The following is a 72,089-nucleotide window of genomic DNA, read 5'->3' as shown; positions in this document are numbered from 1 at the left end:
TCTTAGATGGAAGGTCAGAGATGCAAGGAGTGAAGAACAATGAAGATGGTAAATATATAGGTAAATAAATATATAACAGCAATAATTATGTTTTATTTTATATATTTAAATATATATAAAGGATTAAAATTAATGAGAATAAAATTATAAATTAGGAAGTGGTAAATATAGTTTAAGTGTTCTAAGATCTTTGCTTTAGTTTGAAAATGGGTAAAAGTACCAGTCAGTACTGGATTTTAATGGGCCAAATATTTAATAGGTTTCTCAAGGAACTAGAAAACTTGATTCAAAAATTCATATGAAAAGGAAAGGTCCAAAAGTAGCCAAGCTATTCTGAAGAAGAATAAGATGAGGTCTTGTCCTATGACATATTGATACTATCAAAATTAACATATTTGTATGGACTGACAGCCAGAATAAAGGATTAGGGATAGTCAGACCCACTTATATGGAAAGTCAATATAAAACAAGGATGCCATTGCATAACATTGTTGAAATGCTAGACTTCAGTAGATATGTAGGGGAAATTGATTATCTATGTGAGAAAAAGAAAGAAATTGGATGCCTACCTCACATCATACACAAAAATAATTTCCAGATGGATTAAAGACTTACATGTTAACTTCAGAATTTTTAGAAGAAAATACAGAATAATGCCTTTATGACCTCGGAGTTAAGAGAGATTTCTTAAGCAAGATACAAAAAGTACAAAGCAGTGGTAGAAAAATGGGCCAAGTTATGAAGAGGCATTTTGCAGGATAAAAGAAGTCACAGGGAAATGCCAATTAAAAGTGCAATATACTACTTAGCACCTAGTCATCAATTCACATTTTGTCTTGTAAAAAAACCTAGAAATTCCTATCCTGGATAAATATTGTAGATGAGTGAGTTTTAACCATTTTTAGAATGTTTTTATTAAAGTATAATTTGCAGCCAGTGAAATGCACAGGTCTTAAGTCTATCAGTTCAGTTCAGTCGCTCAGTCGTGTTTGACTCTTTGTGACCCCATGGACTGCAACACGCCAGGCTTCCATGTCCTTCACCAACTCCCGAAGCTTGCTCAAACTCACGTCCATCAAGTTGGTGGTGCCATCCAACCATCTCATCCTCTGCCGTCTCCTTCTCCTCTCCTGCCTTCAATCTTGCCCAGCATCAGGGTCTTTTCCAATGAGCCAGTTCTTCATATCAGATGGCAGAGGTATTGGCGCTTCAGCATCAGTCCTTCCAATGAATATTCAGGACTGATTTCCTTTAGAATTGACTGGTTTGATCTCCTCGCTGTCCAAGAGACTCTCAAGAGTGTTCTCCAACACCACAGTTCAAAAGCATCAATTTTTCGGTGCTCAGCTCTTTATGGTCCAACTCTCACATCAGTACATGACTATTAGAAAAACCATAGTTTTGACTAGACAGATCTTTGTCGGCAAAACAAGGTCTCTGCTTTTTAATATGCTCTCTAGGTTGGTCATAACTTTTCTTCCAAGGAGCAAGTGTCTTTTAATTTCTTGGCTGCAGTCACCATTGCAGTGATTTTGGAGCCTAGGAAAATAAAATCTGTCAACTGTTTCCACTTTTTCCTCATCTATTTGCCGTGAAGTGATGGAACCAGATGGCATGATCTTAGTGTTTTGAATGTTGCGTTTTAAGCCAGCTTTTTCACTTTCCTCTTTCACTTTCATCAAGAGGCTCTTTAGTTCTTTGCTTTCTGCCATAAGGGTGGTGTCTAAGGTTATTGATACTTTTCCTGGCAGTCTTGAGCCTAGCTTGTGCTTCATCCAGCCTGGCATTTCACATGATGTTCTCTGCATGTAAGTTAAATAAGCAAGGTGACAATATACAGTAGTTCAGTGATTATTGATAAATGAATATGCTCATGTTATCTATAGTCCTACCAAGTAACAGAACATTTTTATCACCCCAGAAATTTTCTTATATCTCTGCCAAGTTACTCCCTGCTCTCTCCCCACCTCCCAACAGTGCAACTACTATTCTGATTTATTTTACTTCAGATTAATTTTACCTGTCCTAGAACTTCATATAAATTGGATGATAGAAAATGTTCTTTTTATGTCTGGTTCTTTGGTTTAAAATAAAGTTGTTTAGATTAATCCATGTTGTTACATGTATCAGTAGTTCATTCCTTTTATTGCTGTGTAGAATTTCATTATATAGATATGCCACAATTTGGTTATGCGTTTTTCGTTTGATGGATATTTGACCTGTTTCCAGTTTGGAGGTCTTATAAGTAAAGATACTTCAAACATTCTTGTACAAACTTTTTTGTGACCATATGTTTTAATTTCTCTTGGATAAATATCTAATAGTAGAATTACTGAACCATGGGGTAGGTGTATTTTTATAAGAAACTATCAAAGTGTTTTCCAAAATATTTTCTTCTAAAAGCTCTTAATTTTCATTTTGTTCTGTGATCCATCTGGGATTAATTTTTGTATAGTGAGAGAAAATTATTCAATGTTAAATTTTTTCCATGTGGATTCCCAGTTGTCCCAGCACCATTTGTTAAAAGATTTATTTTCTCCCATTGAATTGATTGGGCACCTTGGTCAACAAACAATTGACAAAGAGAGATCAAGTCTATTTCTGCAACTCAGTATTTTCTAGGGATTTTCTATATACATAATCATGTCATCTGTGAACAAATAAAGTTTTATTTTTCCCTTTCCAACTTTTATGGCTTTTATTTTTTGCACTTTCTTGCACTGGTTATTGTAGCTAGTACAGTGTTAATTAGAAGTGATAAAGACTGACATCCTTGTTTTGTTTCTGATCATTGGGAGAAAGATGCTAGTCTTTCACTAGACTATTATCTCTAGGTTTTTCATAGTTCAGTTCAGTTCAGTTCAGTCGCTCAGTTGTGTCCAACTCTTTGCGACCCCATGAATCACAGCACGCCAGGCCTCCCTGTCCATCACCAACTCCCAGAGTTTACTCAAACTCATGTCCATCGAGTCGGTGATGCCATCCAGCCATCTCATAGTTATCCCTTATCAAATGTGGAAATTACTTTCTATTCTTAGTTTGCTGAAAACTTTTACTGTGAATGATTTTGCGGTTTGCTTTTTATACATCTAGTGAAAGGGTCATATGATTTTTCTCATTTCTTCTGTTAACATGGTAAGTTACATTGTTTAATTTTCAAATGTTAACCAACATTGCATTCCTGATATAGGCCCCAGTCAATCTTGATGTAGTATCATTTTTCTATATTGCTTGATTCAACTTGCAAAGATTTCACTTAATTTTTATGACTTTGTCCTTAAGCGATCTTGGTTTGTAATTTTCTTACAGTGTCTTATTTTGGTATTATGGTTTTGTTTGACCTCATAAAATTAGTTGGGAAGATTCCTTCTATTTTCTGAAAGACCTTGTATAAGAATAGTATTATTTCCTCCTTAAATGTTTGATAGAGTTCAAATTTGATAGATGCTATCTGGAACTGAAGTTTTCTTTAAATATATAGTGTTTTTTAATCATGAGTTCAGTTTATTTATAACAGAGATTTGGCTACTCAGATTATCTGTTTCTCTTGTGTCTTTAGAGATGTCCCCTCTTTCATCCCTGATACTAGTAAATTGTATTTGTGCTCTTTTTAAAACTATCAACCTATATGTCACTTTATAAATTTTATAGATTTTAAAAAATAAATCTTTATAAAAACTTTTATATTCTATTTCATTGATTTCCACTTCATCTTTATTATCTCCTTCCTTCTACTAATGTAGGATTTAATTTGCTATTTTTTCCCTAGCTTTGGATGTTGGAAACTTAGATTATTGATTTTAAAACTAAATTTGTTTTTAAATGTAATATATTGTGATTAAAAACTATCAAGTTCCCTTTAAACTGTGCTTTACCTGCATCCCACAGGTTTTGCCATTTTATATTTTCATCATCTTTCAACTAAAAATATTTTTTAAGTTCCCTATTCCCTAGTGGTTTCTTCTTAAATTTTGCTGACTTTTCTTTCTCCAGGTATTTTTCCCCTTCTCCTTTTTAGTAGCTACTGTATAGGTTAAAGTTATGTATTCTTAACTTACTACAGTCTATCATGAATTAGCATGAAAACATTTCACATGTAATATAAGATCCTACTACATAATGATTCCATTTGTCCCCCTTTGTGCTGAAGATTTCATATATTTTATTTCTATGTGTTTCATGTAGCTCAGAATACATTGTTTCTGTTTCTCCTTTAAATAATCAATTTTCTTTTAAAGAAAATTAAGAAACAAGAAGCAATATATATTTATCCACATTTTTACCATTTCTAGTGCTTTTTAAAGTATGCTGGGAATTCTCTTAGCGTGTATTTGTCTGGAAAAGGCTTTATTTCACCACCACTGTTGAAGGATAGTTTCACTGGGTATAAAATTCTAGTTGTTTTTTTTTTTTTTAAGATTTATTTATTTACTTTTGGCTGTGCTGGGTCTTCATTGCTGTGCATGGGCTTTCTCTAGTTGTGGAGAGTGGGGACTATAGTAGTTGTAGTTTGTGGGCTTCTCGTTGTGATAACTTCTCTTGTTGCAGAGCTCAGGCTCTTGGGGGCACTGGCTTCAGTAGTTGCAGTGCATGGGCTTAGAAGTTGTGACTCTTGGGCTGTAGAGCACTGGCTTAGTAGTTGTGGTGCATGAACTTAGTTGCTCCATGGCATATGGAATCTTCCTAGACTAGGGATTGAACTTGTGTCTCCTGCATTGGCAGGCAGATCTTCAACCACTGGACCACCAGAGAAGCCTGATTTCATAGTTTCTAATGAGAATTGTTATCTTCATTCCTCTGTGCATAGTGTGTTATTTCTTAGGTTGTTTTTTCCCTTTTATCACTGGTTTTCAACCATTTGATAATATGCCCAAATGTGGTTTTCTTTGTATTCATTCTGCTTGGATTATTTTTTGTTTGTTCTTTTTAGATTCTTGAATCTGTCAGTTAATATTTTTCATCAGAATTGGAACATTTTTAGGCATTAGCCTTCAAATAGTTATTCTTGTCTGACTTCTCTCTCTTCCCCTTCTGTAACTCCAATAGAATGTTAGACCACTGGTCACCAAAACTCTATTTATTTATTTTTTCAGTTTTTTATTTTTAATAAACTATTTTTTTAAGAGCAGTTTTAAGTTTATAGAAGATTTGTCAGATAATACTGAAAATTCTCATATGCTTCTTGTCCCCTCATAGTTGCCCCTGTCATTAACATCTCGCATTAGTGTGGTAATAAATACCATTACAAGACAATTCATAGGTATGCATATATATGTGTAGAGCTTCCCTGGTGGCTCAGCAATAAAGAATCTGCCTGCCAGTGCAGAAGACACAAGTTCAATCCCTGGATCGGGAAGATCCCCTGGAGAAGGAAATGGCAATTCATTCCAGTATTCTCGCCTAGGAAATCCCATGGACAGAGTGGCCTGGCAGGCTTTATACAGTCCATGGTGTCACAGAGTTGGACACAGCTTAGCAACTCAACACCAACAAATATATATGTGTAACTTTCCTTTTCTCCAAGTTCTCTGTATGCTTTAGTCCTTTGATAGCTGCTTTTCTGTGTTATAGTTAGAGAGAGGGTAAGTCAATAAGTAGGTTTGATCACTTTGTGATAACACCTTATTTATTTAATATGTTTCACTGATGATGTTTTCCATAGTAGAAATGTTATATAAAGATACAGAGAAGATTTTGTTCCATTGATCTAATATCTTTTTTTGCAGTTTCTTTGTTTTTGAAAAGTATTTTATTTTCTCTTGTTTTTTTGCTTTTAAAGTACCTAAAGTATGTGCATGTTTGTTATGTGTTTCTTATGACAATTTATATTGTGCTTTGAGTTCTCAGAAATTGTATTATTCTTGAGCAATTGGCTTCACTTGCCAAATTTAGGTTTTGTTTTTTTCCTTTCCAGGCCCAGCTTCAAAGGGAAAAAGAACAGGATCATATGAAGCTTCATGCAAAGCTTGAAAAGCTTGATGTCTTAGAAAAAGAATGTTTTAAGCTTACAACAACTCAGAAAACTGCTGAGGTAAGCTTCAACTCATTTCTTTGAAGTGGTGATACCAGGAATAAATCTTTAGTGTTATATGTAATTATCCTATATATGAATATGCAATAAAATTAGATTTGTAAAACTTCATTAATAGATTTTAGTAATCCAGATATGAGTTATTGCCTATAGATCATAGCATAAATGAGTTTGCTTTTTGATGTGAAATTGTAGTTTTACCTTCTTCTGCAGTGGTAGAATATTTTCATTTGTTAGGTGATTTACCTAAATGTTATTGAAAAGATAGCCTTTCACCACTTGCAAGTAAGTTACACCTATTCTAGATCCTATCCTGAAATGCCCTCTCCTTTTCCAACCAAATCCTATCCATTTTGTAGGATTCTCCCATTCCTGCTTCCTCTATGAAGCCTTCCTTGAGATTTCGAATACTCAGGAAGTTCTCCCTTTGAGATAGTACTGTCTTCCTATTCCAAACTATACCATGGATATAAGATGAAATACTTTTGTATATAAGGTTATACATATATATTCATGACCTGGGTCAAATCATATTGTTTCATGTATATTAGTCTTGTTTCCCTGGTGGCTCAGATGGTAAAGAGTATGCCTGCAGCACGATCCCTGGGTCAGGAAGATCCCCTGGAGAAGGAAATGGCAACCCACTCTGGTATTCTTACCTGGCAAATCCCATGGACAGGGGAGCGTGGCAGGCTACAGTCCATGGGGCCGCAAAGAGTCGGACATGACTGAGCGATTTCACTTTCACTTTTCCCTAAGTACAGCATAGTCTTTTATTGTAAGTTGTCCATATTTTGAATGAAACGTTGAGACCCAAGACTATATTGTTTGGCCTTTTAGACCATTAAAACCTCCCAAATTTTCAGTATTATGATTTTGTTAATGAAAATTAATAGAGCCTATGCATATACATTCTTTGCTTCTCCTTTGTCCTTCTTACATAAAGTAGGTAAAGAATCATACGAAGAAAGCCAAGGAAAACTTAGCATCTTTTGCCATTCCTTTTTCATACTTTCTGCTTTAATTTACTACCAAACTATTAAGAATCAAGACCCTGAGGGCTCTATTTGGAAAAGAAATAAAAGATATTTGGCTCTAGTTTTTGTACAATAATCCCAGTTTTTCAATTCTTTTGTAGGACAAGATTAAACATTTAGAGGAAAAACTAAAGGAAGAGGAACATCAGCGTAAGCTCTTTCAAGATAAAGCTTCTCAGGTAAACAGAATACTATATTATCTGGCACTTTAAAATCACATATGTTTTATTATACTTGATTAACTGAAGCCTTACCCTGGACTCTAATTTCTGCTTCCTAACTTATCAGTTTTGTCTTCTTTTGCTGTAATAATGAAATCTCAGTAAATTAGCAAGTATATTCATAGACTTGGATATATTGCCAAAGACCTTTTGATCTTTTGAAATTCTGAGGAACATATATATATTCTCAGTTGAAAGAACTCATGCTATCAATTGTTTTCAGTTTAAGATATATAAAATAACTCATTCTGTTATAAACAAAATGATTGTAATTACCAGTAGACTTGGTGACTTTAACACAAAGAAATAATATTTGGGATTTTCTTTTCTTCAAAAAAAAGCATTTTTATCTTTATCAACTGATATATAATCCCACATTATAATGTTTTTGAAGAAAAAGAAATTTGTTAAAAGTCAAGTAATAGTAAAGGTTTTTTTTCACTATTACAGCTTCAAACTGGACTTGAAATCAATAGAATTTTAATGTCTTCAGTAACAAATCCAAGGCACTTCAAGGAAAAGAAGAAATCTTCAAAGGTATGCAAATACTTTATTCTTATTTGCTAGTGCTTAGTTCTTCATCCTTTTAGTAATTATACCTGTGCATTTCCAAAAAGAATTTGAAGATATTTATAATATAAGACTTGAAATAAGTCTATGAAATGGACCTAAAAACATAAGTCAAGTCATGATGGTTTGGGGTGTGAGGACAGAAAATTCCATAAAACCTAGGTTAAAGAAAGTAGCAGCATTTGAGCACAAAACCTAGCTCTGAGTTTGCTTGACACCCAAAGCAAAAAGGAACATATAATGGGCAATACATCTAAATTTGTGAAATAACAATAAGCATTCTAATTTTTCTAGAAAGGCAAACATGTTGCTAGTACTAAACTGTTAAAGAAATGTATTTTGGATACTTTACAAAAGAAGCACAAAACAATACAATAGATACAACACAATAGATTCTGGAAGCAGTTTTATATAATATATGTACAATAAAAAGACAAGATATACTATTAAATTATATTGTTTTATAAATTACAATATTAAATTATAATTATAGTCATTTCTCTAGAGAAATTATTTTTTTATGCTGATATCCTTTGGACTTGCTTAAAATTGGGGAATGAGTACTTTATAGCTTTACCAATAATAATTTGTTTTGATAAATTAATGTTTTGGATTTATTATATTAAACTCTTCTATTTATCATGGTAAAGAAAATGTTAGCCCCTTTTAATCTTATGATTCTGAAATTATAGTTTTGATGACCATTATTACTATTCATTCAATATGCATGTAGTGTTTCTGTGTGCTATTTGCTCTATGAACCAAGCATGCCATTTGTGGATTCTGGCCACTGCCATAGGTTCACCCTATGGATACAGTAATGGAGGAAACATTATACTTAACTTTAGCTAGTTGTTTATTCCATAAATAAGAATTCAGTAGTTTGGCTGCATTTTTCACACATTTTTTTCTTTCAAAGAATTTGCAAACTACAGTAATGAAGAATATTTTCCCAATGCAGTTTATGTTGATTTTTTTTAGTTTATTTCCTTCCTTAAGTATGTTTTGTGTCTTATCTCCACAGTAAGATTAGAAGCTGCAAAGCCAAATAGAGAATCACTATAAGTAATTTATACAAGTGGGAAAACACTGACTTATTTTTGTACTTATGTTTTATGACATCCTTTGAAGAGCTGGTAGAAAAGATTTTTTTAATAAGGTACAGGGAAAATCAAGGTAAAAGAAACGAAGGAAAGAAAAGGTAGCTCCTGGAAGAAAAGAAAAAATAATTGACAGCAAAACCACTTTATAAAAGCAGTTAGCTTAAGTTCCAAGTTCATAGATCTGCAAGTAATAATGCCTGCTTTTAAAGGTAACAGAAGCACTAATGTTGAAGGTAGTATTTGGGTTTTTTTAAGAGACCTCTGTGAGATTCCTGCTTGTCTCACTGACACTTACTCCATATCCTGGACATAGTTCATTCAACTCATATGTCTTGATTTACATAGATTAGTACCTTTAGGTAGTAAAAAGATAACACAGGAATTTACAGAGAAGTAAACAAAAGCACAAATATAAGACAGAGTGTACTAAAAACTTAATAAAGGTATAAACAGTATTCTGGTGCTGTACACATAAAGAATATGTGAAAAGATCACACAAGAAGTAGTAAAGGCAGACTTGAAAAATGAGTAAATATTGATAGAGATGAGGCGAGGTGTGTTACAGTCTAAGAGTATAGTTGATTTTTACACGAAACTATAAATAATTGTCCAGTCCTAGTACCATATGTGGAGAAGGAAATGGCAGCCCACTCCAGTGCTTTTGCCTGGAGAATCCCAGGGATGGGGGAGCCTGGTGGGCTGCCGTCTGTGGGGTCGTGCAGAGTCGGACACAACTGAAGCAACTTAGCAGCAGCAGCAGCAGTACCATATGAGACTTGAAATTGAAAATATAGCTTGAAGTGAGATTATGAGTTCAAGGCCATGTTAAGAATTTGAACTTTTGTTCTATAAATCATTGTTTACCATTGAAGGCTTATAGAGGCATGATTAGAGCTATACTTCTAGATAGTAACCAACAACAGCATAAGGTGAGCTTGGAAGTAAAGAATCAGACTGTTTGAATATTGTAAGCAAGATAATAGAAGCCTATCCTGTGAGGTTTTCATTATTCTTTTGAAAGGATAGATTGTAATTATCAGTCAGAAATCTCGTTCAGTATAGTGACTAAAAAAATTACATTTCTTTTGTTCTAATTTAACTGCTTAAAATAAACTTTGATCAGACCATCATTTTCTATTACTTGAAATTATCATTCCTAAGGTACAGAGCTTGAATGATTGTCCAGGATCACCAAGAAAATCTGAGTGAATAAGAACTGACTCACAAACTTGTGATATCTCCACCTCTGAGCCATTTAATTTTTTTAATTAAAAAAATTAATGTTTATAATAGTTAAGATATCTAAATTATCCTTTGGAATTGGGAATTTTTTTTCCTTTTATTATGGAATATGTTCAGCTTATTGATTATTCTCTTGCTAAAGTGTTAAATAGAGTGACCAATTCACCCCAATTTGCCTATGACTTTACTGGTTTTAGAACTGAAGATCCTGTATCATGGGCAGATTGAGATAATTGGTCACCCAGTTCAATCCATCCAGCAAAAATAGTGAAATAATTTACTTTTAAGAATGTAGCTTGGCAGTGTCTTTTTAAAAATGATTCATGAAGGAGTACATATTGGTTAGGCCAAAGAGTTCATTCGGGTTTTTCCATAAAATGTTACTGAAAAACCTGAGCAAACTTTTTGGCCAACCTAATATAACAAAAAATGTCTGCTCAAAGGATAATAATGACATTAACACTGGAATAATAACATCACCACACAGCTTAAGAAAATAGAACATTACCAGCACTATTAAGGCCCAGCGTGTACCTTTCTTAAATTGTATTCCCTCCATCCAAGGAGTAACCACAATTCTGATTTTGTTTTTATCATTCTCCTGGTTTAAAAAAAAAATTACTTTGCCAAATAAGTATTTGTGAGAAATATATTTGTTAGGTTTATACTTGAACTTTATATAAATGGAACTCTATTTGTGTTCTTCAGCAGCTTTCTTTTTCCACTCAACATTAAGTTTATGAGATTCTTCCAATTGATGCATATATGAATGGTTCACTGCTTTTTATTGCTAAAAATTTCTTTTTCCCTTGTCCTTTCAGTGATCGTTTGGTTTGTTTCTCACTTTTTGTTATTATAAACAACACTGTTATGAACATTCTTGTACATGCCTCATGGTGTAAGTGTTCAGGAGTTTCTCTGAGATACTGGGCCATAAGTGTCATGCACCTTAGCTTTACAAGATATTGTTCAAAGTGACTAGACCAGTTTATGTTCTGGTCAGCAGTTACCATTGTTCCATATCCTAACCATGTGTCTTTTTTTGTTTGTTTTTTGTTTTTCACTTTTTATTTTGAAAAATTATAGATTAGAGATGATAAAAAAAAAATATAATGGGAGGTCCCATGTATCTTTCGGAGAAGGCAATGGCAACACACTCTGGTACTAGTGCCTGGAAAATCCCATGGACAGAGGAGCCTGGTAGGCTGCAGTCCATGGGGTCGCGAAGAGTTGGACACAACTGAGCAACTTCACTTTCACTTTTCATTTTCATGCATTGGAGAAGGAAATGGCAATCCACTCCAGTGTTCTTGCCTGGAGAATCCCAGGGACAGCAGAGCCTGCTGGGCTGCCGTCTATGGGGTCACACAGAGTTGGACACAATTGAAGAGACTTAGCAGCAGCAGCAGCAGCATATATCTTTAACAAGCTTCCCCCAATGGTAACATCTTTCATAAATATAATAAAGTCCAGGAAGTTGAAATTGGTACAATATACAGAGCTTATGGAGATTTCAACAGTTTTTTGTTCACTTAGTTGTATGTGTATATGCATATTTGTGTGATCATATACAATTTTATCACATGTGTAGATTCTTGTAACTATCACCACTATGAAGATACAGAACTATTCCACTACTATAAGGTTCCTTCATGTTATCCCTTTGTGTTATGAGTTACACATCATCCTCCCTAACCCTTAGCAATTTATAATCTGTTTACCATCTCTATAATTTTATTTCAGGAATGTTATATAAATGTAATCATATAGTATATAACCTTTTGAGAGGCTTGTTTCACTCAGCCAATCCATCCAAGTATTGACGCATTTTTAAAAGTTTCTGTGTAGTATTCCATGTTAGGGATGTACCACAGTTTAACCATTTACCCGATGAAAGAGATTTGAGTTGTTTTCAGTGTTGCTGTTGTTTAGTTGCTAAGTTGTGTCCAACTCTTTTGCAACCCCATGGACTATATAGCCCACCAGGTTCCTCTGTCCATGGGATTTCAGTTTTAATAGTAGTAGTTTAGTTGCTAAGTTGTGTCTGACTCTTGTGACCCCATGGACTATAGCCCTCCAGGTTCCTCTGTCCGTGGGATTCTCCAGGCAAGAATTCTGGAGTGGGTTGCCATTTCCTTCTCCAGGGGATCTTCCCAACCCAGGAATTGAACCCAGGTCTCCTGCATTGTGGTCAGATTCTTTATTGACCGAGCTACAAGGGAAGCTGCCTCAATTTTAGGCTATCACAAATAAAGCAGTTATAAACTTTGTGTACAGGTTTTTGTGTGAACATATTTTTCACTTTCCTGGGGTAAGTATCTAAAAGTGAAATCTCTGAGTCATATGATAGCTATCAATAAATCTTTAATTTTACAAGAAACTTCCAAACTCTCTGCCAAAGTGGCTGCATTATTTTGTGTATGAACAATCTGGCTTCTCCACTTCCTTGTTAGCATTTGGTGTTGTCACTTTTTTTTCTTTAACCATTCTAACAAGTATAAAGTGATATTTCATTGTAACTTGCATTTCCTAATGTGTAATAGTGTTAATTTGATAAATGTCTTTTAAAATATTTTTTGTTTACTTTTTCCCTTGTCAATATTTAGAAAACTAAATGTTTAAAGAGAGGACCATCTCAGCAAATCTGTTCAAAATTTGGAACACTGCCTATTATGGCTGAGAAGGTGAGAAGGGAAAAATGAGGATACTTGTTCAGATAAATTCATGCTTTGGTGTAAGTGCTATTTAAATGCCATCAGTTATTTAAAATCATCCTCAGCTATTTCTTTTCCTCCAAAGTCTGCCAGTGCAAGCCATTCTGCAAATGCAAGTACACAAAACCTCAAAACAGTGCCACATTATGGGCCACATATCCTTCAGCAACCAGCTGAAGTTACTGAACTTAGATGTCTCTACAAGCCTTCTAGAACAACTTCTCAATGTAAAGCTGTACCTTCTGACTCAGAAAAGTCCATTTCTATTTGCAACAATTTGTCTGAACTTTTGATGGCAATGCAAGATGAGCTGGACCAAATGACTATGTAAGTATTTATCACAAGAAGTAGCAAAACAAATTTAGGTATCTTTTTTTCTTCTCAGTCTTTCAAACAATATCACTTACAAATTCCTAAAAGCCTTACTTAGCCTTTTGAACTTATTTTGATCTGAATATTACTACTTTTTTCTATTTAAAGTGTTTCTGTATTCCCAAGATCTGAACTGATAGACAAATATTTCTGTCATTCTAACAAATGGGGTCTGTTGACCTTAAATTATAATTCACAAATGCTTTTCTAAGATAGATTCTTCTTCTGCTTTTTATAATCTTTTCAGTTAAGTGAATGATTTCATTAGACAAATAGGAATACAATTTCTTGTTTTCTGTTCTGGCTGGTCTGCATTGCATGTTTGAAGCATCCATATACTTCAAAGATTCTGTGTTGGATACACACAGATTCTGTATGGGATACATATTTTAAGCTTCAAGTTTAAATATCTTTTCAACAAATATTCCAGAAAATATGTGACTTGGGTGGCCAACTAGTTGAACTAAGACCTCGTAGAAGATATAATTAGTTCTATTAGCAGTGGTTTTTTTTGAGCAAGCTATCACCAAATCTAGGAATTTCTCAAGCAAATACTTCTATAGCTGAAATTCTTCCAAAGAGTCTACATTAAGAATTCCAAACTTGGAATGAAAAAGAGTCCCTTAATGCCTCTAGCTAAGGACATCAGAATATTTTACTACATTTAACTATGAACACTAAAAATTCAGACTTTTTTAAGATTCTTTGAGATCCTAAGTCTGAGATATTTCTAAATATATCTAGTCTCAAATCATAAGAGCCTGTTTATAATTACCATAGATTTAATTTGATAACTCTACAAAAAGAAGCTGTCTCTGAAGGTTAATATTTAACTCTGATTAAAATTTATGATTGAGCAGAATATTGTTTAATTGTGACAAAGATTAATATATATATATAATATATATATATATTATATATATAGTTTGTATACTATAAACTGTAATAGTGCTTGATACTTGCTTTTCTTTCATAGGGAGTACCAAGACCTGCTGAATCAAATGAAAGAAACTGAAAGCCAATCAGTCTGTGAAGATATAGAATGTGAACTAGAGCGTTTAGTCAAGAAAATGGAAATTAAAGGAGAACAAATTTCCAAACTAATGCAGCATCAAGATAGCGTAAGAAAGTTTTAGTAAAAAATTTTAATAAAAAGATAATATATCTGGATTCAATGTTACATTTCTCTAGACCTTCCAAATTTAAGGCCTGATTGTGTGGCTTAGTGAAAAGATGATAGATAGGAGTCACTTAGACTTATGACAAAATAGAGTCATCTGTACATTGAAATAACATGGTCTGCTACATAATTCTCAATATAATAAAAAGAAAAGGGAACAAAGAAATTTAGTTATGGGGAATTCTCTGGCTGTCCAGTTGTTAGAGCTCTGTGCTCTCTTTGCTGGGGCCCAGGTTCAGTCTTTGGTTGGGGAACTAAAATCCTACAAGCCACACAGCACAGCCAAAGGGAGAAAAAAAAGAGAAAGTTTAGTTATGTATTCAGAAGTAACTTTGGGAAAATTAAGAGGTAGACTAAATTTGCTTTACAGCTCTCCCAGCTGTCCTTTTAGCATTCTTTTCCTCTTGTCCCTCTCTTTCCTAATGCCTTACTGAAGCCCCTTATGTCAACAGGTGTCTATATCATATATAAACCTGGCTCCTTAAGCATACCCATCTCTAAAACCACTATTTCCAGTTTCTCAGAACAAGCCATGCTGTGTTCCATTCCTCGGGGACCTATGCTTAGCTCACTCTAGTGGAGGTGATGAGGAGGACTCTATCCTTGTGTATAAATTCGTAATAACTAAGAATGGCATAACAATCTTAATGTTTTGACAAAAAAATCATGGAATATTATATTTCATCCCAAGACAATGAATTCACTCTTAGGACTATTATGCTCCTGGAAAAGAAAGCAGAGGGAATCTTTCCAGGAACCCTCAGGTCATATCATGTAGCTATCTGCTAATGGAATAATCAGCATTCATATAAGTTGGTAATATATTAACCTCACAATTAAGCCTTCCACACTTTTATAGGAAAGTAATAAAGAATGCAGAATTTTACTGCCTTTATTCTTCTATGGCCAATAAAGAAAGACAGAAGGAAATGAAATTTTGAAGCAAACATTTTCACTTAACTGGCTTTTAAAGCTATAGTAAGTAAGCTTTCTGTATGATTGTGTTAGGGTGAAAATTATGTAACTTGTATACTTTCTTAGAATCACATATGAGAAACCTAAAAGGAATAGAAGTCATATTTTTTAAATTTAGGCATAATGTACATAAATTATATTTTGAAAATATTATATATATATAATTTATAATAGCTATAGAAGTAAAAATTTTTAAGAATTTTTAGGTAAACATAACACCAGATACTTAGCCAGTGTCTGGACCAGCTCTACAAATCAGATTATTCTTAAGTGAAATAGATTAAGTAATGTGGGGAATTCCCTGGCGGTCCATTGGTCAGGATTCCACACTTGCTCAGTAGGGTACATGGGTTCCATCCATGGTTGGGGAATTGAGATCCCACAAGCCATGTAATGAGGCCAAAATAAATAATTTTTTAAAAGATTCAGTAATGGGCTAGACTTGGAAGAAAAGGGTTTAACTAGTTTATAGGTTTTGTTTTGTTTAATTCTGTGAACCCAATCATTACTAGAAACTCCTCAATGAGATAAGGTTATTTATTCCTTTGCCTTTAAAAACAAAACAAAACTGGCTACTTTAAATTCAGGAATACTTTAAAGAAAAAATATAGACTCTATAAACTTGATGTTCACTCCTAGCACCATATTTTTGCTTTGTTGTTAATGTCACCAGAAAGGTCCTTCTCTCTCCTCCATGTTCTCCTGATTTTTCCCATGTCTTATCTTACAAAAACAAACATTTCTTTCTCTCAGCTTCTCCAGCCCACATCGATCTTGTCCTCCTTTATCCTTCTTAGACATACACTTTTTGCCCTACTCAAAGTTATTCTGGCTTGAATTATTCTCTAGCTGTCACATATATGCTTTTTTTTCTTTAATAATAAGAGTAATAAGCTCCTTGAAAGCAATGATTGTTTTATTCATTATGTTTCTGTATAAATATCTCAGTGTTAGGCATGCAATAAGTATTCAATAAATAAAGACTTACCAAACTTTTTAATTTCATGTAATCTTGAAACCATCAATCCAGTCCTCTATTATAAGGTATATTTTAAGTATATTTTTGACTGAAATATTAGATTTTTTTCCTTCCAGGTCCGCAAACTGCAGCAAAAAGTTCAGAATTCAAAGATGAGTGAAACTTCAGCTCTTCAGCAAGAAGATGGCAACTGTAAAGGAACAAAGAATATAAAAAATAGCTCCAGAAAATGTTTGCTAACTAACTCTCTTCAAAAGAACAGCAACTTTCGTCCAATACGAGTCCATAATCTTCAGATGAAATTGAGACGAGATGATATTATGTGGGAACAGTAACACAATAGCAAAACCATCATCTTGAATGAACTTTGTCAATGAGATCTTGAACTGTCTAAAGTGGTTTTAATTTAATAACCTTTATGAAATTTTGAATTATGTTTCTAGCCTCTATAAAGTATCAAATTGTATTTTAAAATGAATGCCTAATGACCTCCTAAGAAACCCAAATAATAAATGATTGCTTTCCTATTCTTTTTTATTGACTAAAATATCTCAGCATACCATATTTTAGAAACATTGTTCACTTTGCAGATACATTAAGCTAAGCTTAAAACATTATACTAGACTGATGATATTTAAAATTGAGTTGAATTTGAGATATAAGGGCTGTTCCACTTTTTCATTTAGTAGGCTTGTAACCTTAAGAAGCTTATATAAAGAACAAATATAAAATTAAGAGTATGGACAGGTCTTTTAACTTTTCTTGTGCTTCTTCCCTGTCTTGTTTTAGATCTGGGGAATGTTTTTCTTCTTTGGAAAGGGAAAAGCTTTGTGAAGAGGACTTTAGTCCATTTTTAATGTGACAATTACGAATAGGAACTCATAGTAAACTAACTTTTAGATGACAGTAATCCAACTATGAAAGCCTTTCTCTGCTATTCCCATTCTCTTTTATAAATCTAGCTCTTTTTTTTTTTAAATCTGACTCCTTTACAACTATATTTTTATGCTTTGATTAGTGATGCCATAAGATATTTCTTTGTGCATATATGCTTTATAGTGAATTTATGTTTGTTGACCTGTCTTTCCAGAAACATGTGGAAACTAGTACAACTCTACTGAACTTACTTTGTTTCTCACCAGAATCCTTTGGGGCAACTAGAGAATTGGAGTCATCGCCTGAAGTAGAACTAGAAGACTGACACAAAAGGCATAACAGAAGGGAGGAGCTCAGAAGATAGGATAGCAATTTAAAAAATGGTGATTCCAAAAGGACAGTTTTGGAGGTACATCTTTATCTATAGCTGGGGGATATTCAAGCTATAGGTATGGAAGAATAAAAAGATCAAGATCTTGGGGAACCAGGAAAAGCAATTTTTTAAAAGGTAGTCTTTATATCCTCTTAGGAAATCCCAAAGAGTATATGTAGGAGAAAGAGAGTAATTAATTGTGGGTTGTCTGTGAGGGAAGGAGAAAAACTATAATTCATTCTTATGAAGAGAAAAAGAGGTGCTTCTGGAAGACCTCTCCATACCTGAAGTGAAGATATGACTGAAAATGGGCAGATTTATACTTGGAATTGTCCTTGAAAGTAACTAATGACTTAAATAAACATGTCTTTCTCTCTGGTTTAAATGTTGTCCTTCGCCCACTTTCACTCCCTCTTCCCTTACAGCTCCTTCAACCCAAGAGATGCTCCACAGATTGCTTTTTCTAAACTCAGTTTCATCACCTTACCTATTTTTCGACTTTATCTTTTCTCAAGAATGTGAGTGCCGTAGTTTATACTTGGCAAAAAACTCACCAGGATATGCCTTTGTTTTCTATGCACTTAAGATGGTGGCTGAATATTTTTAATTTATCAGTTCTATAGTCATTACTTGTGGAAATGTTTTACTAAAACAAATTACCATAAAAAATTAAAATCACTTAAGGAACACTTGAATATTTTAACTAAGAATTGTGAATTTTCTTGCAAAATCGGTGCAATGTAGTAGAAAAAACATAAATCTCAGAAATAGGAGACTTGGGTTCACGTTGATTCTGCCACTTAGTAGTTTAGACAATCAAATAACTTTTTGGAAGCTCTGTTTCTCATTTGTAAAGCTGGGATTGTATTACTACCTACCTCATGGGGTTGTTGTGAGATTAGATAAAATAACATGTCTAAGCACCCAGCAGAAGAAGGGTTGGCACTGAATAAAAACTCAGTAAATGTTATATCTGAGCAGTCAAAAAGAGAAAAAATTGTCATAGATCCTGAGTTTGCAGGGGTTAAAGCCTGAAAGCAAGAATCAAAAGGTACTCTTCATAGAAGTGAGAATATTCTAAATTTTCTTTTTTTTTTTTTTCTTTTTCTTTTTTTCTTTTTCTACGTGCCTAGGATGAAATTGCTTTGATTTGTTCTCTGGCTCAGGTTTTCAGTGGGGGTTGGGTAAAGAATACAATCCTACCATGATGTGGAAATATGTACTCATATAGCAACTTGATTTGAAGTTTGTTTGGGTTGTTGGGGTGACATGTATTAGGAAAGATGACAAAGAATGGTCTCCTGTTGCTCCATCACAATTACTGAACTGAAAATGTGTCTCTGCTCACAGACTGCTGCTTGCCTTTGACTCCTCAGGGGGTGGAGCAGACAATTTCCTTCCTGGATGGGGCTGTCTATGGTCAGTGTACAAGAGTTGCTGTAGCAACCCCGCAGCTGTGCTCTGCCTAGCAGAAACTCGGTAGGATATCACAGATTTTGTTCACTTAAGTGAAAAACAGGTTTGTTTGTTTTTTATTTAATCAGAAATTGAAAAAAATGAAATTAGAACTTTTATCCAAGACAGGTTGATGAAACTGTGAAACTAGAAAGTTTGAGTGTTTGAAGCAGTAGGTATTGTGACTATATTAATCCTGGAAATAGTAGTTGGAATCTTGAATTAACTGTATTTGTGTGGGTCATTGGTAACATGACCATTTTTATGAAGTTGTAGCTAAAGATAGGAAGATTGGAGGGAAATGCCGTATTTTCAACAGTACAAGGAAAAGGAGATATTTAATACAGTGTGCTAACTGGCTGGGATGGTATGCTTGAAAATTATTTTTTAGTTATATGTAAAGCTTTCTTCCTTTAAAAATAAAATGTTAACTGTAGAGTAGTATTCTTAATCCATGATAAGACATCAAAATGTAAATCAAAGCTTGATTTGTGAGATAATCAAACTAGGGGGAAAGGGTGAGTTGGTCATGAGCAATGGAAGGAGTGCTCAGTGTGGCCAAAAATGCACCAGCTGCCATTGTTGGTATAGTGTAAATAGTGAAATTCCTAATGGAGTTTTCCTGAAACTCTATTCATCTGTAGCGAAAGCTGTACCTACAGAGAACATTTAATTTAATTGTATTTGAAGTTTAAATAAGTATAAGCTGACTCCCAGATGTACAACAATACAAACCTATATAAGGCATAGCATCTTGAGATTAAAAAAAAAAAAAAAAACTCTTTATGGGTGCCATGGCACCTTTTAATTAAAGTAAAATGAGGATAAATAAAAATAATAATTGACTGTCACCAGTGTGAAAATAAATTCACTTCTTGGTAAATAGACCTTGCCAGTATCTCAGCCTTATTCTTCATAACCTGTGTACTTGTTTAACTTCCCTCCTTTTTTTTTTTTGGTGTTTTGTTATATAGGGAGAGTTAGATATAACCAAATGGTAAAGTTTAAAGTTTTAAAATATTGTCTAGACCAGAGTTTATTTTGATTATAGCTATGAGGTGTTTACGTAAAGGATCAGGTCGATTTTTGCTCCTGATGGGTTTTTGTTTTTTTTTTTTGCTATGCTGGGTCTTCATTGCTGAGAGGGCTTTTCTTTAGTTGTAGCAAGTGGGGGCTGCTCTCTAGTTGCAGTGCATGGGCTCTCATGCAGTGGCTTCTCCAGTTGCAGAGCATGGACTCTAGAGCACATGGACTTCAGTAATTGTGGCATGTGGATCAGTGGTTGCAGCTCCCGGGCTCTAGAGCACAGGCTCCATTGTTGTGGGGTGCCTGGGCTTAGTTCCTCCCCAGCATGTGGAATCTTCCCAGATCAGGGATCAAACCTGTGTCTCCTGCATTGCCAGGCAGATTCTTTACTGCCGAAACACCAGGGAAACCGTCCTGATGGGTGTTTGAGAGTGTTCTCCATACCAGTATAGTGTCATTGCATTCTCAAAAGCCTATTAGATGCCATAGACAGTAATTAAAATTATAAACTAGGACACCCCTACTGAAGAAATGTATTTTTTATTATATATGCATGATCTATTGTATTCCTTGTATTATATCTGTTTAACAGTTTTAACAGAAAAGAAGTAAATTGATCTCTTGTTACTTTCTGCTCTGAGGTATTTTTTGTTTTTTTTTTTCAACCATGTAAGACTTATAAATGCCAGTTCATCAGTTTGTAATGTTGAGAGACTGGATCCAGGCTGTAGGCAGAATGTTGGGCATTATGAATTTTCTATCAAAGAAAGACAGAAAAAGTTCTTTGAATGGTATAATCAGCTTTCTAGAATAATCTTTTAAAATAAGTATGATGTTATCCACCATACTTTCTGCCTAGATTTTGCTTATTTAGCTTCCCTTAATTCTTCTGATCTCAATTTACTGCTACCTCTAAGAAACCTTCTTTAAGCCTCTTCTTCACATCCCTAAGTAAGTGTTAGTTGCTCAGTCCTGCCTGACTCTTTGCAACCCCATGGACTGCAGCCCACCAGGCTCCTGTGTCCATGAGATTTTCCAGGCAAGGATACTGAAGTGGGTTAGCCATTTCCTTCTCCAGGGGATCTTCCCAACCCAGGGATCGAACCCAGGTCTTCTGTACTGTAGGCAGATTCTTTACCAACTGAGCTATAAGGGAAGCCCCTTCACATCCCTGAAAGTGAAAGTGAAATTGCTCAGTCGTGTCTGACTCTTTGCGACCCCGTGGACTGTAGCCTATCAGGCTCCTCCGTCCATGGGATTCTCCAGGCAGGAATACTGGAGTGGGTTACCGTTTCCTTTTCCAGGGGATCTTCCCAACCCAGGGATCGAACCCGGCTCTCCCACATTGGAGGCAGACGCTTTTAACCTCTGAGTCACCAGGGAAGCCCACATCCCTACCTGCTCCCAAATCTGGCTTAGCTGCCTTTTCTAGGTACTTCCTCTATCTTTGCACTTTGCACATTTTCTTGTTATCATTTGTTTGTTTTCCCATAGATTGAAAGCTCCCTGAGGGCAAGATCATTTCTTGCTCACCACTGTAGCCAAGAACCTAGCATAGTACTTGGCCCATAAGTAGCCTCTCAATAAATATTTAATAATTACATTGCATGGAAGTACATTAACCTTATTTGGTGAACTCATTTGGAATGAGCATATTGGATCAAATACTGCTGTTTCAGGCACCAGTTCAGCTATTCTACTGTTTCATCTTTTAAGGATATGTTACCATATTTTACATAACCACTAGTTAAGAATACTTAAGTATTTTATTATTTGTTTTTTGGGGAGCACAGACAACAGGCACTCAGGATGTTGCTTTCTTTGATATTATGATGCTAAGAGGAAGACATTTGAGAATCAAGGTAGTTCTTTACTTGTATATTGGTGTGTTTGACATATTCATTCACCAAGTATTGATCTCTAATAATCAAGAATTTGTTGATCCTAGGATACTGTGCTAGTTGCTATAGAAGATTCAAAGAAATTATACATGGATTATGTCTTTAAGTTGCTTATAGTCTGATAGTAGAGATAAGACTTATACGTAAACATATAAGAAAGAAAACAGTAGGTGGATGATCAGTGCAGAGCAGATGCTCAAAAAATATTCATCTACCAAACCTTTGTTTTCATCCATTCATAGATGAAGTCAGCCTGTTTGTATTTCTTCATTCACTATCTTGATATATATGGCTCTCCTCTGCTTTATTTCCTCATGGCAGAATTGGCCTCAGATTCTTAATTTTCCGTAACTTACTGATTGAGGAAACCAGTCCACCCAGTAGTCTCAAACACATACTGTCACATGACCAGCACCAAATTCAAAGACATAAGTCAAAAGAATGGGTATGAAACACTGAAGTATATGGGAAGAGAGTGGAGAGTAATTGGGGCAAAAGTCAAACAATAAGGATTTAGACTGCAACAGAAAAATAATATAGTGGCAAGTTACATACTAAAGGCCAATTACTGATTTTCACAGAATTATGCAAATAATTTCCAGTCACTTTCCTTATGAATTTAACCCTCTCAATTTCCTCATACTTCATCTTGTTTATCACTTAGGCCAAGTCAGTATTTTTCAAACTATAGATCATATCCTATTAATGGATTGTGAAATCAATTTAGTGGGTCACTGTCAACATTTTAAAAATAATATAGAATAGCATTGAAACTGTCAGAGCACTTCACACATAGAGAAGGTAGTACTGTGTTATGAAATTTTGTGAGTACTAAATTATAATTTAAAATGCAAAATTATAATTTAAAATGTAAAATTATAATTTCTAAATGTTATTTGGAAAAGAAAAAGCCAGCTTTTAATAAATGTTCAAAGGGAATGAATTTGAAAAATGTTGTGGAGGAAAGTGAGAAGCCAGTATAAAATAGGAATACTCTCAAGTTCCCTACTATGACTTGTGGCAGTCTACTGTTGATCCCAGAAATACCATTTCAAATTTGTTTTGTATGTTCTACAGGTAAAAGTCCCGCTTTAGTCAATACCATTACATTTGCTGGTCTATAGAATACTCTTTTCAAACACTAGCCAACCTACATTAGAAAAGTGTTGTTTTTCTAATGTGGATACAAGTAAATATATTCACCATGAATTCCTTAACAAAAGGCCTCAATTACTCCTCAGCCATTGTTTCTGTCTTGTCATTGCCTCTGTGTGGAATCTAACCAAGCAGGGGTTTTATTAGGAAAAAAATCTTTTCTATAGGTGCTTGAGACAGTTTTAAAATGCATAAAGAAGTGAAATTTGTGAGAGGAAAAACTATGTGCATGTCTTGAATCTGAAATGAGCAAAGATTTATCCTGTGAGAAACCCTGTTTGTCTGAGCATCAGCAGTCAACAACACTAGAAAAGTTTGAAACCTGATGTATTACCAGCAGAACACTCTTTAAAAACATGTCATTTTACTGAACTGATAAAATATTTTGAAAAGAGTGAATGGAGTATATAAATATCTTACCTGAAAAACAGCTTCATTAAATGAAATAACTGCCAACTAAGAAGCTGTGTTTCTGTGACTTTTGATATCCTGTTCAACATGTTTCTTCAGGCCGTATCAGCTTTTGGCTGTGGTTAGAACATAGGAAGAAGTGCCATAAGGAAGCGAACATCAGAGTGATGTTCATTATAATAGGATTCTACTCACTTGTAAAAGTTTATTCACCACTACAAAGTATTAGAAGTGCTTAAATTGTTAAATAGATTTTAGCCTTTCTGAAAAGAAGATTATAAAGTGAGCCAGATTGTCTCGTCATAGCTAAAATATTCTTTTGACCTAATTTTGCTTAATCTGATCAAGTAAATTTTAGGAAAAGTTTTGAAAAACCTTGGAAGTTTTTCTTTGGTTAATTTTCTTTAAAGTTAAATGTACATTGACTTGTGGGATATTTCTTAGAAAAATCTATTACTGAACTAGTACAGAATGTGATTCATTTCTTGCCTGAAATATAAGATTGTTGTTTACAAGGCAGTTGTCCAGAATCTTCTCGTTAAATTGGAAACTATTTCACTTTTCATCACTGTAGGTTCTTTTAACTTCACAAGTGTGTTATTTAAAACATAAATCCTATTGGTACACAGGAAATCCATTTAAAATTAAATTTTAAAACACTCTTGAGAATTCCATGGAACATTTTTGGTTTTATAATTTATAGCAAAATAAAAAGTATCTTTAATACCTTAAAAATGTATTTTCAGAGATAGCTAAACCCAGACTTTGTGATAATACATGTGAAAGAATAGCTCTATTAATATCTTAAAATATTGAATGCTTGAGCACAGCACAAAATTATTACCTTCATTTTCCCCAAAACAAGCTAAGCCACAAATTTAAAATTGGGAAGTTCAGTATCAGAATTAAAAGAAATATTTCTGGGTTAAGAAGTTCTACTTTTACTTTAATTTCAAAATGAACTTGTCTTTTAAAAGCTTATTCTGTGATTTTATGTATATAACTCTTTGATTTGATAAACTTGAAAGAATTTATATCAGTATTATATACTCTGCTTCTCTCTTGTGGTGTGGTTTAAATATTGGACACCTAAGCCTAAATAGATTTTCAGAGAGGGTCATTTTCTCTTTGTTCTTTTATAGTATAGCTCTTAAGCAGAGTGAGGGCTTTGCCTTTGGTATTTGGATAGAATGTTTTCCTGTGATTTCTAATTCTCAGATCCACTTCTGAGCATTTCTATGGGTATTCCACAAATAGTGGAGTTTGATTCTCTTAACCAGTCTAGTAAAATACTGTTGATACAAACTACCACTGGCTGAAGTAAAACATAAACCACTCAGAGATTAAAGCGTTTAGAAAAGGAGTTTATATGCCAACAAGATTTGTGAGGGAGTCCAAGATATAGAAGGATAGCTTTCACAAATTAAAGATATGACAAGTATTTGAAAGAGAAAAAAAAACTTACAAGTATACCAGGGTCATCAAGTGTACAGTTAATCACTTCAAGGTAGAAAACAGCAGCTTTTGGATATGACATATCCAAAAAGATCATCACATATCTTCAGACATTGGCATTGCCAAAATCAGGGATATATTTGTTTCTATCAGGGAATATCTTATATGAAAGACTCAAGGTTTCATTTACTGAGGGAACAAGAATCAGACAAATTGACTGTTTTTGCTGATGTTACTTTATCTCGGTTGCAAATTTCCAAGGTCCCCAAGGTCACCTTTGGGCTCAGTGATTCTCTAAAAGAATACATAGAACTCAGAAAAGCTATTATACTCATGGTTATGGTTTATGACAACAAAAACATACAAATTTAAATCAGCAACTCAAAAAAGGACATATGGTAAAGTCCAGAAAGTCTAGGGCTTCCCTGGTAGCTCAGGTGGTAAAGAATCTGCCGGCAATTCAGGAGATCCCAGTTCGATTCCTGGGTCAGGAAGATCCCCTGGAGAAGGAATGGGCTACCCACTCCAGTATTCTTGGGCTTCTCTGGTGGCTCAGACAGTAAAGAATCCAACTGCAATGCAGGAGACCTGGGTTTGATCCCTGGGTTGGGAAGATTCCCCTGGAGGAGGGCATGGCAACCCACTCTAGTATTCTTGCCTGTGGAACAAGAGGAGCCTGAACAGAGGAGCCTGGTGGAGTACAGTCCATGGGGTCACAAAGAGTCAGACACAACTGAGCAACTAAGTACAGCACAGCAGAGTCCAGGAAACACCAGGCATGAACTAGTACTTGTCTTCCAGTGAAGGCATGCAGATAGCACTTAATTCTAGCAATGATGTATGAGATGCTTGGAGTATTGCCAACCAAGGAATCTCCTCTGAGCTTTGGTGTCCAGTTTTTTTTATTGTGGGCTGGTCACATAGCATGGGTGACTGTCCATGTGACTGACCTTCAGTCTCCCGTCCCTCTGGAGGTTATGAAAAAGTGAAAGTGATAGTCGCTTAGTGATGTCCAATTCTTTGCATTCCATGGACTGTAGCCTGTCAGGCTCCTCTGTCCATGGAATTCTCCAGGCAAGAATACTGGAGTGGGTAGCCATTCCCTTCCCCAGGGGATCCTCCCAATCCAAGGACTGATCCCAGGACTGCTGCATTGCAGGCAGATTCTTTTCTGTCTGAGCCACCAAAGCTGGTACCAAATGGCTGAAAGCCCCATCATAAATCACATTGTTAGTGTAGACTATCTTGCAGAGCATGAAGCTCCTAGGTAAACTAAAAGCATTTTTATCAGGCAGGCTATTCCATGGTCTTAGAGGTTATCTGCCAGGAGTTGAGCAAGGGTAAAATCTTTCTTTGGAATGTGAAAGGTTAATCCCTTACCACACAGGGTTGTTGTATTTCATTTTCTGACTTTGGAATGTGATGTGCATTTCTTACTCTAGTTACAGTGTCAATTTTGCCTTCAAATTTCCTCTTAAGGCATGACTTTGTATAAATCTGTTTAGTGATTTTCTAATGCAGAGTCATTACTTGGATATTTTGTTTTTATTATGTAAATATGATGAAAGGTCACACATATATACAAAAAAACTTCTTTTAATTTGGTTAATAAAATTAAAGTCACATGACACTAAAATTTAGGAGTTATTTTTATCTGGAAACTTTGTAAAGTTCATAATGTTGTCATTATTTTTACATATAAAATATTGCTCTTATCAGCTCATATACGAAGACAAGAAACCAACAACTATCCAGTTCAACTCAAGCAAGTTGCTTGGACCTTGTTGTTTAATAATGGGCTTTCTGTATGTAATTTAATGAGATTTGAGGCTTGACCATGGTTACGAAAGCAATTATTAAATAACTGATTGCAGAAAGATAATATTTTTCTTGAACCTATGTAAAATAGCAAGGAAACATGTGCACTCTTGTCCATGGAATCGCAAAGAGTTGGACACAACTTAGCATCTGAACAGCAGCAACGATTAAAACAGCTACATGGCCATGAAAAGTAAAGGAGCTAAGCAAAGTATTTTGTGTAATTTTAACCATTTTAACTGTTTTGGGGTAGTTTTATATGTCTTCTCCAGAATCATAGTTTTTATGTTTCTCTAACAGTGTTCAAGCTACCACACAATTACACTCATCTCACACACTAGCAAAGTAATGCTCAAAATTCTCCAAGCCAGGCTTCAACAGTACATGACCAGTGAACTTCCATGTGTTCAGCTGGATTTAGAAAAGGCAGAGGCACCAGGGATCAAATTGCCAAGATCCGTTGGATCATCAAAAGAGCAAGAAAGTTCCAGAAAAGCATCTACTTCTGCTTTATTGACTATGCCAAAGTCTTTGACTGTGTGGATCACAACAAACTGTGGAAAATTCTTCAAGAGATGGGAATACCAGACTACCTCACCTGCCTCCTTAGAAATCTGTATGCAGGTCAAGAAGCAACGGTTAGAACTAGACATGAAATAGCAGACTGGTTCCAAATCGGGAAAGGAATACGTCAAGCTTGTATATTGTCACCCTGCTTATTTAACTTATATGCAGAGTTCAGTTCAGTTCAGTCACTCAATTGTGTCCGACTCTTTGAGACCCCATGAACCTCAGCTCGCCAGGCCTCCCTGTCCATCACCAACTCCTGGAGTTCACCGAAACCCATGTCCATTGAGTCGGTGATGCCATCCAACCTTCTCATCCTCTGTTGTCCCCTTCTCCTCCTGCCTTCAATCTTTCCCAGCATCAGGGTCTTTTCAAAGGAGTCAGCTCTTCGCATCAGGTGGCCAAAGTATTGGAGTTTCAGCTTCAGCATCAGTCCTTCCAATGAACACCCAGGACTGATCTCCTTTAGGATTGACTGGTTGGATCTCCTTGCAGTCCAAGGGACTCTCAAGAGTCTTCTCCAACACCACAGTTCAAAAACATCAATTCTTCGGCACTCAGCTTTCTTTATGGTCCAACTCTCACATCCATACATGACCACTGGAAAAACCATAGCCTTGACTAGACGGACCTTTGTTGGCAAAGTAATGTCTCTGCTTTTTAATATGCTTTCTGCCACTTTCTGCCATAAGGATGGTGTTATCTGCATATCTGAGGTTATTGATATTTCTCCTGGCAATCTTGATTCCAACCCGTGCTTCCTCCAGCCCAGCGTTTCTCATGATGTACTCTGCATATAAGTTAAATAAGCAGGGGGACAGTATACAGCCTTGACATACTCCTTTTCCTATTTGGAACCAGTCTATTGTCCAGTTCTAACTGTTGCTTCCTGACCTGCATACAGATTTCTCAAGATGCAGGTCAGATGATCTGGTATTCCCATCTCTTTCATAATTTTCCACAGTTTATTGTGATCCACACAGTCAAAGGCTTTGGCATAGTCAATAAAGCGGAAATAGATGATTTTCTGGAACTCTCTTGCTTTTTCGATGATCCAGCAGATATTGGCAATTTGATTTCTGGTTCCTCTGCCTTTTCTAAAACCAGCTTGAACATCTGGAAGTTCTCGGTTCACCTATTGCTAAAGCCTGGCTTGGAGAATTTTGAGCATTACTTTACTAGAGTGTGAGATGAGTACAATTGTGCAGTAGTTTGAGCATTCTTTGGCATTGCCTTTCTTTGGGACTGGAGTGAAAACTGACCTTTTCCAGTCCTGTGGCCACTGCTGAGTTTTCCAAATTTGCTGGCATATTGAGTTCAGCACTTTCATAGCGTCATCTTTCAGGATTTGAAACAACTCAACTGGAATTCTATCACCTCCACTAGCTTTGTTTGTAGTGATGCTTCCTAAGGCCACTTGACTTCACATTCCAGGATGTCTGGCTCTAGGTGAGTGATCACACCATTGTGCTTATCTGGGTTGTGAAGATCTTTTTTGTACAGTTCTTCTGTGTATTGTTGCCACCTCTTCTTATTATCTTCTGCTTCTGTAAGGTCCCTACTATTTCTGTCCTTTATTGAGCCCATCTTTGCATTAAATGTTCCCTTGGTATCTCTAATTTTCTTGAAGAGATCTCTAGTCTTTCCCATTCTATTGTTTTCCTCTATTTCTTTGCACTGATCACTGAGAAAGGCTTTCTTATCTCTCCTTGCTATTCTTTGGAACTCCGCATTCAAATGGGTGTCTTTCCTTTTCTCCTGTGCTTTTCACTTCCCTTCTTTTCAGAGCAGTTTGTAAGGCCTCCTCAGACAGCCATTTTTCTTTTTTGCATTTCTTTTTCTTGGGGATGGTCTTGATTCCTGTCTCCTGTACAATGTCACGAACCTGCATCCATAGTTCGTCAGGCACTGTCTATTAGATCTAGTCCCTTAAATCTATTTCTCACTTCCACTGTATAGTCATAAGGGATTTGATTTAGGTCATACCTGAATGGTGTAGTGGTTTTCTCCTCAATTTCAGTCTGAATTTGGCAATAAGAAGTTCATGATCCGAGCCACAGTCAACTCCCGGTTTTGTTTTTGCTGACTCTATAGAGCTCCTTCATCTTTGGCTGCAAAGAATATAACCAATCTGATTTCGGTGTCGACCATCTGGTGATATCCATGTGTAGAGTCTTCTCTTGTGTTGTTGGAAGAGGTTATTTGCTATGACCAGTGCGGCCAAAGTATTGGAGCTTCAGCATCAGTCCTTCCAATGAATATTCAGGACTGATTTCCTTTAGGATGGACTGGTTGGATCTCCATGAAGTCCAAGGGACTCTCAAGAGTCTTCTCCAATACCACAGTTCAAAAGTGTCAATTCTTTGGTGGTCAGCTTTCTTTATAGCCCAACTCTCACATCCATACATGACTACTGGAAAAACTATAGCTTTGACTACACAGACCTTTGTTGGCAAAGTGATGTCTCTGCTTTTTAATATGCTGTCTAGGTTGGTCATAGCTTTTCTTTCAAGGTGCATGTGTCTTTTAATTTCTTGGCTGCAGTCACCATCTGAGGTGATTTTGGAGCCAAAATAATAATAATAATAATAAACTCTGTTTCCATAGTTTCCCCATCTATTTGCCATGAAGTGATGGGACCAGATGCCATGATCTTAGTTTTCTGAATGTTTTAAAATTTATTCATTTTTAATTGGAGGATAATAGTTTTACATTCTTGTGTTCGTTTCTACCATATAGCAATGTGAAGCAGCCATAGGTATATACATGTATCCTCCCTTTTGAACCTCCCTGCCACCTCCCATCCCATCCTACCCCTCTAGGTTGCCACAGAGCACCAGGTTTGAGCCCCCTGTCATACAGTGAATTCCCACTGGCTATTTGTTTTACATATAGTAATGTATATGTTTCAGTGCTGCTGTCTCAGTTCGTCCCATCTTCTCCATCCCCCACTGTATCCACAAATCTATTCTCTATGTATGCATCTCTATTGTTGCCCTGCAAATAGGTTAATCAGTACCATTTTTCTAGATTCCATAGGTGTGTTAATATACAATATTTGTTTTTCTCTTTCTGACGTACTTCACTCTGTGTAATAGGCTCTAGGTTCATCCACTTCATTAGGACTGACTCCAGTGCATTATTTTTTTGTAGCTGAGTAATATTCATTGTGTGTATGTACCACATCTTCTTTATCCGTTCATCTGTCAATGGACATGTAGATTCCTTCCATATCCTAGTTATTGTGAATAGTGCTACAGTGAAATTGGGGTACATGTGTCTTTTTGAATTGTGGTTTTCTCAGGGTATATGTCCAGGAGTGGGATTGCTGAGTTGTATGGTTGTTTTATTCCTAGTTTTTTAAGGAATCTCCATACTGTTTTCCATAGTGGCTGTATCAATTTACATTCTCACCACCAGTACAAGAGGGTTCCCTTTTCTTCACACTCTCTCTGGCATTTATTGTTCGTATATTTTTTGATGATGGACATTTTGAGCAATATGAGGTGATAGCTCGTTGTAGTTTTAATTAGCATTTCTCTAATACTGAGTGATGTTGAACATTTTTCATGTATTTATTAGCCATCTGTATATCTTCTTTGAAGAAATGTCTGTTTAGTTCTTCTGCCTAATTTTTGATTGAATTATTTGTTTTCTTCTATTGAGCTGCACGAGCTGCTTGTATATTTTGGAAATTAATCCTTCGTCACTTGTTTCATTTGTTACTATTTTCTCCTATTCTGAAGGTTGTCTTTTCACCTTGTTTGTAGTTTCCTTTGCTGTGCAAAAGCTTTTAAGTTTAATTAGGTCTCACTTGTTTATTTTTGCTTTTATTTCCATTACTCTAGGAGGCGGGTCATAGAGAATCTTGCTGTGATTTATGTCAAAGAGTGTTCTGCCTATGTTTTCCTCTAAAGTTTTATAGTTTCTGGTCTTACATGTTGGTCTTTAATCCATTTTGAGTTTATCTTTGTGTATGGTATTAGGAAGTATTCTAATCCCTTTCTTTTACACGTAGCTGTCCAGTTTTCTATTATTGTTGTGTTACTATCAATTTCCCCTTTTATGTCTGTATTTGCCTTATATATTGGGGTGCTTCTATGTGTTAGTTGCTCAGTTGTGTCCAACTCTTTGCAGCCCCTGGACTGTAGCCCGCCAGGCTCCTCTGTCCATGGAATTCTCCAGGCAAGAATACTGGAGTGGGTTGCCTATTCCTCCTTCAGGGGATCTTCCCAACCCAGGGATTGAACCAGCACCTTCTGTGTCTCCTGTATTAGCAGGCAGATTCTTTACCACTGAGCTACCTGGTCAGCCCCCAACAGATACATACTACCGTATGTAAAATAGATAAGCAACAAGGATTTACTATAGCAAAGGGAACTATATTCAATGTCCTATAATAAAATATAATGGAAAAGAATTGAAAATATATGTTCATATGTATAACTGAATCACTGTGCTGTACATCTGAAACTAACTCACTATAGTAATTCACCGATTCTTCAGTTAAAAAAAAAAATATTGCCACAGGAGATTCACCCTAGAAAAAACTAGAAAAAAATATACCTCAAAGAACCCTTGAATTGCTCCTCATGGACAATGCAGTTTATTTGGCTCTGGTTGATGAATACACCTATGGTAGATAAATACATAAAATCTTGACAGAACCTCTAGAATTGTCAAAGGAATAGTCATATACGAGCATTTAGAAAAGTCTACTTCGAAGAAAGTTTGCAAGAAACTCCAAGGATTTTTCTTTTCTTTTTTTTGGTCTGTACTGAGTCTTTGTTGCTGCACACAGGCTTTCTCTAGTTGTGGTGTGTGGTTGTCTCATTGCATTGACTTCTCTTTTTGTGGAGCACAGGCTTTCGGGCACATAGATTTCAGTAGCTGCAATGTGTAAACTCTGGAGCATGGGCTCAGTAGTTATGGCGCACAGGATTAGTTGCCCCATGGCATGTGGAATCTTCCTGGACCAGGGATTGAACCCATATCTGCTGCATTGGCACGTGAATTCTTAACCACTGGACCGTCAGGGAAGTCTAGCACTCTTGAGTTTTAGACAAACTGGTTCATCAAATTAAAATATACAAAAAAGAGGGTGAAAACTCCACAAAATTACCAACATTACCAAGTTTGCAATTAGTTGGTCCATGGTAGAAAAGACAGAAATTATCTCATACAGTTGTTAAAGCCACAAAGATTATCACAGATCATCAACTATCAATATTTCAAAAAGTTGGTGACAAAGTTAGGTTTTTATTTTTTTTAAGATTTTTTGATGTGGACCATTTTCAAAGTCTTTATAGAATTTGTTACAATGTTGCTTCTATATTTAATGTTTTGGTTTTTTGGTCCCAAGGCATGTGGGATCTTAGCTCCCCAACCAGGGATTGCACCTGCACCCCCTGCATTGTAAAGCAGTCTTAACCACTGGATTGCCAGGAAAGTCCCCAAAGTTACTATTATTAGGAAGTCAGTTCTTATAAACAAAACCTAAGGATTCTTTTGTTTTGTGAAACTGAACTAGGCACAGTGACCCTGTTTGTGTTTGCTTATTTTAGTTCTCTCAGGGTACAAGTTGTTTTATTTTCTGATTATGATATACAAATTTATTGATAATGGCAGCAAAGCATTTTGTCCGTCTTGCTTCCACACATGCTTCCTTTCTGCCTGGTCCTTGTACTTACAAATCCTTCCATGAACAAGTACTGAGGTGGTTTATTATTACTTAAGGTGAAAGACAGTAATACAGAGAGGAAAGCCAAAGTTCAAGGGAAGGTGCTTTAGATATGAGGGATCTCTTTTCTTGGAAGAAATTGTCATATTGTGAACAAAATAATGGAAACTTAGAATGTAGGGGGCTAAAATACTAATGACTAAGGCAAATCATAAGAATTTGATTTTGCTTGACAAAAAAGACTGTAGCAGGGGTAGAAAAAAATTACATTTGCAGAATATTTCAGTGAGAAGGTTAATTCTATGCAAAAGCTGAAGTATGACCTGGTCATACTTCAGAGAAAAATACATGCAGAATTCTACACGTCAAGAATTTATGTAATATTAAGAGGATTGAAGTCCATTCAATCCGTATCTATTAGATGAACTCTTCCAAACAGCCAGACACCTTGGTTTTTCCCAGAGATCTGTTAGAGCAGTTTTTCTCAAAAGGCAGATTATGATACATTAGTGGCTCCTAACATTGATTATCAGTGGGTTGTGACTAAAAGTTTGATTTAATGACATAGGATAGAAAATACAGAATACATTTGCTCTCAAGTAAGTATTGAGACTTCTACTTCAGGTAAGATTTAGAAAGACCACACTCCCACTAAAACAGATAAATTACAAAGTCATATGTTTAAAGTCATTTGAAAATTATAGACACAATGAAAACTAGAAGAATGAAAATTCCAGAAAGGGAAGTGCCTTCCTGGGTCACTTGACAATCCCTGTTTTATTTCTTAGAGCATTTACCAATTCTGGTCACAGTGACCCTGCTTTTAGCATGGGTGCTCTTCTGGAACAAAGATAAAGCCAGGGGAATTTTTGAAGGTCATGGATACAGACATGAAAGATTTGATTTAAATTCTGAAAAGTACCACTGGTATTTGCTGAATACTAGAGTATAAAAGAAACTGGAGAACTGTCCAAGAAAGGCAGAATAAGATCTGCAGTCTCATGGTGAAGAGATAAATTCCTGCTAGAGGAAGAGCATAGACTTGGATTACTGTGATGCTGAATGGTTTACCATGGAAATGAACCAAGATCATTCTGTCATTTTTGAGATTTCACCCAAGTACTGCATTTCAGACTCTCTATGAGGGCTACTCCATTTCTTCTAAGGGATTCTTGTCCATGTAGATAAATGGTCATCTGAATTAAATTCCCCCATTCCCATCCATTTTAGTTCTATTGTATCTATTATACCATTATATCTATTACTATGGACAAGAATCCCTTAGAAGAAATGGAGTAGCCCTCAATAGTCAACAAGAGAGTCCATTCATAGTCAACAAGAGAGTCCAAAATGCAGTACTTGGGTGCAATCTCAAAAACAACAAAATGATCTCAGTTCATTTCCAAGGCAAACCATTCAACATGATAGTAATCCATTTTACTTCACTGATTCCTAAAATGTCAGTGTTCACTCTTGTAATCTCCTGTTTGACCACTTCCAATTTACTTTGGTTCCAAATAGGGAAAGGTGTATGTCAAGGTTGTATATTGTCACCCTGCTTGTTTAACTTATATGCAGAGTATATTATGCAAAAGGCCAGGCTGGATAAAGCACAAGCTGGAATCAAGATTGCTGGGAGAAATATCAATAACCTCAGATACACAAATGACACCACCCTTATGGCAGAAGGCAAAGAAGAACTAAAGAGCCTCTTGATGAAAGTGAAAGAGGAGAGTGAAAAAGTTGGCTTAAAACTCACATTCAGAAAACTAAGATCATAGTATCCAGTCCCATCACTCCATGACAATATATGGGGAAACAATGGAAACAGTGACAGACTTTATTTTGGGGGGCTCCAAAATCACTGCAGGTGGTGACTGCAGCTATGAAATTAAAAGACGCTTGCTCCTTGGAAGAAAATCCATGACCAACCTATAGATAGCATATTAAAAAGCAGAGACATTACTTTGCCAACAAAGGTCCATCTAGCCAAAGTTATCGTTTTTCCAGTAGTCATGTATGAATGTGAGAGTTGGACTCTAAAGAAAGCTGAGCACTGAAGAATTGATGCTTTTGAACTATGGTGTTGGAGAAGACTCTTGAGAGTCCCTTGGACTTCATGGAGATCCAACCAGTCCATCATAAAGGAAATCAGTCCTGAATATTCATTGAAAGGATTGATGCTGAAGCCGAAGCTCCAATACTTTGACCGCCTGATGCAAAGAACTGACTCATTGGAAAAGACCCTGATGCTGGGAAAGATTGTAGGCAGGAGGAGAAGGGGACAACAGAGGATGAGATGGTTGGATGGCATCACCAACTCAGTGGACATGAGTTTGAGCAAGGTTCGGGAGTTGGTGATGGACAGGGAAGCCTGGTGTGCTGCAGTCCATAGGGTCGCACAGAGTCAGACATGACTGAGTGACTGAACTGAACTGAATTTACCTTGATTCATGATTCAACTTAACATTCCAGGTTCCTAGACAATATTGTTCTTTCCAGCATTGGACTTTACCTTGAGCAGCAGACACATCCACAACTGGGCATCATTTCTGCTTTGGCTCAGGCTCTTCATTCTTTCTGGAGCTATTTCTCCAGTCTTCTCCAGCATATTGAACACCTGACATGGCGGGTTCATCTTTCAGTGTCATATGGTTTTGCCTTTTCATACTATTCATGGAGTTCTCAAGGCAAGAATGCTGAAGTGGTTTGCCATTCCCTTCTCCAGTGGACCATGTTTTGTCAGAACTCTCCACTGTGACCCATCTGTCTTGGGTGGCCCTACTCTGCATGGCCCAGAGTTTCAGTGAATTACACAAGGCTGTGGTCCATGTGATCGTTTTGGTTAGTTTTCTGTGATTGTATTTTTCATTTCATCTGCCCTGTAATGATTGTAGATAAGAGGCTGTACAAGTTCCTGATGGGAGGGACTGGCTGTGGGGAAAACTGGGTCTTGCTCTGGTGGGCAAGGCCATCCTCAGCAAATCTTTAATCCAATCTTCTGCTGATGAGTGGGTTTGTGTTTCCTTCATGTAGTTTGTCCTGAGGTGGCCCAGTTCTGCAGTATGTAGTCTCTATGGAAGGACTATAGTCTCTGTGCTAAACCTAATGGCAACCTCCTCCAGGAGGACTTATGCCAACACACCATGTCTCCCAGGAATGCTCCTGCCAGTGAACCTGACCTTGAGCCATGCACAATGGACCTGTGCCTCTGCTGGAGACTTCCACTCCCAGGCAAGTCTAACTCTTAATGGGGTCACTGCTCCTTTCTCCTGGGTTGTAGTGCACACAAGGTTTTGTTTGTTCTTCCAAGAGTCTTTTTTTCCCCAGTCCTGTGGAAATTCTGTAACCAAATCCCACTGACCTTCAAAGTCAGATTCTGTGGGAATTCCCAGTCCCTTTGCTGGATCCCCAAGGTTGGGAAGTCTGTTGTGGGGTCTAGAAACTTCACAACAGGGAGAGAACTTCTTTGGTACAATTTTTCTCCAGTTTGTGGATCGCCAGACCGGCAGCTCTTTGATGGGACTAATGGCGACTTCCTCCAAAGGTCTTTGTCATACACTGCACCTCCCAGGACCACTGCTGCCAGTTGCCTTGTCCCTGCATCAGGCCACTGCTGACCATGCCTCTGCAGGAGACCCTCAAACACTCACAGGCAGGTCTGGCTCAGACTCTAGTCGGGGGGTCACTGCTCCTTTCACCTAGTCCTAGTGCACACAAGGTTTTGTTTGTGCCCTGTAAGAGTCTCTGGCAGGTATTTTGATTTTTAAACATGATTGTGTCCCTCCTACCATCTGTTTGTGTCTTCTTTGTCCTTGGACATGGGGTATCTTTTTTGGTGGGTTCCAGCATTCTCCTGTCAATGTTGCTTAGCAGCTAGCTGCAACTTTGGTGTTCTCGCAGGAAAAGATGAGCACACGTCCTCCTTCTCCACCATCTTGGTGGACAGCCATTCAACATCACAGTAATCCAAGTCTATGCCCCAACCACTAATGCTGAAGAAGCTGAAGTTGACAAGTACTATGAAGACGTACAAGACCTTCTGGAACTAACACCCAAAAAAGATGTCCTTTTCATCATAGGGGACTGGAATGCAAAAGTAGGAAGTCAAGAGATACCTGGAGCAACAGGCAAGTTTGGCCTTGGAGTACAAAATGAAGCAGGGCAGAGGCTAACAGCATTTTGCCAAGAGAACACACTGGTCATAGCAAACACCCTCTTCCAACAATGCAAGAGACAACTCTATACATGGACATCACCAGATGGTCAATACTGAAATCAGATTGATTATATTCTTTGCAACCAAAGATGGAGAAACTCTATTTAGTCAGCAAAAACAAGACCTAGAGCTGACTGTGGCTCAGATCATGATCTTATTATTGCAAAATTCAGACTTAAATTGAAAAAATAGGGAAAAGCACTAGGTCATTCAGGTATGACCTAAATCAAATCCCTTATGATTATACAGTAGAATTGACAAATAGATTCAGGGGATTAGATCTGATAGACAGAGTGCCTGAAGAACTATGGACAGAGGTTCATAACATTGTATAGGAGGCAGTGATCAAAACCATCCTTAAGAAAAAGAAATGCAAAAAAGGTAAAATAGTTGTTTGAGGAGTCCTTACAAATAGCTGAGAAAAGAGAAGCAAAAGGCAAAGGAGAAAAGAAAGATATACCCATCTGAATGCAGAGTTACAGAGAATAGAGAATAGAGAGAGTTAAGAAAGCCTTCTTAAGTGAACAATGCAAAGAAATATAGGGATACAATAGAATGGGAAAGACTAGAGATCTCTTCAAGAAAATTAGAGATACCAAGGGAACGTTTGATGCAAAGATGGGCACTATAAAGAACAGAAAGAGTATGGACCTAACAGAAGCAGAAGAGATTAAGAAGAGGTGGCAAGAATACACAAAAGAACTATACAAAAATGTCTTAATGACCTGGATAACCATGATGGTGTGATCACTCACCTAGAGCCAGACATCCTGGAGTGTGCAATCAAGTGGGCCTTAGGAAGCATCTCTATGAACAAAGCTAGTGCAGGTGATGGAATTCCAAATGAGCTAGTTCTCTTTCATATACTACACTAAAGCCTTTGTGTGGATCACAACAAACTGGTAAATTATTAAAGAGATAGAAATGCCAAACCACCTTACCTGCCTCCTGTAAAAATCTGTAAGTGGGTCAAGAAGCAGCAGTTAGAACTGGACATGGAACAATGGTTCCAAATTGGGAAAGGAGTAAGTATATCAAGGCTGTAAATTTGTCACCCTGCTTATTTAACTTATATGCAGAGTACATCGTGTGAAATGCCGGGCTGGATGAGTCACAAACTGGGTTCAAAATTGCCAGGAGAAATATCAGTAACCTCAGATATGCAGATGACACCACCCTAATGGCAGAAAGTCAAGAGGAACTAAAGAATCTCTTAAAAGTGAAAGAGCTAGCTTAAAACTCAACATTCAAAAAACGAAGATCATGGTATCCAGTCCCATCACTTCATGGCAAATAGATGGGGAAACAATGGAAAGAGTGACAAACTTTATTTTCTTGGACTCCAAAATCACTGTGGATGGTGACTGCAGCCATGAAATTAAAAGATGCTTGCTCCTTGGAAGAAAAGCTGTGGCAACCCTAGACAGAGTATAAAAAAGCAGAGATATCACTTTGCCGACAAAGATCCATTTAGTCAAAGCTATTGTTTTTCCATTGGTCATGTACAGATGTTGGACCATAAATAAGACTGAGCATCAAATAATTGATGCTTTTGAACTGTGGTGTTGGAGAAGACTCTTAAGAGTCCCTTGGACTGCAAGGAGATCAAATCAGTCAATCCTAAAGGATATCAACTCTGAATATTCATTGGTAGAACTGATGCTGAAGCTGATGCTCCAATACTTTGACTGCTTGATGCAAAGAGCCAACTCATTGGAAAAGACTCAGATGCTGGGAAAGAGAGCAGGAGGAGAATGGGGCAACAAAGTAGTTAGATGGATGAGTGGCATCACCCACTCAATGAACATGAGTTTGAGAAAACTCAAGAGAAAGTGAAGGACAGGGATGCCTGGTATACTGGAGTCCAAGGGGTTGCAAAGAGTTGGACATGACTGAGTGACTGAACAACAAGAAAAAGGGACTGCATCAAGCATATGACAAGTCTCTCCTTCAAGTTTTTGCCAGATATTGAACTTGATGGAATGGGAGGCTAAGCTCAAAACTTTTGAAGGAGGGAATTTCAGGCATGAGAAGGAAGGGAAATGACCAGCTTTGAGTCAGAAGCCTTAGAAGGCCGTATCCAAGAAATAAGGTGGACTGCAAGGTCATGGTGAAATCTATCCACAGTGCTTTGAAGACAAATTTCTACTAATGACAGAAATCAACATGAAACACTTGATAAATTTTCCTCTCAAGACTTTGCCAGATTTTCAAGCTACATGAGGTGGGAGGCTAATGAGCTAAACAAACCTTCCAAAGGGCAGACTGAATCTCCCATAGTGTTTAAGTATTGAAAGGAAATAGACCTCCCAAGCTACTGATCAGAAGTCCAAGTGAGCCACACATTAAGGAAAAAAGCAAGAGGTAGACTGAGTCTAAAACTGGAATCTAGCACCAATTTAGTTCAGCTCCTTGTTGTATTAAGGTGATCAGCCCTTCAAATTATGCATCTAACAGAGGAAACGGAGAACCTTTATGAGGGAAAATAACATCATTACAAGTCCCATTTGTTCATTTTATACCCAAAATATGGCATATAATTATAAGACTTAAGAGTAAAAAAAAAAATGTGAGTCATAAGAGAAAATACAAATAATAAAAGCAGATCTGTAGAGTATCCAGATATTGGAATTAGCAGGCAGGGTTTTTAAAATAATTATTTATGTGCAGGGAAGAAAAGGAAAATATGGGACAAAATGGATAAAATGATGGATAATTTTGACAGAATCTATAAAAATGATTTAATGTGCATTATAGATTTTAAAAATATAATAGCTAAAATTGAGAATTCATTTATAGTTTTAACAATAGCTTAGACTGAGCAGAGAGTGAACCTGAGAACAAATAAATTGATAATACACAAAACTGAAGCACAGAGACAAGAGGAATGGAAAGAATAAAACTAGTATAAGAGATACATGGAATACGGTGAAGCAATTAAACACATTAATTAGAGTCATAGAAGGATAAGTATTAGAAAACGGGGTAGAGGCAGTACATGAAGAGATAATAGTCAAGAAATTTCCAGTAGTGGTGATAGACATCATTTTAAACATTAAAGAAGTTCAATGAACCTTAATACACAGCAAGGATATATGCAGAGGATTAAGTAAGTGTATTGTAGCTGAACTGCTGACAAAGATAAAGTCTTAAAAGCAGCAAGAGAAAACAGGCACATTACTTTATCACAAAGGAACAATAAAGCAGATGACTATTGAACTGAGATTATGGGAGCCAAAAGACATTTAAAGTGCTGAAAGAAAAAAAAAAATCTGTCAATTTTGTATCCAGATAAAATACCTTTAGAGATCATAGTAAAAATAAAGACTTATTCAGACAAAAGTTGAGAGAATCCATCAACAGCAGACCCACACTATGAAAAATATTAAAGGAAGTTCTTCAGGGTAAAGGAAAATGAACTCAAATGGAAGCACAGACCTTCCAGAAAGAAGAGCAACAGGAAAGACAAGTATATGGGTAAAAATAACTGACTTTCAAAGTAGCAAGAATAAAATATATTGTGGAGTTTTATTTAGAAGTATTTAAAGTAAATATTTGCATGAATTATAGGAAGGAGGTGTATGGCTTAAATCATTATAAGGTTTTCATTTGGATAGTAAAAGGTAGACTGCAAAAAAAAAAACTGTGCTAGCTTCAGAGTGGAATACAGCATGAAAACAAAATGTTAAGGTTAAGGTAGGCTGTAATAAGGAATTATATTGAAATATAGAGGTTGTTGTTCAGTTGCTCAGTCGTGTCCAATTCTTTGTGACCTTGTGGACTGTGGCATGACAAGCTTTTCTGTACTTCACCATCTCCCTGAGTTTGCTCAAACTCATGTCCAGTGAGTCAGTGATGCCATCCAGCCATTTTATCCTCTATTGCCCCTTTCCTCTCCTGCCCTCAATCTTTCCCATCATCAGGGTCTTTTCCAATGAATCAGCTCTTTGCATTGTGTAGCCAAAGTATTGGAGCTTCAGTTTCAGCATCAGTCCTTCCAATGAATATTCAGGGTTGTTTTCCTTTAGGATTGACTGGTTTGATCTTGCAGGCCAAGGGACTCTCAAGAGTCTTCTTCAGCACCACAGTTCAAAAGCATCATTCTTTGGTGCTCAACCTTCTTTATGGTTCAACTCTCGCATCCATATGTGACTACTAGAAAAACCATAGCTTTGACTATACAGACTTTCATAAGCAAAGTTATGTCTCTGCTGTTTAATACACTGTCTAGGTTTGTCATTGCTTTCCTTCCAAAGAGTAAGCATCTTTTAATTTCATGGCTGCAGTCACCATCCACAGTGATTTCTGCAGCCCATGGAAATAAAATTTATCATCGTTTCTACTTTTTCCCCATCTATTTTTCTTGAAGTGATGGGACTGGGTGCCATGATCTTAGGTTTTTTAATTTCAAGGCTGCTTTAACATAAATGCAAACATCCTAAACACTGTGGTAGCAAAGTGAGTTCATTTTTCTTTTAAAAAAAATCATTACCAAGTGGGATTTATTCCAAAAAAGCAGTTTTGCCTTTAACAATAGAAAATCTGTGAAATTCACCATATTAAAAAATAAAATCACATGTTAATTTCATTAGGTAGCCCAGCTGTTAAAGAATGTGCCTGCAATGCAGGAGACCTCGGTTTGATTCTCGGGTCAGGAAGATCCCCTGGAGAAGGGATAGGCTACCCACTCCAGTATTCTTGGACTTCCCTGGTGGCTCAGCTGGTAAAGAATCTGCCTGCAATGCAGGAGATCTGGGTTCAATCCCTGCATTGGAAGGAGGGCATGGCAACCCACTCCAGTATTCTTGCCTGGAGAGTCCCCATGGACAGAGAATCCTGGCAGGTTACAGTCCATGGGGTTGCAAAAACTGAGTGACTAAGCCCAGCACAGCTCAATAGATGCCAAAGAAACAATTAACACAATTCAGTACCCATTCAAGAAAAACAAAGCTCTTGGTAAACTCACTGGAAAAAATCCTGATGCTGGGAAATATTGAGGGCAGGAAGAGAAGCACGTGACAGAGGATGAGGTGGTTGGATGACATCATCAATTCAGTGGACAGGAGTTTGAGCAAACTCTGGGAGATGGTGAAATACAGGGAATCCTGGCATGCTGCTGTCCATGGGGTCTCAGAGCTGGACATGGCTGAGCAACTGAACAGCAACAACAAAAAACTAGAAGTAGAAGCAGGTTAACCCATTCAGAGCATCAAATATATCTGTCTGTGTCCCTTCATCCAACTAAAGGTCATGTTCTATAGCCACACTAAAGAGAAGACACTAATATGTTTATTTGAGCAATGCCTTGGGGATGATGGCACTGACTTGGAAGGAACCAGGGTCATTGAATGTCCAAGAGGAGCAGACACGTTACGTTACACACATTTTCCAAACACATTAGTCACATTTAATCAATTTTGTTCTTTAAGCCACTGATGGCTATGACTTTTTGTTGTAACAGTCTTACTCCTACTGATCCAGAAGATGGCATATAATGTATAACAAGAGAAATTTCATCTGTGCAGAGAAAGAACATGTTGATGATCAAAGATGACCAAGTATTAAAAGTGGTTTACCTAGGGAGATTATAGACTGCAGGTCTTCATGAGTAAGATTGAAGTGTCTCCCCATGGTGATACAGGGGAGACTTGCTTACAGTTTAAATTCTATTCTGGCATTTGCTAGAATAAAAATCATTGTTTTATTTTGGTACACATCACATTACCAAATGTTAGTGGCTTTAAAAATGTTCAGAACTGCTGATTCATGTGTTTTGATAGAAGGGCTTTAGCCGTTTACATTTATCATAGTTACCAAAATATTTGACTTCATTTCTTACATACTTCTTTCTCTTTTTTTCTCTTTCCCTACCCTCTACTGGATTAAAAGACCAATTTCCTATCCCTCATGGCCCCCACCTGCCCCACTAACTTGGGAAGGTCTGTGTTGCATTTCCATTCTTTTTGTAGTCACTTTGAAGTTTTTGACATGCATTATACACTTTGCTATAATACTCTAAAGTTACGAAGTATTTCTCTTCTAAACATCCCTGCTTTAACCCCATTGAAGCCCGCTTTATGCACTGAACACCCTCACACCCTGCTCAAGGTAATCTTACCATCTTTTCCTTACAGCTTAGATTCTGTCACTTTTTAAACACGGTTAATAAAGGGGATTTTGGTTTGTTTACAACTGATAGTTAATTAAATGTATTTATTTAAAATAAAAAAAAAAACACTATTGAAACAATTCTTGAGAATCTTTTCTGAGACTTTAAATGAGAGCCCAGTGCCTGCCTCACACAGAGTAGGTGCTCAATAAAAGGAACCCACCTTTCCCCCTCCCAGAATAAACAGTTGTTTGTCTCTTTAACACTAGTCATGAGTGCTCAGCAGGGGTGGATTCCTCTGGGTTGGATGCATTTCATGGACAGTTGGCAATGACCAACCTCTCCTTATGTTAATTTTGTGAGTACTGTATTTGACTGTGCAGCAAGCTAAATGATGCAGGAATAAATGTTCTCATTTCTGAGCTGTGAAGTGTTGAAAATGGATCAGAAAATAAAAGCAGAATGTCCACCCTTTGGGAGAAAAATGTCAGTCTGTGTTGCTGCCGCTCTCGGCTGCTCGTTGGAATGCAGCTGTGAAGGCAGCTGTTTAACTGTTTGCCCAACTTGAAAGGACACTCACTGCCAAGTGGCAAATATTTTTCATAGCATTTTGCTTTTGCTGAGAACAACAACAGTGCATTTTATTGCGCTCCAGCAGTGTGCCAAACATGACAGATTTATAACTCTGCAGGTTCACAACCCTGACTGAACACGATGCTCATTTGCATTTTTAATATTTATAAAAAGAATAAATAGGCTTCCAAAGGTAGCCTCTACACACAAAAAAAAACCCTCTATATCTTACATATTTTTTGAAAATCCAGCAGATTAACTTGAGGAAATACCTCTGAAAATGGAAAATGAAAATCTTAAAAGGAAGATTTAAAGATTTTAAACTTCTTTAAGGTGGCCCAAGATTAACTTTACCCCCTTGTCCAGGACAGATGAGTGCAGCAGTAGCAGAGGAAACACGTCATCTACGAATCTCTTGCAATTGATGTGTCTCATTCTGGGTCATGAAGTTAATCTTATGTTGCTAATAAAAATATTGACACTAAGTACTTAGCATAGAGTTGTATTGAATCTGACAAGCTGTGAACTGGAGTGGTCATGGGGAGTAGGGGGTGGGGTGCAGTTATCAACTATTGTATTTATAAAAGCTATAGGACAAATATAAGCATTTAAAATTAAGAATACACTTTCATATACATAAGCATGATTTTCTTCTGAGTCCAAAAGTACATGGATGATGATCATGTTATACAGCTCTCCACCCACAGTCTGTTCCCTCTGGTCAGAAGCTCATGCCTTCAAAAAAGTTATGGAGATATGCTTTAGGCATGTAGAGAGATCCTGTACATACCTATTATTTGTTCCAGCAGAAGTGATAGAGAGCAGAAGTGACCACCACTCAAACATTTAGTTTGTAAGCCCCACAAGCCTTAATGAAGACAATGGAGGTCAGGCAGGGGAGATCCAACCTCATTTAATAAATCCTCACAATCAAAGCTGGAATAGAGATACTTCTAAAGGTGAACTGGGCTGAACAAAGATGATCAATGGAGATATAACCTATATTTTCTCTACTATTTACCAAACAGTGATTAACTCATAAATGATAGTCTAATCCAGCTGTTTCTTCAAATTACAAAAGCATACATTTCCACAAAGTTGACATGATTTGTTGGACAATGATAGACATAGTCTCACACCCTGGGTAATGGTCACCAAGGGAATCGGCCACGAGTTTTGTGCTCTTTTTTTCAGGGATCGGAAAATTAGTAATTGCAAACCATGGATGAAATTTATAAGATTGCTTCCACAGAAAGGATCCAGGTGTTGGAAAAAGAACTGGCTACACAACTGACTGAACTGAAGTCTGAGATAGAAGAACAATGGACTCTCCAGGGGTCAGCTCATCACACTTACAGGTAATAGTGGCAGTGTGAAGGCACGGTCTTCAAGAGCTTCAACCCCTACTCACATCCCATAATCTCCATCAGAGGCCCCCTCTCCTTTTTACTTGGACAATTGGCATCATCTCAAGCTCAGGCTTGACTGCTGCCCTTAAGGCTTTCCTATATTCTAGAATCATCAAGGCATTTAGAGGCAATGTTGCTACCAAAGAAAATGAAAAAGTGCTCTTCTATCCTACATATCATTGTCTTAAGATTCCAGAAGCTATTATACAAACCATAGTCAATGAAACCTTATTTTCTCCAATGATATTTTAACTGAATTTGACTTTGATGAGAAATTTAAAAATGAAAATAATATGAGGTATCTGATAGTGAATTCTGCAAAATGATGTTCTCTTAAGGACTATTCTATAGGTAAATGCTGCCAATGATAGCAATTGAACTCTTTAGGTCATTCACAGGCACTTTGAGGTTAACTGAGAGGAAAGGCATGATCTGAGCAAGAGACGGTCAGAGAGCTGAGCCCTGAATCCCACCCAAACTCCCAGCATGCCAAAGAATTAGAAGACAAGAAGGCAGGGAAAGAATGGGTTTCTTCTGTTTCCCTGACTTGCCTGTTTAGTAGCTGGTCCCCTTTCTAGGTGGTTACTTGTTTTCCATTTCTGTGAGGCTGTAGCCAGGATACAGGTACCCAGTAATCACAGAAATTATACCTTTGATTTATGAATGCTTTTACCCTCAAGGCCCTTTCAAAACTTATATCTTTTTTCATCAAAACCAAGACGTGAGGAGATAAGAGAAGGCATTATTCCAACTGCAGTTGGGAAGTCAACACAGCTGGCTCATGGGTTGCTTAGTCCCATGTGATTGAGAGGCCTTCTGACTGTCAGCTGGTGTTCCTTTGAGAAACAGGACCATGATGCCAGTGGGGTGAACTGCTGACAAGTGTATAAACTAACAATCTATTTTCATCTTCCCTTATAACTTATCCATGGAGGACTGATAAATGGTCACATGAACAATATTAATCTGAACTTTACTGACTACAATCCCCTTCAAATCTCGTTTCTCACATGTATTCCAGAACTATCTCCTGTGGGCCCCTTGCCAGTGTTTGCAGAGTCCCATCTTAATAAAGTAACATTTTCAGCATGGTTTTAATGTTCCCAAAGCTGCCGAGCCCTGGGGTGTATCTTACACCCAACGGGGAGAGGGCCCCTCTTTCTGACCCAGGGTCCCACCTCTTATCAGGCACCAGGGCAATGCTACTTGTACTTCGTTATGTCAGAGTCCCTGGTTCAAACACCTTCCTCATGGTTAGGCTTGGACAACAGTCAATGAGAGTGCCTAAGCAAGCACTTCTGCAGTGTGTTTCCTAGAGATGAATAAATTTTTTGAAGCAGAAAGTTTGGTTAAGATAATTTCCAAAGTATTTCATGTTTGATATTTAAGGATCATTTGCACCCTCCAGTTAACTGAGCTAGAACACAAAAACATTTTGTTTGAATAATACTGATTTTATGTGTCAAATAAAATAGATGAGATAGAGGTCTGATAAGCACAGTAATTGTTAGAAATGAGATTACTGAAGGAACTATGGGTAGGGGTAAGAAACGTCCTCACCACTGTCTCTGTTTCTAAAGAGATAAGTTGGGGTGAAAGGAAAGACTGTGTATTTGTGAGCAGAAGGAGAGGACAACTGGCCCAGGTTAAGGTTTAACAAGAGTGAGGTGTACACAAGAGAGGTTCTGACTAAGACAGAAGCCTGTGGCCTTTACATGCCACCAATAATCCAGTATAATATATTTATTTAGAAATGAGCAGTTGTGGAGTTGCAGATTAATCAGGGCAGGAGGAAAAGTGGGTGACAGAGGATGGATAGCATCACTGACACAATGAGCATGAGTTTGAGCAAACTCCAGGAGATAGTGAAGGACAGGGAAGCATGGCGCTCTGTAGTCTATGGGGTTGCAAAGAGTAAGACTTGACTTAGCAACTAAACAATAGCAACAGTCTTTAATCTGATTTATAATAGCTTCTATAATTACAACTTCTAAAATTTTCTGCAGCTCTGTTCGAATGCCAAAGGACATCTCTTACTTTAGAAGAGAAAGGGAACTGGCCCTAAAGAAAACTTTACAGGTGAGTAAAACAATGGGCTATTTCAATACAACAGTAAATTAGAATTTGCTAAGTTGTTGGAAACTTGACTAGGAGAACTTATTTTTGTAAACAAGCAGCTGGTCTTATTGACAGTGTTTACAATGAAAAAACATTCAGCTCACTGCTGGACAAGAGAAGGCCAATCCTTCGGAGATATCTGATTTTTGTGGAGTGTTCAACTTTACAGTTCCTTGCTTTATGATGTTAAAAATAATTATTTGAAATCTTAGGTATAACAGCATAACATATGAAAGCTATCAGAAACTGTGTGTCATTTCCTGTCATCGACACTGATTGTTTTGTTTCCTTCTTTCCCTTTGCTTGCTCTGTTCTCTGGGGTACAGGTGGCCGAGTCAAAGTCCCTTGTTATTCAACCAGATGTCATGCAGAGGGAGCTAGAGAGCTGCCTAAAGAGAGAATACACTCCTGAAAATTTACCTTTGCTTCTGTTGCAGGTAAGAGTCATTTTGCAATTTGAAAAGCAGATTTGAAATTTAGTAGAAATGTATGCACAGAACTGGCTTTCTGGTATGTCCTCTGGCCAGGGTACAATCTTCTCTATATGTATGGTTTGCAGAATTTGGTTAATATAAATGCTCTTCTTTGCTAGAGACCCACGCCAAACTCCGGGAAATAGTGAAGGACAGGGAAGCCTGATGTGCTGCAGTCCCTGGGGGTCACAAAGAGTCAGACATGATTTAGCAACTGAACAACAGCTACAACACGCCCTTTAAGTTCAGCTTAGTTACAGCCACTAAACAATTGGCACAGTTTCTACTAGTTACTCCCTGTCCTGGTATTATGAAGCAATGTAACGTTGACTAAGATGGTTGCAGACCTCAAAAACTGTTGGCTGACCTAGGGAAGATATTTCTGGAAATCTCTGTTAAGAAAATAACTCACAACATGGGGAGTGGCGGGAAGATATTCCATAAAGATCATTATTGCAGCATTATAATAAAAGTGAAAAAATTGGAGTTGCCTAAATGTCTAATAATAGGAGAGTTAAGAAAAACAGTATGGGGGGGAGGAGGCAAGATGGCGGAGGAATAGGACGGGAAGACCACTTTCTCCCCTACAAATTCATCGAAAGAGCAATTGAACGCTGAGCAAATTTCACAAAACAACTTCTGATCGCTAGCAGAGGACATCAGGCGCCCAGAAAAGCAGCCCATTGTCTTCGAAAGGAGGTAGGACAAAATATAAAAGATAAAAAGAGAGACAAAAGAGCTAGGGATGGATACCCGTCCCGGGAAGGGAGTCTTAATAGAGGAAGTTTCCAAACACCAGGAAACCCTCGCACGGGCAGGTCTGGGGGAAGTTACGAATCTCGAAGGGCAACCTAACTGGGAGGAAAAATAAATAAAACCCACAGATTACGTGCCTAAAAGCAACTCCCAGCAGAAAAGTACCCCAGATGCCCGCATCCGCCACCAGCAAGAGGGGGTGGAACGGAGAGGAGCGGGTGGCATTGCTTAGGGTAAGGACCAGGCCGAATGCCCTGAGAGCAATCGGAGGGAGCTTTCGTGAGATAGCAACTTAAACTGTGGGATAGCAAGAGAGAGAGAAAATTAACCTGCCCGAACACACTTCCGGCCGTTCGCAGAACAAAGGGACTGAGCAACTCCAGAGAAGAGCTACACGGTGGCGGACCGGCCCATCCCCGCCAGAGGCAGGAGGCAGGGGGGAGGGGAAAGGGGCAAACTTGGCCCCAGAGACGGCATCCCCTACCACACTGCAAACAGGTCTCCAGTTTCTAACCAAAGACTTCCTGAGATTCTGGATGGTCTAGATCCGCCGGGAGGGTCGTGGCTAAACACAAGGCGCAGGTACCCGACTGGTGAGCGCGGAAACTGAGGCTGGGACCGCGGAGGGGAGAGTGCACCCGTCAAGCTCCTGGCTGCCTGAGCTGCTCCCGCTGGGGAAGGCACAAAACGCAGGCGCAACCAAGTCCGAGCATTTGTGGAATACCCGAAAACTGGAACCACACGCAACGCAGGGCAGGCTCCATATAGAGCAGCCGGGAGCCTGAGCAGCGTAGACAGGGAGAGCACACACCCGTGAGTGGGGGCAAACCCAGTGTGGCCAGAACACTGTGAGTCCTACCCACACAGGCCAGGGATATCTGTCTGCAGTGCCCCTCCCTCCCAGCAGAACTGAACTAGAGAACCTGAACAAGAGACCACCTCCACCCGCCTGTGTCAGGGCAGAAATTAGACACTGAAGAGACCGGCGAACAGAAGCCAAATAAACAAAGGGAACCGCTTCAGAAGGGACCAGTGCAACGGATTAAAATCCCTGTAGGTAATACCGACTACACCGGAAGGGGCCTATAGATATGGAGAAGTATAAGCTGGAACGAGGAGCTATCTAAAACTGAACCAAACCCACACTGACTGCAACAGCTCCAGAGAAATTCCTAGATATATTTTTACCGTTTTTTTTTTTTTTAATTAATTAAAAAATTTTCTTTTCTTTTCTTTTCTTTGTTATTTTTTCTCTTTTATTTTCTTTTAAAATTCCCTATTACTCCCCCATTACCCCTTAATTTTCATTTTCATATATTTTTGTGATTTTCATAATTAGGAAAAAATTTTTTTTTCTTTTTTTTTTTTTTTTTCATTTATTTTTATTAGTTGGAGGCTAACTACTTTACAATATTGTAGTGGTTTGTGTCATACATCGACATGAATCAGCCATGGATTTACATGTATTCCCCATCCCGATCTGCCCTCCCACCTCCCTCTCTACCCAATCCCTCTGGGTCTTCCCAGTGCACCAGGTCTGAGCACTTGTCTCATGCATCCAGCCTGGGCTGGTGATCTGTTTCACCCTAGATAATATACATGTTTCAGTGCTGTTCTCTTGAAACATCCCACCCTCGCCTTCTCCCACAGAGTCCAAAAGTCTTCTGTGCATCTGTGTCTCTTTTTCTGTTTTGCATATAGGGCTATCGTTACCATCTTTCTAAATTCCATATATATGTGTTAGTATGCTGTAATGGTCTTTATCTTTCTGGCTTACTTCACTCTGTATAGTGGGCTCCAGTTTCATTCATCTCATTAGAACTGATTCAAATGAATTCTTTTTAATGGCTGAGTAATATTCCATGGTGTATATGTACCACAGCTTCTCAAAAAATGGGCCAAAGAACTAAACAGACATTTCTCCAAAGAAGACATACAGATGGCTAACAAACACATGTAAAGATGCTCAATATCACTCATTATCAGAGAAATGCAAATCAAAACCACAATGAGGTACCATTACACACCAGTCAGGATGGCTGCTATCCAAAAGCCTACAAGCAATAAATGCGAGAGGGTGTGGAGAAAAGGAAACCCTCTTACACTGTTGGTGGGAATGCAAACTAGTACAGCTGCTATGGAGAACAGTGTGGAGATTTCTTAAAAAACTGGAAATAGAACTGCCATATGACCCAGCAATACCACTTCTGGGCATACACACCGAGGAAACCAGATCTGAAAGAGACACATGCACCCCAATGTTCATCACAGCACTGTTTATAATAGCCAGGACATGGAAGCAACCTAGATGCCCATCAGCAGACGAATGGATAAGGAAGCTGTGGTACATATACACCATGTAATATTACTCAGCCATTAAAAAGAATTCATTTGAACCAGTCCTAATGAGATGGATGAAGCTGGAGCCCCTTATACAGAGTGAAGTAAGCCAGAAAGATAAAGAACATTACAGCATACTAACACATATATATGGAATTTAGAAAGATGGTAACGATAACCCTATATGCAAAACAGAAAAAGAGACACAGATGTACAGAACAGACTTTTGAACTCTGTGGGAGAAGGCGAGGGTGGGATGTTTCAAGAGAACAGCATCGAAACATGTATATTATCTAGGGTGAAACAGATCACCAGCCCAGGTTGGATGCATGAGACAAGTGCTCGGACCTGGTGCACTGGGAAGACCCAGAGGGATTGGGTAGAGAGGGAGGTGGGAGGGGGGATCGGGATGGGGAATACATGTAAATCCATGGCTGATTCATGTCAATGTATGACACAAACCACTACAATATTGTAAAGTAATTAGCCTCCAACTAATATTTTTTTCCAGCCCTTCACTTTTAGTCTGTATGTGTCCCTTGTTTTGAGGTTGGTCTCTTGTAGACAGCATATATAGGGGTCTTGTTTTTGTATCCATTCAGCCAGTCTTTGTCTGTTGGTTGGGGCATTCAACCCATTTACATTTAAGGTAATTATTGATAGGTATGGTCCCGTTGCCATTTACTTTGTTGTTTTGTGTTCGCGTTTATACAACCTTTCTGTGTTTCCTGTCTAGAGAAGATCCTTTTGCATTTGTTGAAGAGCTGCTTTGGTGGTGCTGAATTCTCTCAGCTTTTGCTTGTCTGTAAAGCTTTTAAATTCTTCTTCATATCTGAATGAGATCCTTGCTGGGTACAGTAATCTAGGTTGTAGGTTATTCTCTTTCATTACTTGAAGTATGTCCTGCCATTCCCTTCTGGCCTGAAGGGTTTCTACTGATAGATCAGCTGTTATCCTTATGGGAATCCCTTTGTGCGTTATTTGTTGTTTCTCCCTTGCCCCTTTTAATATTTGTTCTTTGTGTTTGATCTTTGTTAATTTGATGAACATGTGTCTTGGGGTGTTTCGCCTTGGGTTTATCCTGTTTGGGACTCTCTGGGTTTCTTGGATTTGTGTAACTATTTCCTTCCCCATTTTAGGGAAGTTTTCAGCTATTATCTCCTCAAGTATTTTCTCATGGCCTTTCTTTTTGTCTTCTTCTTCTGGGACTCCTATGATTCGAATGTTGGGGTGTTTCACATTGCCCCAGAGGTCCCTGAGGTTGTCCTCATTTCTTTTGATTCTTTTTTCTTTTTTCCTCTCTGCTTCATTTATTTCCACCATTTTATCTTCTACCTCACTTATCCTATCTTCTACCTCACTTATCCTATCTTCTTTCTCCATTATTCTACTCTTGGTTCCCTCCAGAGTGTTTTTGATCTCATTAATTGCATTATTCATTTTTAATTGACTCTTTTTTATTTCTTCTAGGTGCTTATTAAACATTTCTTGCATCTTCTCAATCTTTGTCTCCAGGCTATTTATCTGTAACTCCATTTTGTTTTCAAGATTTTGGATCATTTTTATTATCATTATTCTAAATTCTTTTTTAGGTAGATTCCCTATCTCCTCCTCTTTTGTTTGACTTGGTGGGCATTTTTCATGTTCCTTTACCTGTTGGGTATTTCTCTGCCTTTTCATCTTGTTTAGATTGCTGTGTCTGGAGTGGGCTTTCTGTATTCTGGTGGTCTGTGGTTCCTTTTTATTGTGGAGGTTTCACCCAGTGGGTGGGGTTGGACAATTGGCTTGTCAAGGTTTCCTGGTTAGGGAAGCTTGCGTCGGTGTTCTGGTGCATGGAACTGGATTTCTTCTTGCTGGAGTGCAATGGAGTGTCCAGTAATGAGTTTCGAGATGGGTCTCTGTGTTAGGTGTGACTGGGCAGCCTGTATGTTGACGCTCAGGGCTATGTTCTTGCGTTGCTGGGGAATTTGCGTGGTATGTCTTGCTCTGGAACTTATTGGCTCTTGGGTGGTGGTTGGTTTCAGTGTAGGTATGGAGGCTTTTGGATGGTCTCTTTTTACTTAATGTTCCATGTAGTCAGGAGTTTTCTGGTGTTCTCAGGTTTTGGGCTTAAGTCTCCTGCCTCTGGATTTCAGTTCTATTCATCCAGTAGTCTCAAGACTTCTCCAGCACTGATAATAAAACTTCTAGGTTAATGGTGAAAAGATTCTCCACCATGAGGGACACCCAGAGAGGTTCACAGAGTTACATGAAGAAGAGGAGAGGGAGGAGGGAGATAGAGATGAGCAGGAGGAGAAAAAGGGGGACTCAAGAGGAGAGAAACAGATCTACGCAGTTCTCTGTTCCCAAAGTGTTCTCTGTAGCCCAGACACCCACAGAGATTCACAGAATTGGATTGGGAAGATAAGGGGAAAGGAGGAAATAGAGGTGTTCTGAGGTAGAAAACTGAGAGTCAAAAGTGGGAGAGAATAATCAACACACTCCTGAGTAAAAATGGGTACTGAATATTGGATTCTTAAATGTCCAAAATTGATATCAAATACTGAAAAACAAAGATTAAAAATCTAGAGTAGAGGTTAAACTCTTAAAAATATGATATTAAAAACAAAAACACAAAAAATTTTAGAAATATATATGAAGTGCATTTAAAAATAGGGCTTCTCCTTTTTTTTTTGCAAGGTTATAGTGAAATGCAAATGAAAATTAAGGAGTCATAGAGGAATAATAGAGGACTTTCAAAGAAAATAAGAGAAAAAATATAACAGGACAAAAATTTTTTTTCCTAATTAAAAAAATAGTAAAAATATATGAAAATGAAAATGAAAGTTAAGGAGTAATAGGGGAGTAATAGGGAATTTTAAAAGAAAATAAAAGAGAAAAAAGAAAAAAAAGAAAAAAAAATTTTTTATTAAAAAAAAAAAGGTAAAAATATATCTAGGAATTTCTCTGGAGCTGTTGCGGTCAGTGTGGGTTCGGTTCAGTTTCAGATAGCTCCTCGTTCCAGCTTACACTTCTCGATATCTATAGGCCCCTTCCGGTGTAGTCGGTGTTACCTACAGGGATTTTATTCTGTTGCACCTTCTGAAGCGGTTCCCTTTGTTTATTTGGCTTCTGTTCGCCGGTCTCTTCAGTGTCTAATTTCCGCCCTGACACAGGCGGACGGAGGTGGTCTCTTATTTAGGTTCACTAGTTCAGTCCTGCTGAGGGGAGGGAGGGGCGCTGCAGACAGATATGGCTGTGTGTAGGGAGCACTCACAGTGTTCCGTCCACACTGGGTTTGCCGCCGCTCATGGGTATGTGCTTTCCCCATCTACACTGCTTAGGCTCCTGGCTGCTCTATATGGAGCGGGCCCTGCGTTGTGTGCAGTTCCAGTTTTCGGGTACTACACAAAAGCGCAGATTCGGTTGGGCCTGCGTTTTGTGCCTTCCCCGGTGGGAGCAGCTCAGGCAGCCAGGAGCTTGACGGGCGCACTCTCCCCAGGTGCGGTGCGCCTTCTCCCCTCCGCAGTCCCAGCCTCAGTTTCCACGCACCAATCCAGTGCCTGCGACTTGTGTCTATTCTCGAGAGCTGGCCTCTAGCTGCGACCCTCCCGGTGGATCTAGACCATCCAGAATCTCAGGAAGTCTTTGGTTAGAAACTGGAGGCCTTTTGCAGTTTGGTAGGGGGTGCCGTCTCTGGTGCCGAGTTTGCCCGTTTCCCCTCCCCCCTCCCTCCTGCCTCCGGTGGGGATGGGCTGGTCCGCCACTGTGTAGCTCTTCTCTGGAGTTGCTCAGTCCCTTTGTTCTGCGAATGGCCGGCAGGTTAATTTTCTCTCTCTCTCTTGCTAATCCACAGTTTAAGTTGCTATCTCAAGTTAGTACCCTCTGATTGCCCTCAGGGCATTCGGGCCCTGTCCTTACCCTAAGCAATGCCGCCTGCTCCTCTCCGTTCAGCCCTCACTTGCTGGTGGCGGATGCGGGCGTCTGGGGTACTTTTTTGCTTGGAGTTGCTTTTAGGCATGTAATCTGTGAGTTTTATTTATTTTTCCTCCCAGTTAGGTTGCCCTTCGAGATTCGTAAGTTCCCCCAGACCTGCCTGTGAGAGGGTTTCCTGGTGTTTGGAAACTTCCTCTATTAAGACTCCCTTCCCGGGATGGGTATCCATCCCTAGCTCTTTTGTCTCTCTTTTTATCTTTTATATTTTGTCCTACCTCCTTTCAAAGACAATGGGCTGCTTTTCTGGGCACCTGATGTCTTCTGCTAGTGATCAGAAGTTGTTTTGTGAAGTTTGCTCAGCACTCAAATGTTCTTTCAATGAATTTGTAGGGGAGAAAGTGGTCTCCCCATCCTAATCCTCTGCCATCTTGGCTCCTCCTCTATTTTTATTATTTATTTTTTAAAATTTTTTATTCCCTCTGGAGAAGAGAATAGGAAACCACTTCAGTATTCTTGCCTTGAGAACCCCGTGAACAGCATGAAAAGGCAAAAAGAGAGGACACTGAAAGATGAACTCCCCAGGTTGATAGGTGCCCAATATGCTACTGGTGATCAGTGGAGAAATAACTCCAGAAAGAATGAAGGGATGCAGCCAAAGTAAAAACAACACCCAGTTGTGGATGGGACTGGTGATAGAAGTAAGGTTCGATGCTGTAAAGAGCAATATTGCATAGGAACCTGGAATGTTACATCCATGAATCAAGGCAAATTGGAAGTGGTCAAATAGGAGATGGCAAGAGTGAACATCGACATTCTAGGAATCAGCTAACTAAGATGGACTGAAATGGGTGAATTTAACTCAGATGACCATTATATCTACTACTGTGGGCAGGAATCCCTTAGAGGAAATGGAGTAGCCATCATGGTCAACAAAAGAGTCCGAAATGCAGTACTTGGATGCAATCTCAAAAATGACGGAATCATCTCTGGTCGTTTCCAAGGCAAACCATTCAATATCACAGTAATCCAAGTCTATGCCCTGACCAGTAATGCTGAAGAAGCTGAAGTTGAACAGTTCTATGAAGACCTACAAGACCTTCTAGAACTAACACCCAAAAAAGATGTCCTTTTCATTATAGGGGACTGAAATGCAAAAGTAGGAAGTCAAGAAACACCTGGAGTAACAGGCAAATTTGGCCTGGCAGTACAGAATGAAGCAGGGCAAAGGCTAATAGAGTTCTGCCAAGAGAACGCACTGGTCATAGCAAACACCCTCTTCCAACAACACAAGAGAAGACTCTACACGTGGACATCACCAGATGGTCAACACCGAAATCAGATTGATTATATTCTTTGCAGCCAAAGATGGAGAAGCTCTATACAGTCAGCAAAAACAAGACCGGGAGCTGACTCTGGCTCAGATCAAGAACTCCTTATTGCCAAATTCAGACTGAAATTGAAGAAAGTGGAGAAAACCACTACCCCATTCAGGTATGACCTAAATCAAATCCCTTATGACTATACAGTGGAAGTGAGAAATAGATTTAAGGGATTAGATCTGATAGACAGAGTACCTGAGGAACTATGGATGCAGGTTCGTGACATTGTACAGGAGACAGGAATCAAGACCATCCCCAAGGAAAAGAAATGCAAAAAAGAAAAATGGCTGTCTGAGGAGGTCTTACAAATAGCTGTGAAAAGAAGGGAAGCAAAAAGCAAAGGTGAAAAGAAAAGATATACCTATTTGAATGCAGAGTTCCAAAGAATAGCAAGGAGAGATAAGAAAGCCTTCTTCAGTGATCAATGCAAAGAAATAGAGGAAAACAATAGAACGGGAAAGACTAGAGATCTCTTCAAGAAAATTAGAGATACCAAGGGGACATGTCATGCAAAGATGGGCTCAATAAAGGACAGAAATGGTGGGGACCTAATTGAAGCAGAAGATCATCTGCATATCTGAGGTTGTTGATATTTCTCCTGGCAGTCTTGATTCCAGCTTGTGATTCATCCCACCTGGCATTTAGCATGATGTACCCTGCATATAAGTTAAGTAAGCAGGGCGATAATATACAGCCTTGATATACTTCTTTCCCAATTTTGAATCAGTCCATTTTTCCATGTCTAGTTCTAATCTGCTGTTAATCCTATCCAATGAATTTTTTTATTTCATTTATTATAGTCTTCATTTCTAGAAGTTCTATTTAATTTTTTTAAATATTTTTCTTTTCTCTATTATGTTCACATTTTCCTTTCAATTCTTGAACATACTGAGCATAGTAATAAAAACTCTTTTAACGTCTTTGGTGGCTAATTTCATCACTGATGCCATTTCTGGGCCTGTTTCTCTTCATTAATTTTTCTCCTTCTTATGGGTCATATTTTTCTGCTTATTTGCATGTCTAGTAATTTTTCTGAACACTGGGCATTGCAGTTTTACATTGCTGAATGCTGATTTTTTTTATATTCCTTTAAAGATGTTATACTTCATTCTAGCAGGCAATTAAGTTATAGATCAGTTTCACACTTACAAAGCTTTGTCTTGAAGCTTTGCTAGAGCAGGTTTAGAGTAACTTTTACTCCAGACATAGCTTATTCTTCTTACTAAATTGTCACCCCTTTTGTGTTTCTGCTGAATGCCCCAGGTATTTAGTGAGGACTCTTCACTCTGTCAGATTGAAACTTGAACATGTCCTAGTTCTGTTTGAACTCTGAGAAATGTCCAGTTTACAATTCCCTGGTTTGCTATTCTTTGCACAGCCTCAGGGAGTTCTACCCTCTGCATGCAGTGCTTAATAGCCAGCAAAGAACTCAGAAATCTCTGTGTAGGTTTCTGGAGCCCTTTTTCTGCATAACTTTCTCCTCTCCATTACTCTGCCCTGTGAACTCCAGCTGACTCAACTTCCCAAACTTGATTTCTCTATCCTTAACTCAGAGAGACCATCATGCTCTGATTTCCTATTCTGGTTCAAAAACTGCCTTCTTCAGACAGAAAACCAGAGCTCATTTCATTTGTTTCCTTTCTCTGAAGGACAAGAGTCCTGCATTGCCTGTTGTTGAATGTCAGAAAACAGTTTCCTTGTGTAATTTGCCCTATTTTCTAATTGTTTATGATGGAAGGGTGCATCTGATCCTATTTATTCCATCATAGCAGTATCATTTTTATCAGAAATTAAATTTTTTAAGAATTGGCTTATTTGACTATACTTACGTATAAGTAAAATTCTTGATCTAAGGTTAAAAGCTATAATCTCATTTATAATGTTTTTTGTACTTTAGATTCATAAACTTCAGTTTTTTAAAAAATTTTAAGCTTAGCTTTAGATAATTTTATAGGCTTTTATGTCACTGTTAAAACTTCAACAACTGTTAGATGAAATTATAATCTGTTGGATTGACAAAATACCTATTTAAATTTGAATGGTATATTGAGCCAGGTTTCTTAATTTTATGATCTTCATGTAGAAAATATCGATAGAGCCTTCCAAAACAGCCAAACTTATTTTGCTATTATTTTTGTTCTTAAGGTTTAATCCAGTCTTCCTGTGGTGTAGTTGGTAAAGAACCCGCCTGCCAATGCAGGAGACATGGGTTCAGTCCCTGGGGTGGGAAGATCCCCTGGAGGAGGAAAGGGCAACCCATTCCAGTATTCTTGCCTGGAGAATCCCATGGGCAGAGGAGCCTGGCGGGCTACAGTCCATTGGTTCACAGAGTCAGTCACGACTGAGAACACTCTTCCTTCTTTCCTTCCTATTATAATTGTATTCTAGTTAATTTTTGTTGTTGTTGTTGTTAAAGCATTATACAGAGAGAATTACCCAGCTGGCCCAGAGTAAATATTTACACATGCTTAGATGGAAGAGATTTTGCCATCACAGTAAGATCATGGAGCAACTTTATCCTTTTTACAAGGTAGGAAGCCCATGAACAGAATCTATGGGCTATTTTCTATAATGAAACAAAATGGCCATTAAGCTTGTCAATGCTATTATTTAGTATAGTCATCATGCCTGTACATTATATCTCTAGACTTATTCATGCTACATAAACTGTGTACCCTTTGGCCAACATCTCCCCTTTTCCCCTAAGCCCCAGCCCCTTCTCTGCTTCTCTGAGTTTGACTTTTTTTTTTTTTTTTTTTAGATTCCACATGAAAGGGTATTTGTCCTTTTCTCTGTCTGGCTTATTCCATATAGCATAATGTCCTCTAGATTTATTCATGTTATTACAAATTCTAGGATTCCCCTCCTCTTCATGACTGAATAATATTCCATTCTATGTATTTTTACCACATTTTCTTTATCCATTCATCCATCAACAGACCCTTAGGTTTTCATATCTTGACTATTATGAATAATGCTGAAATGGAATGTTGAAATATAGATATTGCTTTAAAATACTGATTTTGTTTTCTTTGAATATATACCCAAAAATGGGATTGCTGGATCATATGGTAGTTCTGTTTTTTTTAATTTTTATTTTTAATTGGAGGATAATTGCTTTACAATATTGTGTTGGTTTCTGCCATACAACAATAATCAGATATAAGTATACATACATCCCCTCCCTCGGGAGCCTCCCTCCCAGGCCCTCATCTCACTCCTCTAGGTCATCCCAGAGCACCAGACTGAGTTCCCTGTGTTATAACAGCAACTTCCTACTTGCTATCTGTTTTAAACATGGCAATGTATGTTTCAGTGCTAATCTCTCATCCTACCTTCTCCTTCCCCCACTGTGTCCACAAATCCATTCTCTACATTTTTGTCTTTATTCCTGCCCTGCAAATAGTTTCATCAGTACCATTTTTCTAGATTCCGTATATAAATATATGCATTAATATGCGATATTTGTTTTTCTCTTTCAGATTTAGTTCACACCGTATAACAGATTTTAAGTTTGTCCTCCTCAGTTAAACTGACTCAAATTTGTTCCTTTTTTAATTGGCTGAGCAATATTCCATTGTATATATGTACCACAACTTCTTTATCCATTCATCTGTTGATGCACACCTAGGTTGCTTCCATGTCCTGGCTGTTGTAAATAGTGCTGCAGTGAACATTGGGGTGTATGTGTCTCTTTCAATTATGGTTTTCTCAGGATATATGCCTAGTAGTGGGATTGCTGGGTCATATGGTAGTTTTATTCCTTATTTTTAAAGGAATCTCCATACTTTTCTCCATAGTGGCTCTTATAAGTATGGTAGTTCTATTTTTAATTTTTTGAGAAATTTCTATACTGTTTTCATATTATCATTATATGCACCAGTTTACATCTCCACAAAAAATATATCTTGTCACTGTTTTAAGTGGTGGTTAAAGATGGGAAAGGAACTAACGGATGCCCTTACTTGTCATTTCTCCCTGTGGCAGAAGATAACAGTACTGTTTTTAAAAATGAGATTTGAGGGTGGCTTTATATTATAGAAAATTTATTTTTCTTCATAGGCTATAGCTAAAAAATCTAAGAAGCCAACTCCAGTTACTAAATTTCCTTATGCACTGACTCTTTGCTAGGGTCACTTTCCTTCAAAGTTGTGAGAATATGACTGATCGCTGTCCTTATCAGTCAAATTCAAAATATGGAAGAGTTTTAATATTACAAGAGCTTCTTATTTGGCTCCCAAACAGTAATACACTATACTTGGAAGCAAATGACAGAAAGAATAAGGCTTGCAAATCAGCAACTTCTGTCTTGGTATCTCTCTTAAACAGAAACAAGTTGTCTACATTATGCAGGAATACAACGACGCTCTTCAGAGAGCTGATCGATTGTCAGTTGCCCGAGAAAACTTCCTTATGGGAAAACAGAACCCTCCTAACTTAGTGACACAGGAAGACCTGACTATTTACACAAATTGGTTAGTGTGTCACCTACACTCACTCAGGATTATTCACCACTATGTGCAGGTATGTGAAACAGGTATATGGTGACGCATTGCCTCCCCAGGACGGTCAGGACATTGTTTTCTTCACACCTGTCACCTAATTTGGGGTTGTCAGTTTCTGTATTCCATCTGCCTTACAAACGACAGGAAAATAATGGGTCACTAGCTTTTTTCTTTGAGACCTTTGAAACTATTTTTCTTTGGAATCTTGCTGTAATGAAATCACTCCATTTAGCTTTCCCAAAGATGTCTCTGTTACACTACTTTGTATTCACTCTATGATTTCTTGTTTTCAGCCTCTTGTTCTGGATTTATGCTCTCTAATGTAGATCCACTTTTTTTATTCAGCAACCTCTAGTGAGGGCCTAACTTATGCCAGGGACATATCCTGGGCCATGTGGGGGTATTTAATCTTTGCTGATGGTGAGGGACAGGGAGGCCTGGCATGCTGTAACCCATGGGTTAGCAAAGAGTGGGACGTGACTTGGTGACTGAACAGCAGCAGCAAAATGTGAGTCACAGGATGATAGGAAAAAGGGCAAGCAAATAGTTAACTTAAATACAATGTGATGAGTATAATCACAGAGTAAAGAGAGTCACAGAGGAGAGGCCCTACTGCAAGATACAGGCATCAGAAAGGAGCGATGTGACCACATTCTGTTTTAGAAAGATTGCTGTTTTGCCACCTAACTTTTTCTTACTCCACTGCACCTCATCTTAGCGATACCACCAACCATGACTCCTGGCCATCATCCTGACATCATTCCTTCCCCAATCAGTCACTGTGAGGTCTACCTCTGAATCATCTCTCCCCTGTTACATGGCATAGTAATGATCTGCTCCTAAGTCCTGGTCCCCCACTAAACTCTGAACTCTTTGAATTTGGTCCATGTCTTACTTATTTTTGTATCTCTAGCACCTCACACGATGCCCTGCTCTTTATGGGTCATTGATCAAGGTAGGCCTGCCTGGATGTTAAGGTCACTTAGAATTGGTAACAACACAAGGTCCCTAACTCCAGATTTAGCCCCTCATGATTGAGCAGATTACTAAGGCCCACCTCCACCTCCTTCCTCCCTTAACAAACCAAAGGGTTGCTCCTGAAACAAAGTCTGGAAGCTTCTTTGAGAACTGAATTGACACGTGGCCCCTTTGTTGTCCCCTTCTGAAGGCCCTCCAGTATTTACCCATCTCCAAAGCTCTGAGTGTAGCTGTTGATGAAGTCCCTGTGGTTGGTCAGGAAAATGAAAAGGTTCCTGTTGATGACACTGACCCTGACATCCAGGGTTCTGCATCTCCAGACTCTATGAATACCAGTGTTTCAGGTAAGAAGTCTTCTTTCCACTTGGGAAATGTGGAGAAAAGATTGTGATTTTGCACGTGTGCAAAATCTGATCTTGCTTGAAATTTTTCTATGTACCAAAAAATTATATCTTTAAAAAAAAAAATTGGCCATGCTACAGGGGTCCAGCCTCGGCAGGATCCAGGGGATACCCTCAGGATGAACGGCGTCTGCGAGAGAGAGAGAGAGAAGACACGTGAGACCAGCCTTGATAGGGCCAAGTCTGCGAGGGAGAGAGAGAGTAACCAGACAGGGGTGTTTGCAGGGTCTGGCAGAGTCTGGCAATGCTTTATTTTTTACCATGGCTTTTATACCCTAAATTAGTACATTTCTAAGGGGAAGATAGTTTAACATTACATCAGCTTGTTCTTCACGAAACCAGGGTGTTTTCTGCATACTTCTTTGTTTATGAGGGTCTTGTACATTATCTTCTGACCTTGGGGCCTATTAACATTTTATGCAAGCCAGGTGAATGTAAACCTATTTTCTGTTTCTATGGTGACCTTAACTGAAAGGTAGCAGTCTCATAGGGCAACAGTACAGAGTAGAAGTATAACCTTGTTAACATAAAAATTAATCCTTCTGCAGAAGTTGTCAGTTGTGTTTATCTAAGAAGTTTACCCACACAGACTCTGCAGCTTCAGTGAGGCAGCCTCTGCCTAGCACTCCTGGCTGACAGTTAGCAACCATCTCATTGTTACCACACTAGGGCTACGCTCTTATTTTTCTAGCTCTATAACTATATTAACAATGGTTTCTATAACACAACCTTAGCACATTAAGAGCAAAAACACAGCAAGCAAATGTTAACCCAATAGCTACTTTTAGAATAATTTTTCTTGTGTTTTCTAATAGGGCTTCCTCACCCCCCAAAGGGCTCTATGTCTCTTAGGGCCTTTATATGATCGGGTTCTTTATGTTATTTTATGATTAGGGTATTATAAGCAATCATGCATATTAGTACCAAGGGCATAAATGCATTTGCCAAACTAAAATACCAGCAAAGGAGTTTAAATTAAAATACTCCTTTCACCCTGGATAATCTCATAAAATACCACCACCTGGGAAACTTATTGATTAAAGTTCTAAATTGATTCTTATTTGGGAAGAGATCAGGGAAGGCCTTCTGCCTGTGTCACAGAAATTAGGGAGTAGTCTATTGAGGCAGGCATCAGAAAGACAGATATCATCTTTAAGGTGAGCGCCAGGGGCAGCTTTTCGGAATCCCTGAAAACCTGATGTGCCTTACCTGTCAGGCTTTCTCCTCGTGACCTTATCATGGGTGGGATCTCGTGAGCTAGCCTTTTCAAAACCCCTGAAAACCTGATCCGCCTTGCCTGTCAGGTTTTCTCCCTCATGGCCTTGTCATGGGTAGGGTCTCATGTGTTGGCTCCCGGCACCATGCCATGCAGTCTATAGGATCTTAGTTCCCTGATCAGGAATCAAACCTGGGCCCCAGTGGTGAAAGCACCAGATCCTAACCACTGGACTGCCAGGGAATTCTCAAAAGTTTTATCTTCTTAATTAACAAGTCTAATATTTTCTGGTGGAAAAAAATAACAAACACTTCTCTTAGAAATTATCATCTCCATCTTTATAGCTAGACAATTAAGAGGGGGAAAAAGCAATAAACTTGAAGTTGGGAGTACTGGGCTCTAGGCCTATTCTGTTGTGGCCTCACTGTGAGCCTACATGTTTAAGTCATTTCATCTCCATGGGCCTCAATTTACTCATCTCCAAAATAAACCTTTTAGATTAAGTGATCGCTAAGGTCACCTTCATTTTTTTCCCCAGGGTTGAAAACTTTTCATTTCTATTTTTTTTAACACCAAAAAATTTTGTATTGAGGTATAGCCAATTAACAATGTTGTGATGGTTTCAGGTGAACAGTGAAGAGACTTGGCCATACATATACATGTATCCATTCTCCCCTCAATCCCCCTCCCATCCAGGCTGTCACATAACATCCAGCAGAGTCCCTTCATTTTCTATTTTACATGATCTTTAAAGACTTCCCTTATCTGAATCAATTTAATAGTCTTCTTACCCTTACCTTATGTTACAGATGACTTAGAAATCTGATCAGGTTTTTACTCTGAGTGATGAATTTACCAGTTGCACCTGGAGAGGCAGCCAACCCAGTTGTGGGGAATCAGAGAAGGTATATCAAATGGGAAGTCCAATCTGGGTGCTTAGTGATGAGTAAGAGTAAGCCAGGTGAAAGGAGGTGAAGGTTCTCAGCTTCTCCTGATTTGTTTGTTAACTTGTAAGTCATATTCTTTGTCTACCCCAAAGGACTACAGGTAGTTCTGTTCTCACTAAGTCATTCCCCAAAGGGTCTGTTGGATTTCTCCTGCAGGCTACAAGAAGGGGGAGTCCTGGCTACCTCCCCCAGAAAACCAGCACCAGGAGTTTGGCAGATAGGCCTAGCTGAGTGTGTGCAGTCTACAAACTGTGGCAGAGAAGGCTGGGCATGGAGCAGAGTGGCCCTCACCATCCATGGAAGAGGCCCTGACTTCAGTTTTCTCAAAGGACTCTCCTTTTTCCCTCTGAGACTGGTATTCATTGGTGTTAATGCTCTTGATTTTGGATATTTTCAGGGCCAATGAGAACAGAAACTGCTTTCGTTCTGCCCCAACACACAACAGAAACAGAACTGAAACCTCAGCTGAGGCTGCTGCTCTCCCATTTCCATATTTCATATGACGTGGAAGAGCTGAGGGACGCTTCTAAGGAGACAGAACTTTTTGCCTTGGTACTTCATGGATTCTTTCTTAATGCAAATATAGGTGTTCATGAAAGAAAATACTAGTATCTGCCACGAAGTTGGATATTCACACTGCCACAATTGTTTCTACAGTGATAAAATATAATAGTAATAGGTGAGATTTAGACTAGCAGTTAAACTTTCTCTCTGTTAGAATTTCAAAACCCTTGAATATCCAACCCAGAGGGATTGTAGGATTATTTTTCTACAGAATTTAAAGAAAATGAAAAAAAAAAAAAAAAGAAAATGGTAGGTTGTAGTCCATAATAGATGATGTAAATATAGCCAAGATTTGGCATTTTTTTAGTATGGAGTTGTCTAGTGTCTAAAGCCCTTTGATTCTCAGAAAGTCTACCAATAGCTCTTCAGTTGGCAAAATGCTTTATATTCAGTACAGTGTATATTGTGTAGTGATTTTTAAAGTCAAACAGTCATAGTCTGCTATCTCATGGTGTTGCACCTCCTTGAATAAAAAATCATATTATCAAAAGCCATATTAGAACTTGTTTCAAAGGGGAAAAAATAGGATTATACATAGAGAACCTCAAATTTACAATAATAAACTTTTTAACCAGAGTTTCAACAAAAAGATATTTTTCTAGATCTGGGTGTATAATATTTGTAAATGTATGTATTTGCTAGGTAAAAATAATAAGTAGATTAATCAAAAAAGGCAAAGATCAAACCTGTATGTTTTTGAACACCCTTTGTGTAAGAAGGAACCACTTACTTACTTACTCTATCACCATTTACTTTGACCTGGAAGTTTCACACACATGTGTATTTGTTCCAGCATTATTTTACTTGGATTATTTCTATTATTATATAACAAGGACTCTTTAAGCTCACTGGAACCAGTGGTATCACATGTCCTCTGGTTTCTTTGAAGGTGGTGATGTTTAGCTTTTGTCTTTCTTTTCACAGCAGCAGCAGCACTATGTTCAGCAGAGTGTGCTCCTATGGGAGTATCCTCACCCTCATTCATTATCAGCAAGTATTATGATAGACCCAAACCAGAATCAGAACAAGAGGGTGTTAAAAAGAGTCCAAATAAATAAAGATAGGTTATGGCACAGTGATAACAAAAGAACTCGAGGCTGCAGAACTCTCCCACAGAGCAGCCTCCTCCCCAAAGAACAGCTTGTCTTCTTCACATAGAGTTTCTACTTTTGATTTTCTTGTAACAGTATTATGTGCAGTGCTAATTGTGCTCTCAAGATAATCACATTACAACAAGTTTTTTTGTGTAGGATGAATTTCTATAAACAGGAAGAGTGTTTATTTTGGTTTTCCAAAACCCCAGAGCAGGGTCAGCAAACTACAGCCTGCAGCCCACCTCCTAGTGTTTGTTAAAGTAAAGTGTTATTGGCATACAGCCATGCCCTTTCATTTGTGTACTGTCTATGGCTGCTTTCACACTGCAACTGCAGCACTGAGTAGCTGTAACAGAGACCATGTGGTTTGCAAAGTCTAAAATATTTACCATCTGGCCCTTTAAGAAAAAGTTTGCCACTCTAGCTTAGACTGGCACCATCTCACTGAACTTTGTGCACTGATGGGTGTGATCTGTGTCTGTCTGATGTGGTAACCACTAGTCACAGGTGACTGTGAAACATTGGGTAATGTAAACAAGGAACTAAATTTTATCTAATTTTTATAAATTTGCATTTAAATGTTAAATAGCCACATATGGCCAGGAACAATAGTATTGGATAGCACAGCCTGGAAAGTATCAGCATTAACTAGAAGAATCTTTAGCTCTGTGACTCACTGAACTTACTCATTCCAGAAACTTTTTTTCAGGCCCTAGTGTGTGCCAACACTGTGTCAGGTTCTCTCTCTATATATATAATTAAATATACATAAGATTTACCATTTTAACCTTTTCTGAGTGTACAGCTAAGTGGTGGTAAGAGCATTCACACTGTTTTGCAACCATCCCCATGGGGTAGATTCTTGAGATTCCCTCCACAAACTCTCCATGCACTGAGAAAGTCATGACGCAGGTGGCCGGTGCACTGATGAAGGCACTTGCACAGACTCGGGAGGCCTGGGTCTGCCTGAGAAGGAGGACGCAGTGTCTGGTCTTAGCAGTAGGCAGGTATATCATAGAAAGCACTGGCAGCCTCAGTCTGGAACTGAGATGTGAGGGACGTGACTGATGTACCATAAGGAGTTTTAACAGGTCCCAGCATCTGGACTCTTCTCTCTAGCAATATCCTGGTCAGGCTTCTGGGAGCAGGATTTATCTAACCCTTAAATTTTCTCATTTACCAGGTGGTCAGGAAAAGGGGATGTATTCCCAAAGATAGTCTACTGCCTGTTGAGGGTCCATTCCATTTAAAAATATATATAAATAAATATATTACATTATTTCTAATCTTTGGAGCAGATATTCAGAACAAGTTACACACACATGATTATAGTAATAGGCTGACTGAATGCATGTGCCCCTCAGGTATTTACATTTAAGTCCTATTACTGTCACAGAATCATGTTTTATAAAATAGTTTGACTCCAAGACCCTTTCAGAGGCAGTCTACCTATTCTTGAAATTGCCTCCAGTCTGAGACTGTTTTTTCCCCCCTGGGCTTCTCTTTTCTCAATCCTGTTTAGGTTTCCCAAAAATTTCAAAGCATCTTCATGGAGCAACAGAGAATGCAAATGTTTCCAGACTATAATGCTGGGATAGCTAAAGTGGAAAATTTGGATTTGACAGGACCTGGTAGGGCCTTGAAAAAGAGAGCCAACTGGACTTCCTTTATAAAGGTAAGGAGCCCTGTGGTGACGGACACTTGTGAATGATGTCAGCCATGTCACAAAGTGTCTTCCAAGGAGGCCAGACAACCTGGCAGAATCAGGTCTGTCAGATGCCTATTATCCCCTCTCCTCAATGCCCTCAGCAAACTGTGCCCTAGGAGCAAGGGTAGGTGCCTGCCTGACTTAGGAGAGGCGGCTTAGAAAACCTGGCCTGTGTACCACCATCCCCCAGCTCCTTCCTGCCTTGAGTAGGTTGAAGTTAGCCAGGCTGATCTATCTTTTCTGGAAGTTCTCGCACATTCCTTTGCCCCTCTCTATTGAGTCAGAACTCCTTTCTTGTTGTTAGTGACCTGGGCTACTTGGCAAGAATAAAGAACATTCAAAGTTATGATTGAGTTGTGTAAATCCAGTTTTTTAGTCAAAAACTGTTTACTGACTGCATTCTGCGTGTCATACATGGCCCTTCGTGCTGGAGATACACAATTCACAGTTATTCGAAAGTGAGTAGCTTAAATGAGTTTATTTGAGATAGTGGTAAATACAGTTGATTCTCATTGTTTGGGGGTAGTTATGTTCTGTAAAGTTGCCACAAACACTGAATTAACAAATCCTCAACCACTGCTCATAGGGGAAATAAAAGGTTAGGTTCATCAGTTGATCAATACATAACTAGTTTCATATGTGTTTCTATTTGAAGAGACTTTATTCAATATATGTTGTTGATTCATTAACATCAAACTCATGGCCACTAGCACTATAACTCATACCTGAACGAAGATTTTGAACACTTGTCCTGTAAGACACATCACAGCCTTCCTACACTTAGGAACACTAGACAGCTCTTCAGCCCCCTGTGGAGGCCATTTTAAATAGTGAAATTACTAATGAAAAGCACAAAAAGTATAAAACCCTGGCACTAATTAGGCCATAAAAGAACATTTGTTTATAGTACACACTCAAATAAGTAGTAAATAGGTGAAATGTCACCTTGTTTGTCCTCAGCTGGGAATGTGGGATTGGGCGACTTGAGCTTTTCTCCATTCTGTGTGTGTCCATGAATGTCCAGGAGAGTTCTGTACTGATTTGGGGATGACAAGTTTCAGTGAGTAGGCAAATCCAAAATCCATGAATAATGAGGATCAACTGTGTCATGAAGGAAACATCTTATGTGATCAAGATGGATGGAAGGAAAGCAGAGAAATCACAGATTATTCCTAAATCTGGGGCTTGAGCAAATAGGTGGTTGGTGTAGGGAAAGCCGGACTTTGTGTTTTAGATTATTATACTTGCCATTCACGTATAAATATCAAGGAGATAGTTGGATATAACAGGCTGGAGCTTAGAGCTAGATCTAAATTTGAAAGTTATGAGTACACTGAAGTATTTACAGCCATAGAACTAATTTTTGAAATACAGCTTGTTAATATGAAAGGTGAAGTTTTACATGTGGAGCCACAAGGAGATTTTGTGGGCAAACTTATCTTGCCCCATAAAGTTAGTGCAGTGCCCAACACTGATGGATTTAGGGTCCCTTCTGCCAGCAAATGGTGCCATGTCATTCTAGATGGAGCTACTGCATCTCAGGCCCGGTACCAGCAGGAACTGCTGTTGCCCTCTCCCTCCACAGATCTGAGAATCCACACGGACCCTTGCCAAGACTTTACATGCTCTAGAAAACTACCTAGCACTGAGGCCAGATCCCATTTCAGAAAGTCCTTGGTTCTCTTTATTTGCAACTTTTATTGAGAACCATTCTGTTATATTTAAGTTTGTGTGTTCATGTTTGTCCACTAGATTAAGCCAAAATGTGATCCTGGGCAAAAGAAGCTTTTGACCAAGCTAAAAGAACGGAGAAGAATAGATCTATTAATGCAACTCCAAGCAAAATTTCTGAAGGTAAAAAAGTAACCATGTTTCCTTGTAGATAAAATTCTGGTCTCAGAAAATTGATTTCTTTGCACTTTGAAAAAATGTTAGCCATGGATTCACTATGAAGGCTTTATTTGGAATTGTCTAATCTAATTGCCAGATTTTATATCTTGTTAGCTTTCATTAGTGACAGTTGTCGAAAGAGTTGGCTTTAATACTAAGTCTCTGTGTGATATTGCCCTAGTCACATAATCTCTTTCAGTTTTCGTTTCCTCATTTGTGAAACCAAACTAGTGGACTAAACATTGAACTATCTTACTTTTACTGTGGTAAAAAAATATATATACACATAGCATAAAATGTATCATCTTACCCATTTTTAAGTGTATGATTCATCAGTGTTCAGTATATTTCAGTGTTGTGAAGTAGATTTCCAGAAATTTTTCATCTTGCAAAACTGAAACTCTCTGCCTACTAAACAACTCCCTATTTCCTCTTCCTACCAGCCCCAAGCAACCACCATTCTACTTTCTGTTTCTGAGTTAGACTACTCTTAGATACTTCATATAAATAGGGTATACAGTATTTGTCCTTTTGTGCTGGCTTCATTTCACTTGTGAGAATGTCCTTAAGTTCATCCATGTTGTAGCATGTGACCAGATTTCCCTCCTTCTTGTTTTTCATGAAAATTTATGTCAGCTTTATTCACAGTAACCAAAAACTGCAAATAACCTGGATGTCCTTTAGTGGGTGAATAAGCTGAAGTATGTTCATACCATGAAACAGCCATCAGCTATAAAATGGAACAAACTGTTGATATACCCAAAAACCTGGATGAATCATCAGAGAACTGTGTGAATAAAAAACTCAACCCATAAAGACTGCATGAGTCCATTTATATAACATTCTTCAATTCAGTTCAGTTCAGGCACTCAGTCATGTCCAACTCTGCAACCCCACGGACTGCAGCACACCAGGCTTCCCTGTCCATCTTCAACTCCGGAAGCTTGCTCAAACTCATGTCCATCGAGTCGGTGATGCCATCCAACCATCTCATCCTCTGCCATCCCCTTCTCCTTCTGCCTTCAATCTTTCCCAATATCAGGGTTTTTCCAATGAATCAGATTTTTTTTTTTTGCATCAGGTGGCCAAAGTACTGGAGCTTCAGCTCCATCATCAGTCCTTCCAGTGAATATTCAGGACTGATTTCCCTTAGGATGGACTGGTTGGATTTCTTTGAAATCCAAGGGACTCTCAAGAGTCTTCTCCAATGCCACAGTTCAAAAGCATCAATTCTTCAGCACTCAGCTTTCTTTATTGTCGAACTCTCACATTCGTATGTGACTATTGGAAAAACCATAGCTTTGACTAGACGAGCCTTTGTCGGCAAAGTAATGTCTCTGCTTTTTAGTATGCTGTGTAGGTTGGTCATAGCCTTTCTTCCAAGGAGCAAGTGTCTTTGAATTTCATGACTGCAGTCACCATCTTCAGTGATTTTGGAGCCCAAGAAAATGAAGTCTGTCACTGTTTCCATTGTTTCCCCATCTATTTGCCATGAAGTTATCAGACCAGATGCCATGATCTTAGTTTTCTGACTGTTGAGTTTTAAGCCAACTTTTTCACTATTCTCTTTCACTTTCATCAAGAGGCTCTTCAGTTCCTTTTTGTTTTCTATCATAAGGGTGGTATCATCTGCATATCTGAGATTATTGATATTTCTCCTGGTAATCTTGATTCCAGCTTTTGCTTCATCCACCCTGGCATTTCACCTGGTATACTCTGCATATAAGTTAAATATGCAGGGCGACAATATACAGTCTTGACATACTCCTTTCCCAATTTAGAACCAGTCTGTTGTTCCATGTCTGGTTCTAACTGTTGCTTCTTGACCTGCATACGGATTTCTCAGGAGGCAGGTAAGGCGGTCTGGTATTCCCATCTCTTTAAGAATTTTCCACAGTTTCTTGTGATCCACACAGTCAAAGGCTTTGGCATAGTCAATAAAGCAGAAGTAGATGTTTTTCTGGAACTCTCTTGTTTTTTTGATGATCCAACGGATGTTGGCAATTTGGTCTCTGGTTCCTCTACCTTTTCTAAGTCCAGCTTGAACATCTGGAAGTTCACGGTTCATGTACTGTTGAAGCCTGGCTTGGAGAATTTTGAGCATTACTTTCCTAGCATGTGAGATGAATGCAATTGTGAGGTAGTTTGAACATTCTTTACATTACCTTTCTTTGGGATTTGAATGAAAACTGACCTTTTCCAGTCCTGTGGCCACTACTGTTTTCCAAATTTGCTGGCATAGTGGGTGCAGCACTTTACAGTATCATCTTCTAGAATTTGAAATAGCTCAGCTGGAATTCTATCACCTCCACTAGCTTTGTTCATAGTGATGCTTCCTAAGGCCCACTTGACTT

The 72,089-nt window shown here is 38.2% G+C and overlaps 3 protein-coding genes across 8 annotated transcripts in view; all 3 read left to right on the top strand.

The window, feature by feature from the left end:
- The window catches only part of CEP57L1 (centrosomal protein 57 like 1), a 75,977-nt gene extending 57,919 nt beyond the window's left edge, over positions 1 to 18,058 (top strand). For all 6 annotated transcript variants that reach the window (XM_061131616.1, XM_061131614.1, XM_061131612.1 and 3 more), the window contains exons 5-11: positions 5,915 to 6,031; positions 7,170 to 7,247; positions 7,740 to 7,826; positions 12,811 to 12,888; positions 13,004 to 13,245; positions 14,267 to 14,411; positions 16,541 to 18,058. In XM_061131616.1, the coding sequence (XP_060987599.1) occupies positions 5,915 to 6,031; positions 7,170 to 7,247; positions 7,740 to 7,826; positions 12,811 to 12,888; positions 13,004 to 13,245; positions 14,267 to 14,411; positions 16,541 to 16,759 (966 nt within the window). In that variant the 3' untranslated portion in view covers positions 16,760 to 18,058. The remainder of the gene's footprint in view (positions 1 to 5,914; positions 6,032 to 7,169; positions 7,248 to 7,739; positions 7,827 to 12,810; positions 12,889 to 13,003; positions 13,246 to 14,266; positions 14,412 to 16,540) is intronic.
- Positions 18,059 to 45,263: 27,205 nt separating this feature from the next.
- Positions 45,264 to 64,700, top strand: LOC133048188 (putative uncharacterized protein C6orf183). The gene is made up of 7 exons (XM_061131809.1): positions 45,264 to 45,400; positions 47,458 to 47,530; positions 47,896 to 48,006; positions 58,849 to 58,962; positions 60,762 to 60,956; positions 62,106 to 62,259; positions 64,636 to 64,700. Exons 1-7 carry the CDS (start codon positions 45,264 to 45,266, stop codon positions 64,698 to 64,700), a joined length of 849 nt encoding a protein of 282 aa, XP_060987792.1.
- A 116-nt stretch (positions 64,701 to 64,816) lies between these two features.
- On the top strand, positions 64,817 to 69,820 carry LOC133048136 (putative uncharacterized protein C6orf183). The gene is made up of 3 exons (XM_061131739.1): positions 64,817 to 65,031; positions 67,660 to 67,812; positions 69,598 to 69,820. Exons 1-3 carry the CDS (start codon positions 64,882 to 64,884, stop codon positions 69,709 to 69,711), a joined length of 417 nt encoding a protein of 138 aa, XP_060987722.1. The 5' UTR covers positions 64,817 to 64,881; the 3' UTR covers positions 69,712 to 69,820.
- Positions 69,821 to 72,089: the final 2,269 nt, after the last annotated feature.

The sequence above is a fragment of the Dama dama genome, chromosome 28 (assembly GCF_033118175.1).
Source record: "Dama dama isolate Ldn47 chromosome 28, ASM3311817v1, whole genome shotgun sequence".
Lineage (NCBI taxonomy): Eukaryota > Metazoa > Chordata > Mammalia > Artiodactyla > Cervidae > Dama > Dama dama.
Note: the sequence above shows the minus strand (reverse complement) of the source record. Positions and strands in the feature narration are given on the sequence as shown.

Coding starts and splice junctions, on each gene's coding strand:
- LOC133048188 (XM_061131809.1), top strand. CDS start 45,264: ATGGATGAAATTTATAAGATTGCTTCCACAGAAAGGATCCAGGTGTTG. Junction 47,531..47,895: donor CCCTAAAGAAAACTTTACAG/GTGAGTAAAACA, acceptor TCTGGGGTACAG/GTGGCCGAGTCAAAGTCCCT. Junction 60,957..62,105: donor TTATTCACCACTATGTGCAG/GTATGTGAAACA, acceptor CCCCTTCTGAAG/GCCCTCCAGTATTTACCCAT.
- LOC133048136 (XM_061131739.1), top strand. CDS start 64,882: ATGAGAACAGAAACTGCTTTCGTTCTGCCCCAACACACAACAGAAACA. Junction 65,032..67,659: donor AGACAGAACTTTTTGCCTTG/GTACTTCATGGA, acceptor AATCCTGTTTAG/GTTTCCCAAAAATTTCAAAG. Junction 67,813..69,597: donor ACTGGACTTCCTTTATAAAG/GTAAGGAGCCCT, acceptor TTTGTCCACTAG/ATTAAGCCAAAATGTGATCC.